Source organism: Cannabis sativa, chromosome 2 (assembly GCF_029168945.1).
Source record: "Cannabis sativa cultivar Pink pepper isolate KNU-18-1 chromosome 2, ASM2916894v1, whole genome shotgun sequence".
NCBI lineage: Eukaryota > Viridiplantae > Streptophyta > Magnoliopsida > Rosales > Cannabaceae > Cannabis > Cannabis sativa.
Genome location: NC_083602.1, coordinates 26,042,954 through 26,115,042, shown reverse-complemented (window position 1 = coordinate 26,115,042; position 72,089 = coordinate 26,042,954). Strand labels below are relative to the sequence as shown.

The window sequence follows — 72,089 nt, the reverse complement described above, 5'->3', positions numbered from 1 at the left end:
GAATTAACAGAGGACATATCTCTCATATTTTAAAATATGTAATTGAGATAATACAGTGTAGACTTTTCTTCAGTGATATAACTTTCTGGTATTTTCGAATAGACCAAGTTATAGTTCTTCTTTGGTAGAGCTTGAATTATTATACAATAATTCCTCCACCCCCAAAGTAAGCACCATCTTATAGAATTTCGAAATTAGATGGTGTGATACAAAGACAACCGATACACGGTTCCTTAATATACGACATATAGATCACTTTCATAAATCCTTCTTGAATATCTTCTAATGTTCCCTATTTGATTACATCTCGTATAGCTCCCACTCAATAGCGAGATGTCCGGTTAAATAATACTTTTAACCTCCGATTGTTTAGAGAGTTACCTAGTTGTGACTTTTGTATTAGTACGAAACTTTAAGTCAAGACTAAGTCATCAACTTAGCAGACTAGTATTTGAAGTGAAAAATACATGCCAGAGAATAAAGTAATCAAAATTAAGATACCATAAAATTTTATGAGGATTAAGAATTCTTGGTTCAAGTCATTCGAATGGACTGAACTAGAGTTCTTTATCTTATTCTCATAATTCTGATAAGCTATATCTATCCATGTGAATGGATAGATTTGCTTTTCAGTAGTGTTCTTAAGTACCTATCACAATTATCAACCTAATGAAGATGGGTATAGAACTTTAAAATTCTCCCACTCAATTAAGGTAGTGTGAAACTTTAACAAAGAACTTTCAAAGGTATCATGCTTTTACTTACAACAGTAAAAACGAAATGGAACATACAATCAAGATCAAGAATTTATATTGACAATAGCTGACTCATTATATTACTTCTATGTTTAAACAAGATATGTGTGTCATAGGGAATTGTGGAATAGACTCCACCCCTAAGAATATACATATAGGGTACTATGGAAAATCTCCACCCCTAAGTATATAGAGATTATGATCCACCCCTAAAGGTTGTAAAGATCATGATTCTCTGTGTGATAGAGTTTATGTGGAGTTGAATACTATCCAGAGTTCATTAGATATAAAAGATCGTTGAACTGTATAGTTTTCTTAACTTTTCTCCACCCCTATCAGATCATAAGATCCTTTTATTAAACAAATTCTTAATAATTGTATGAGAATTAACAATTATTGATAAACATAGAAATAATTTCTAGTGTTTATATAATATAACTCTATGAAGAGTTGTAAATATTATAGAATTTGCATCAATAATAAAAACACTTACACATACAAACATATAAATATAATGTGGTAATAATTGATGAAGATAAAATTAAATGAAGCTCAATCTCATAAATTGCAATAGTGAATTTCGAAAAAAAAATAAAACTTTATTAATAATAAAAAAGTATTGCAACAATATGAGAGAAACAGGGATAAATATCCCTAACTAAAATTTGAAATCCAAATTGTCTTTAAACTAAAACAATTAATTCAAAAATTGAAGAGCTTCATCTTCATCTGGACGATTTCACCCTTGGTCCAGCTTGCTGATCCAACTCAATTGAGTTCAAGTAGCTTGGCCTATAAGAAGAAGAAAACAAATAAACAAAGTTAGTCCGTAATTATAAATCCAATTGGATAATAATTCACTAAAACTCTTAAAGTTTATGAAAGGAAATACCTTGTTTCTTTGCAAGAAGTTTAGGACATTGGGGTTTCCAATGACCTTTTTCATTGCAGTGGAAACATTTTCCTTTAAGTGTAGCATCACCAGAAGAAGCAGCCTTTTTCATGACTTTTGTTCGCTTCTTGGTGTTCTTCCACTTCTTCTTCGATTTGGGCTTTGAAGCAGAGGCGACATTTGCTTCAGGTTTCATCGTCCCATTACCATTACCAGGATGAGGTTTACTCCCTTTCTTCTTGGGTCCTCCAATCAAATTTTCATAAGTTTGAAGGTCATTGACTAATTCATGAAAGTCAATTTCCTTCTTATTCATGACATAATTTGATGTGTATGGTAGAAATGCTGGAGTCAGGCTGTTCAAGATAAGACTTACTTGAGTAGCACTGTCCATTTCAGCACCATGATCCTGGGCTTCTTGGAAATAACTGGACATGAGGAGAACATGATCACGCACGTTTTGATGAGGTTCCATCCGTGCGTTAATGTACTTCTTAGTCGCGTCAAAGCGTGACTGAAGTGATGCCTTACCGAATAGCTCATTTAACTTCGTCATAACTTCAGCAGCCTTCTCAGTTTTAGAAAACCGAGTTTTGAGGGTGTCAACCATGCTAGAAAGCATAAAGTATAGAGCTTTGTCATTTGCCTTCTGCCAACGCTCATACTTTTCTTTCACAGCTTTGGATGCATTATCCCCAGGCACTCCAGGTGACGGCTCAGTTAAAACAAACAAGGCACTTTCTCCTATGAGAGCAATATTAATGTTCTCATTCCATTTATTAAAGTTAGATCCATTCAGCTTATTTTCAGTCAACAGTGATAACATGGGATTCATTTTGACAAACAGGATACTACAAAATAATAGAAATCAACAAATAGAAATTAATAATGGTTTAACATACAAAATCAATTCAGAAATTATAAGCACATAGCAAGTAGGAATGATATGAGAAAATACTTAAAAAAAATCAATCCTAAATAATTTCCAAGGTTTTCAACAAACTGATATCAGTGTCCCGTTTAGGCGAGAGTCAAAGCTATCATCCATTGAATAGAGTTGTCAGCTCATCTAAAATGTTAAACATTCTAGCAACCTTTTATTCGATCAAGATCAGAATCCAGCGTTGTCCCGTTTAGGCGAGAGTCAAGGCTATTCTATCTTATGAGCTTCTACCATTGTTTCGCAATTTGCAAGTCAAATATGGTCGCCACCATTAGGGTGATCTATACCATATAAAACACTTACAAACCACTTATCATGCGAGATTAAACGGTGCGAAATTGCTAATGAATGTTCCTCCATTAGGGAGGATTACTCACTAAAACAAACGCGGTGTAAAACCCACAATGGAGATCGAATATCTTAATAATAATAAAGCTCATTATTTAAAATGTATTTTCTTTATTATTCTAATAAATAAATCTCATTAAATTCTATTTAAGAATTAAAATTCAAAAAAAATAAGAATTTAATATAATATTTATAAAATTATACTTAGATGGTGATTGAAATCAAATTAATTATTTCCATCTTAGTAATAATCTTAAATATAAATATTAAGGAAATTAATTTAAGTTGAATTAAATAAATAATTAGCAACTTAAAAATTTCCTTTGAGAATATATTTATTGGGTTCGAAAATTTAAAGTATATAAAAATATACAATTTTCGAAAATAATAAAAAATAGAAAAGAAAATACTTCAAGCAAAAATATCACCTATCTAGATATTCTTTTGACTAGTTAATTCAATTTCTAATAATATATATATATTTTAAATTCACTTATTTTAAATTAATCTATTAAATGAAAAAATCATTGACTTGAGTTGGTCCAAGAATTAATTAAAATAATTAATTAATTTATAACTCAATCTATTTTTCAAAAAAAAATTCGAAAATATTGCATAATTAAAATGCAAATTTCGAAATTGATTAATAAAATAAAGAAAAATATATATATTGAAAATTATTTAAATTTAAGTTGAAAAATTAAATTTCAACCTAAAAATAATTTTCTATTTAATTAAGTGTCATGAAAAATCAATAAATATTTAAGTATCATGATGAAAATAACCTTAGATATTTAGATTTTTCAAGTTAATTAAATGTATTAAATTCAAGAAATAAATAATTAAGTGTAGAGAAGGCTTAATTATTTATTTCTATTTAATACTAGGAAAAATATACTTAATAAAATTGTACCAAAATTAATTATTTAAATAATTAATTTCACAAAAGTATAATATTTTCCTATTCAAATATTAGAAATAATAAGTAGTCTAGAATTTACTATCTAGAAAATATCTTATTTGACTAAGTATCTTTTCAAAATTTGAAAAATATCTAATTTAAGTTGTATAGAAAAAATCTAAAACTTAAATAATTTCAAATCTAGATTTAATTAAATATCACAAATTAAGTTGTAACCACTTAATTTGAAGATATCTTTTAAAGTTAATATTTGAAAAGATATCAACAAAAAAATATCTAAGATATTCCATTTCAAGTTAATATTTGAAAAGAAATTAACTTAAAAAATATCTTAAGAATCTTTAATAACTAATGCCTAAGATTCCTCAACTTGATTTAAAATTTAAATCAAATATTCAAATTTAAGTTAGTTAAGAAAAATCAGTTGATACAACTAATTTATAACTTAAATAGGAATATTTAATTAAATAAGCTCCAGAATGAATCTAGTTAGTTAAAATTCTTTATTTAATTAAATACAAGAAAAATACAAATAGTTTATCTAGAAATAATATCTAAAACTAAAAGTGTTTTTCTTAAAATTAACTTTAAAATATTAAAATGAAAATTTTTTTTCATATATTTTAAAAGTTAATTATGTTGCTAATTCAATTTTATTAGGTCAAACTAATATAATTAACCTAGTACAGTTATTCAAATCAGGCAAATGGGCCTTCACAATTGGGGTAGTTCATGTGAGGGGGTGCTGGGTTCAGTATGTCGTACCCACTTCTATGGCACCCAACTCTCACACAAGGCCCAAAAGAGAGGAATTTAACCTTAAAATGAATAACTGTTATTAATTGAATAGGTCCAAAAACTAAATGGACCTAAATAAAATCTATCATGGTGTGATATTTTATTTAGCAACAACCTATATGTATCTATATTAAAACAAAATAAACATATAGGCTCACACAGGCACACTTTGGATGGATCCTATCATGTTGCTAGGTCATACACAGATGAAAGAAGATTGTAAAATTTACCTGTTACAAATTATTTACTTGATCAAGGGAGCCATCGTATCATTAGATGCGGCAAAAAGTAACCATGGCTATTTGCAATCAAGTAATAATAGGTTTTTAAAACTTACATACAAGCTAAAAACACATACTCCTGCAACAAGGTTAGCTGGATAGTTGGAAGTAGGATTTATTTAATTTTAAATAAATAATTTCGAAAAATAAATAATTAAAAAATATTTTAATTTTCGAAAAATAAAATAAAATTTAATTAATTTCGAAAATAAAATAAATTTAAAATTTCGAAATTATTTTTTTTAAAAAAATAAATATTTAAAATTAAACCTACTATTTGAAAAATTAGGTTTCAACCAACCTAAATATCATTTCAAAATTTGCTAACTACTTTTAAAAATTAAATGTTATTTTAAAAATAAAAATTAAATAAAAATTAGAAAAGATAAATAAAATATCTTTTTAGATTTTAAATTTAATTTAAATAAATAAAATAACAAAATTTAAAAAATTAGCAAAATATCTTATATCTATTTAAAATTACATGATTATAAATATCTTATTTTAAATTTAAATAAGGTCAAAATATCTAAAAAGATTTAAAAAATCTTAATAGATAAGATATTTTTAAAATATCTTAAAAGATAGGATATTTTTAAATATCTTAAAAGATATTATAAATATCTTTAAAAGATATTATAAATATCTTAAAAGATAAGATATTTTTAAATATCTTAAAAGATATTATAAATATCTTAAAAGATATTTTAAATATCTAAAAAAAAATCTGACCTTAAATTTAAAAAAAAATATAATCAAATTTAAAAATAAGATAGATTTTTAAGCAAAAAGATAAATACTAGTTCTATTCAAATTCAAATTACACTAATATCTTGAATTAAATTAAAAAAAAAATTAAATTAATTCAAAATGATAATTAGAATTGAATTAGGAATTGTAATAGTATATATATAAAACCATACAAAAAATTGGAAGTTAATTCCATGAAAAAGTATGAAAAATTGAAGAAAATTGAAAAAATTCGAAACTTTACGGACAGTTCTGCGATCGCAGGAAACTATCAGCACAGCCCCGATTTTGTCAAATCTTCAAAAAATCATAACTAATTCAAATAAAATCCAAATTGAGTTCTGTAAAAGGCTAACTTGCTTAATTTTTTCCATACTATCCAATAAAAATAATTTCAGAACCGAAATAACAATTATTTTTCACGAAAATTTCATAATCATCAATCAATCATCAAATAACACTCAATACAACATGATACCATCCAAAGAACATACAAACAATCGTTTTAAAGTCCAAATTACATGTAAGTAAATCAATTACCATGGCTCTGAGGCCAGTTGTTGGGAATTATTTTACCAGGATCTTAGATCTACTCACAAGTATGTTTATTAACATCCTAAATATGAACTTTCTAAAACGATAAAATAAACACATATAAAGTTAAGAAAACCTTACATTGATGCAGCGGAATAAATGTCTCCTTCCACTCAGATCTCTAACCCTTGATTCCTTTACGTAGCGAGTATAATCAAGATCCGAGCCCGAATCTCCTTCTTCTTCAAGCTTTGATCCTTCACAGTCTTCCAATCTATGATTGAGTTACTGCTTGCTGTGTGTGGGCACTTACTCTTTCACTAGGGTCACGAAAAAGATGAAGGAAAAGAGGGAGAAGTATTTCGGCCAAGGTAGAGAGTGAGGAAGGCTCAGTTTTCTGAAGAGAGAAATTTCTGTCAGAAAGGCTTATTAAAAACTTGTTTTTGACTGAGCCATCACTTTCTATTTATAGGCAACTTACTAGGTTTAAGTTTAGAATTATTTGGCATTAAAATAATGAAAATAATAATTTGAAAAAGCCTTATAAGTGGCCGGCCATAGGTGTTGTAATGGGCCCCACTTAATTTTGCAATTTTATCAAATTTTATCTCTATTTTCTCAAAAATGCCAATTTTCCAATTCTAACCTTTTAAATGCCAAAACTAATTATTTAATAATTAAAATACATTATTAAATAATATTGTCATTTAATTTAATTATTAATTAGACATATAAAGTCTATTAATAAATAAATAAACCTAGAAAACTCTTTTCCTTGCAATTTCACCCCTGCTTAGTGAAAATTCATAAAATCAGACATAGTCTAACTTTAGAATTATAATTGATCAATCACGAATCAATTAATGAGTCTTACAAGCAGAATGTTCTCAACTAGAATGGGGACCATGGATCTATATGCTGAGCTTCCAATAAGTGAACCAAATTTACCAAGTAAATTCCTACTTATTAATTCTTCGTTGAATCCACTCTTAGAACTTAGAATTGCACTCTCAGACTTATATAGAGCATATTGTATGTTTCACGATACCAATATACTATCTCATTTAACCATTGTTATAATCTTATTGTGATTTAAAGATCCTCTATATAGATGATTTACATCGAGATGGGATTTCTTTACCGTTCTCACCCCTCAATGTATTTTGCCCCTTAAAACACTTAGCTACCTGTAAATGGTGTTTAGTGATCTAATAATTAGTCAGTTAAACAAGAGCTCATCCATTTACTTCTATTTGCTAAGCTCGAAGGGAATCATCACTTAACTTCTATACACCAGTAGAAGCTATAGATTCCATATTTATGTTCAGCACTCCCACTCAATCATACTATCATGTTTCCAAAATATACGTATCACCCTAACCCAAAAGTAGGCTTAACTAATAAATCAAAGAACATGAATAGCACTCCTGAGTTGAGCCCAAGCATATCAGGATTTAGATTCTTTTCAATCTTAAGATCAACTACTGATATTGACTTGGAAAGATATGTATAACGGTAAGTTTGTAATATCTTAACTTAGTTGCAATATCGGTCCAGTCCAATGTATACTCCATACATTCGAAACTAGTATACTTTACTAATGTCCTGGAAAGAACATAACACTTACTCCAAGTGTAAGTATACATCATCGCTGATTATCACATTAGTGTAAATCCAATAACACTGATGAAACAGGGACCAAAACTTTTGATTCATATGATCACAATCACATTCCACTGTGTTGACGATACTGTAATTGTGAATAAACATATGATCTGGATTTAACTGATTTTGTGTGTATGAATGTAATAAACATATTAAACATATTAAACCATTAGCATGTAAAATTCATGCAAACATCAATCACTTCAAATTTCTTATATTGATAACTAATCAGATTGTAAAGAGTTTTATTTAGGGCATAAAACCTAACATTTATATGACTAAATGAATATGAATTCTATTATTGGTATAATAGTTTTGTATTACCAAATATTTGTATACTAATGTTTATTCGTGGCAGATGCCAGTAGTGATTTGAATTTTATCTTATGAATAATGTGTGACGGTTTGATTGTTATTATGTATAAATGAAAATATTCGAATAATAAACTATATGATTGTTATTATTACTTTTCTTGCTGAGTCCTTGTGACTCACGGGTGCTATGTGGTGCAGGTAAAAGTAAAGAAAAGCTAGATCAACCATGAGGTGATAGTCTTCTCTAGCAATGTACATATTGACCTCACCGGCCTACGTGCCGAGTTGCCAGGAGTTGTTTTAGGCTGTCTGCATCTGCTGTGTATTTTGATTTTGTGTTTAAATGGTTGTCGTATATATTTCTTTAGCAAAATTTCTTATAACAGGGATTCCCGGAACACGCTTTTTATGTCGTTATAATGTCTGTTTTTAGTATTTTACATTGGTCAAGTTTTTAATATTATCACGGTTTTTAATAATTTATTTATCTATTATTATTAAACTAGTTTATAAAAATTACACACGTGGCATCCCTGTAGATTAGGGCGTTACATCACAACTAGAGTTAAACCCTAATTTCATACTCATAAAATATATTCGTGGCATTTAAAATTTAGATAATCACATAGAGCTCGGAACGAGCTTTCCAAAATCAGAATCAAAAGATATGCATTTTCAAAGTTCGAATTCAAAACTGCCCAAAAACTCGAGGGCGGGCCACGACATGCCCAAGCCATGCCGCGGCACCTGGGAAAAAATCCCAGGTTCCACCAACAGGGGCAGGCCGGGGCATGCTCAGACCATGCCGCGACACCTATGTTGAAAACCCAGAAATCAACCACCTTAAAACACGATTTTCAGCAACAAATGAACACCAAATCACCCCAAAACTTGATCAAACTTTCAAATTACCAAATAAAGTTGCTAACAAACATTATAGGGATAAAATATACAACTCAAGCATTAAATTCCAACATAAAAACCCCCAAAACCAAATTACACAAATAACACAAAACGCATGCTTAACTAAGCAACTTCAAGCTCTTGAACAAGAGCTTCATCTCAATCAACTCAATCAATTTTCCAGTAGCAACCACCTTAAGAACACAAGGTTTCAAGCTAGAAAATACCCTATACTTTTACTCTAAGCTCAACAACATAAATCCCCACCAAATCATGTAATTCCATAATCAATTTACCAAGATTAAAACCCAAAACCATGAACATGCAACTTCACAAACACAACAACTCAAAACATGCTTTTCAACATATAAAAACCAGCAAGAATTTCAACAATAAATTTCAAATACACTCAGCAAGAAACTACCTCAATTCCAAGCTTAAAATCCTTCCAATTCATAGTTCCAAAATCAAGCAATTCTCTCAAAGATCAACAATTGACAAAAGAATAGGGTTAGAGAGAGAGAGAGGGGGGGGGGTCGGGTTGGAAGGAGAACACACCAGAATTTTCTATCTCCTTTACCAAAAATTAACATCTTTTTGTTAAATGTAAAATATGGGTCAAAAGACCAAAATGCCCCTAGGGCCAATGCATACATAACTACACACAAGGGTATTTATGTAAATTCATGCATATCAAACCTCAAATAAAATTTCAAATCATCGCCAATAAATAAAATGCCAAATAATTTAATCCAAATTGCATTTCGGGCCCGAACCCGGTTCGGCCCGAGATACCCAATTGTGACTATACCGCGCCAACTTGTTAGAACACACCTGAAAAGACAACACATGCATACTATATAATAATATAGTTCTATTAAGCACGTAATTAAATTAATTTCATCATTTTAACCCTCCCGGGTCATAATTACTAAAATGCCCCTGACTCACCAACAAGGTCTAACATATAACTAATCAAATAAATTCTCATATATTGAACTATAAAATAATATAATTCCTCAATTATTCACAATCATCTAGTTAGCGTTTTGCTAATCCATTTATAACTCTAGGGTATTACAATTACCCCCTCCTTATAGAAATTTCGTCCCAAAATTTACTTGAACAACTTTGGATATTTCTATTGCATATCCGTCTCGAGTTCCCAGGTTTCCTCTTCCACTTTACTGTTTCTCCACAGTACTTTAACCAGTGCAGCTGTCTTGCTTCTCAAGACTTTCTCTCTTCTATCGAGTATTTGCACCGGTTGTTCCTCGTATGACGAGTCTGGCTGAAGTTCTAATGCTTCGTAACTCAGTATATGGGACGAGTTTGAGACATACTTCCGAAGCATTGAAATGTGAAACACATCATGTATAGCTGCCAGCGCTTGGGGCATAGTCAACCTGTACGCTACTTGCCATATCCTTTCAAGGATTTCAAAAGGTCCAATGAACCTCGGGCTAAGCTTTCCCTTCTTACCAAAGCGTTTAATGCCTTTCATTGGAGATATTCGGAGAAATACCATGTCCCTGACCTAGAATTCAGTATCTTGAAGCTTTGGATCAACGTAACTCTTCTGTCTACTGTGAGCCACGAGCATTCACGCTCTAATCTTATCAACTGCCTCACTTGTTCTCTAAACAGCCTCGGGACCCAAGAACTTTCTTTCACCCACTTCATGCCAGTGAATAGGTGATCTGCATTTTCTTCCATATAAAAGCTCGTAAGGGGCCATCTCGATTGTTGCCTGATAGCTATTGTTATAAGAGAACTCGATCAGGGGAAGGTACTTTACCCATGATCCCTCAAAGTCAAGCACACATGCTCGAAGCATGTCTTCTAAAATTTGAATGGTCCTCTCGGATTGCCCATCTGTCTAAGGATGAAATGCTGTGCAGAACTTTAACTGAGTACCCATAGCTCGATGTAGACTCTCCCAGAATCTTGATGTAAACTTTGGATCTCTATCCGAAACAATGGACTTTGGGACACCATGAAGACGAACAATTTCTCTGACATATAACTCAGCATACTGGTCAATGGAGAAATTCGTCCGAACAAGTAATAAGTGCGCTGACTTTGTAAACCTGTCCACTACGACCCACACAGAGTCAAACTGTCTCGTGGTTCTAGGCATACCTACCACGAAGTCCATAGCAATGTCTTCCCATTTCCACTATGGTATGTTCAGTGGCTGCAGCAACCCTGCAGGCCTCTGATGCTCAGCCTTTACTTGCTGACAGGTAAGACATCTTGCAACATATTCAGAAACGTCATTCTTCATGCCTGGCCACCAAAACAAGGCTTTCAGGTCTTGATACATCTTCGTTGACCCTGGATGAACTGAGTAAGGAGTCGTATGAGACTCGTTCATGTTCTCTCTTTTGATACTCTAATCAATAGGCACACAAACACGATTCCCGAATCGTAACATTCTTGTTTCATCCACTGAGAAATCATTATTCTTCCTAGACGAAACCCTAGCTCGGGTTTTTACCGATTCCGGATCTTGCATTTGTACTTCTTTGATTCACTCTAAAAGAATGGATTGTTGGGTAATATTAGCCAACGGCCCTACAACCAACTCAATGTTAGCTTGGGTCATCTCATTTGCTAGTTGTTGAGAGATTTGCTTCAGAATACTTAATTGACTCTGACCCTTCCTACTCAAGGCATCAGCAACTACGTTGGCCTTACTAGGGTGATAAAGGATCTCACAATCATAATCCTTCACCAACTCTAGCCAACATCTCTGTCTCATATTCAGATCTCTCTAGGTAAAGAAGTACTTCGAGCTCTTGTGATCAGTGTATATCTCACATTTCTCGCCATATAGGTAATGTCGCCAAATTTTTAGTGCAAACACCACTGCTGCGAGTTCTAGATCGTGAGTAGGGTACCTTTGCTCGTACTCCTTTAGCTACCGAGAAGCATAGGCTATTACCTTTCAAGCTTGCATAAGCACATAGCTGAGACCCTGTCTCGAGGCGTCATAATAAACCATAAACTTTTCCTTATCTGAAGGAAGAGTCACTATTGGAGCGGTAATCAGGCTGTAAAGACCGCTTAGTTTAATTTGGAAATTAGCAGTTAATCACATTTAATTATGAAATTATTTATAGCTATTTAAATAATTATTTATACTGTTATTTTGAATTCAGAGATGCATTTTTATGTCATGTAGTAGTTTTCATAATTTTGCATTCCGGTGCCCGGTATTTTGGAACTCGGTGTTTGGCTCAGTAAAATCACAACTTAGTATGTTAGTAGTTTGGGACGGTTTATTAGACGTTGGGAATGTCGGGAATGGCCGGGAATTTAGAATTTCCCAAAAAGACCCCTTTAGTGTTATTAATGTTATTTTAATGTGGAGGGGCAAAATGGTCTTTTTGCCCCAATAATAATTTGTCCTTTAGTGGGCTTAGTAATTGAGTAATATGTGTTTATTAATACTAAGTGTTGGCTGAAATAGATTATTGCTTAAGTATTCCTTTTATTTCATTCTCATTCAAAACTTAGAAAAATAGAAAAAATTTCAAAAAGGCTCTCTCTTTTCCTCTCTTTCTCTCTCGGCTGGTAGGGTGTTTCTAGGGCTGGGATTTCTGATTTTCAAGCTATTTTTCCTTCATTCTAAGTGTTCTTCAAGCCTTGGTAAAGTTTCTAACCCTTTTCCTTTTGTAATTTTTAGAAAATGTTTGAAAAGATGATGATGCATGCTTGATTTTTAATATGTTCTTGCTGCTGTGAATTGTTGTTATTTTTAGTGGATTAATCTTGTTATTTTAAGTAGTTTACAGCTAGTGAATGCATGTTATTTGCTTTGATTTCAAGCTTGGATTTCAAAGAGAAATGGTTAAAATCTGTTGCTGTGATGTTGTTGAAGTTTGTAGCTGTTTTCAGAGGCTATTTTATGCATGTTTAAGTAGGTTTAGACTGGTTTGATTGCATGTTGGTAGTGTTTGATCAAGTTTGAGTTTAGAACTCAAAGCTTGAAGCTTTAATGGTGATTTTTGATTATGTGCATTCTGGGTGGATTTGATGCTTTAGAAATGTTCTAGGGGATGTATAGAACAGGTCTGGAAGTTTTGGTTTGGTTTGGAGTTGATTTGAGCATTGTGTGAATTTTTGAAGTTCTGCCTGCGAGGAACCGGAATTCCGGTTGTGCATCCGGAATTCCGGATGGGGTTCTGAAATTTCCCAGAACCGGAATTCCGGTTGGGCAACCGGTCTACCGGTTGGGGAAAATTCAGGAACCCTAGTTTTCCTCGATTTTATGTTTTTTGGGGTATTGCCATGCTTTTTATCGATAGGGAAACTTTTAGTTCCTAGTTTAAGTCCCCGGGAAGTGATTTAGCGTATCACTTATAGTGTTGTGATTTTTATGGTTTAGGAGCCTGTAATCCGCCGCGCAGAAAGTTCCAGTCAGATTGACGGGCACACCTGAATTTGAAATCCAGGTAAGATTAGTATAACAGTATGCATATGTAGATTACATGTTTAGCGTGCATGTAGGAAGCCTGTTAGATTACATTAGATATGTATGTTGGCTTCGAACCATCCAACTGTGTCACGTCGGTACAGGCTGGAGTATGACCAGCAGCCGGAGTATGACCGGTTCGACCGATTAGGCTGACACTGTATCACGTCGGTACAGGCTGGAGTATGACCAGCAGCCGGAGTATGACCGGTTCGACCGATCAGGCTGATACTTAGGTTGGTGGTTCCGTACTATTTGACGTATCACGTCGGTACAGGCTGGAGTATGACCAGTAGCCGGAGTATGACCGGTTCGACCGATCAGGCTGATACTGTAACACGTCGGTACAGGCTGGAGTATGACCAGCAGCCGGAGTATGACCGGTTCGACCGATCAGGCTGTTACTTGTCAATAGTACCGTCCCTATGAACGTTCAGAACTCAGTACCGTGTTGGACACGACAGTTAGGGGGACTCAGTATCGTGTTGGACACGGCAGTTAGGGTTATGATCAGGGGTATGGGCGTCTGATCATGACCGGGTTTTATGTATGAATATTATTATGCTTTTCTTACTGAGTTTGTCGACTCACAGTGCTATGTTTATGTGTAGGTAAAGGCAAGGCTAGAGCTGATTGACCGTGAATGAGCCTATGAAGATTGTACATGTCTGGGCAGTTAGGCGTGGAACGTACGATCCTCGGGACAGCAAGGCTATTTTTGTAACTAGTCTCTAGGCAACAATTATTTTGTATGAACAGTAAACTTTTGTAAATGATTTTGTAATCGGGATCCCGAGTCATTTGTATAAATATTTTACAAGTTTAATTAAAAAGCAAACATTTTAATTAATCACGTTTTCCATAAACCTCGTTGATTAGCAACGAGCTGCACAGCATGTTTAAAAATCACGTAATACGCCTATGTTCGTTAGGGTGTTACAATTTGGTATCAGAGCCGCCAGGTTGTCTTCCGAAGATCGTCACGACATGTACAATCATCATCAGCAGTTAGCTCGTTCCACGGTTCAGTAAGCCTTTATTGCTTTAGTAGTTTATTTATTTATTTATGAATAAGAAAAGTGTGATAGGAAGCATGTTAGTAGCCTGATAGTAGAATAGGCGCATGTTTCGTTTTTAATTTCCAAATATAGCGGGATTAGTAAGCTCTCCTTGAATACGACCTGATATGCCAACTCTTGGTTCCGCAGGCGGTTCTGACTAGATGGACACCAGGTGGACTACCAGGAGCCAGGGCAATTTAGTGGGGTCGAATCAAGGACAGGGAGCTCAGTTTCCCCCGCCAGCTAGGGGCCGAGGTAGAGGTCCCCGGGGCAGGGCTCGTGGTCGGGGTGATGAGAACCCGCCACAGGCTGCCCAGGCTCCCCCAGCCGATCAGGGAGCCCAGAACTGGGAGGTTAGGTTTGCGGAAATGCAAGCCAGAATAGAAGAGCAAGACCTCGAGATTCAGAGGTTGAGACAGCAGGGTGCTCCTGCAGTTCCGGTGCCAGTAGTTCCAGTGGCACCTGCCCCTGCTGTTGAGGCCGAATTAGTTGTGGCGGCCAATAGATTGGAACCTTTGTATGAACAGTTTCGGAAGCAAGCACCTCCGGTCTTTCTGCGAGGTCCAGATGTAATGAAGGCCGAGCAGTGGCTAACGGTGATTACCAAAATCCTGAACTTCATGGGTGTCACCGGTAATGACAGAGTGGTGTGTGCCACTTTCCAGTTCCAGGAGGACGCTCTGGTCTGGTGGGACATGGTGTCTCAGATTCATGACGTCACCACCATGACCTGGGAAAGGTTTCAGGAACTCTTCAACGCCAAGTATTATAATGAGGCGGTTAGAAGCGCCAAGAGGAAAGAGTTCGCTCACCTGACCCAGCGAGAGAACATGAGCGTGACCGAGTATACTACTCAGTTCGACCGGTTGGCGAGGTTAGCCTCGGGAATTGTGCCAACCGACTTCAGCAAGAAAGAGAAGTACCTGGACGGGTTAAATGCGAAGATTAAACACGATTTGATGATCACCACTGACGACAAGACCACCTATGCTGAGATGGTGGAGAAGGCACTGCGAGCTGAGGGCGCAGTTGGGTGTATGTCGGAGTCAGCTAGTACTCCGGCGAGTGGCGGAGCTCCTACCCCTCCTGCATCAGGCTTTAGCAGGGGGAGTAGTGGTTCGGAAATGGATCAGAGGAAGAGAGCATCCACTGCATCCGGTGACTCGAGTCAGAACAAGAGGTTCTGGGGGAACCAGAATAGAGGTAGTCGTTCCAGTGGTACTGAGACCCGATTCTCCTATCCCGAGTGCCCTAGCTGCAAAAGGCACCATCGGGGTGAGTGCAAAGGTCAGGGATGCTTTCACTGTGGCATGCCCGGACACTTCAAGAGGGACTGTCCCCAGCTCCGCTCAGAGGCACCGAGAGCTCCGGCGATACCCACTCCAGCCAGGGTGTTCGCCATCACTCAGGCTGATGCAGATGCCAGCCCATCAGTTGTGACAGGTCAGCTTTCTGTTAATAACTCGCTTTACTCAGTGCTGTTTGATTCTGGGGCTACACATTCTTATGTGGCAGCCAGAGTCTTTAGTAAATTGGATAGACCGTACGATAGTTATGAATCAGGGTTTGGAACCCTATTACCTGGCGGAGAGTTGGTTATCTCCAACAAGTGGATTAGGTCTATGCCGATCAGGATAGATGGTAGAGAGTTAAGTGCTGACTTGATAGAGATGAGTTTAGTAGAGTTCGATATTATTTTAGGAATGGATTTCCTATCTAAATATTCGGCGAGCATTGATTGCAAAAGGAAGATGGTGATCTTCCAACCGGAAAGTGAAGAACCATTTGTGTTTGTTGGTTCAGTTCAGGGATCTCGTATCCCGGTGATTTCGGCCATGTCAGCTAGAGAATTATTGCATGGTGGATGCTTAGGGTATTTGGCCGTGGTGGTGGACACCACTCGGCCAGATACCATTCGGCTAGAGGACATCAAGGTGGTTCGGGAATTTTTGGATGTTTTTCCCGAAGAACTTCCAGGGTTACCACCTCAGCGGGAGATTGACTTTGTGATAGATTTGGAACCGGGGGTGGAACCGGTTTCTAAAGCCCCATATAGAATGGCTCCAACTGAACTTAAGGAGTTAAAGATTCAGCTCCAAGGGTTGCTTGACATAGGGTTTATTCGGCCTAGTGTGTCACCCTGGGGAGCCCCGGTTTTATTCGTCAAGAAGAAAGATGGATCTATGAGGATGTGCATCGACTATAGAGAATTGAACAAGCTGACGGTGAAGAATAAATATCCATTACCTAGGATTGATGATTTGTTCGATCAGCTTCAGGGGAAGACGGCCTTTTCTAAAATTGATCTCTGTTCGGGTTATCATCAGTTGAGAATCCGAGAGGAGGACATTCCGAAAACGGCTTTCCGCACTAGGTATGGACATTATGAATTCCTGGTTATGTCGTTCGGACTAACCAATGCTCCTGCAGCATTCATGGATTTGATGAATAGAGTATTCAAGGATTTCCTCGATATCTGTGTGATTGTGTTTATCGACGACATCCTTGTGTACTCTCAGTCAGAAGAGGAGCATGAGTTACATCTTCAGATGGTACTGCAACGGCTTCGGGAACACAAGCTTTATGCCAAGTTCAAGAAATGTGAATTCTGGCTATCTCAGGTGTCCTTCCTAGGGCACATTGTGAGCAAATACGGGATCAAGGTAGATCCCGGGAAGATCGAATCCGTCAGGGATTGGCCGAGACCGAAGACAGTGACAGAGATCAGAAGCTTCTTGGGTTTAGCTGGGTACTACCGTAGGTTCGTGGAAGGGTTCTCTAAAATTTCAATGCCCCTAACCGAACTTACAAAGAAGAATCAGCGATTTATCTGGTCAGACAAGTGCGAAGCTAGTTTTCAGGAGCTGAAGCAGAGGTTGATTACCGCTCCAGTGCTAGCTTTGCCTTCAGACAATGAGAAGTTCGTAGTTTATTGCGATGCATCCAGACAGGGTCTGGGGTGTGTGATGATGCAAGCCGATCGGGTCATCGCTTATGCTTCCCGACAGTTAAAGGATTATGAACAGCGATACCCGACTCATGATCTAGAGTTGGCCGCGGTGGTTTTTGCATTGAAGATTTGGCGGCATTACCTTTACGGAGAAAGGTGTGAAATCTATACCGACCATAAAAGTCTCAAGTATTTCTTTACTCAGAAGGATTTGAATATGAGACAAAGGCGTTGGTTGGAATTAGTGAAAGATTACGACTGTGAGATCCTCTATCACCCTGGGAAGGCCAATGTAGTGGCTGATGCCCTGAGCAGAAAGGGTCCCGGGCAAGTAGCTAGTATGGTTCAGATCTCGCCTCAGCTAGCAGAGGATATGGTTAGATCCGGCATTGAGTTTGTGGTAGGTCAGCTTCACAACTTAACGCTACAATCTGATCTGTTGGAAAGAATTAAAGTCGCTCAGATGACTGATCCAGAGTTAGTGAAGATCAGAGATGAGGTTTTCGCTGGTCAAGCAAGGGACTTTTCAGTGTCAGACAGCGGGATGCTTTTGTATAAAGCTACGGTTTGTGTTCCGAATAGTGTGGAACTCAGGAATGAGATCTTTGAGGAGGCTCATTCTACCCCGTATTCTCTGCATCCCGGAACCACTAAGATGTACCAAGATCTTAAACCGTACTTCTGGTGGAGCGGTATGAAGAAGAATTTGGTAGAATTCGTATCGAGATGCCTTACTTGTCAGCAGATTAAGGCTGAACATCAGAGACCAGCAGGGTTGTTGCAGCCTCTAACCCTACCAGAATGGAAGTGGGAAGATATCACGATGGATTTTGTGGTCGGGTTACCTAGGACCACGGGTTTGTTTGATTCCATCTGGGTAGTGGTGGATCGATTTACAAAATCTGCTCATTTTCTGCCGGTTAGAACAACATTTACAGTGGATCAGTTGGCAGAATTGTATGTCAGAGAGATAGTAAGACTTCACGGGGTACCGAAGTCTATAGTTTCGGATAGGGATCCGAAGTTCACCTCTAGATTTTGGCAGAGTTTGCAGCGAGCAATGGGTACAAAGCTGAAATTTAGTACAGCATTCCATCCTCAGACAGATGGTCAGTCCGAAAGGACAATTTAGATATTGGAGGATATGTTGCGATCCTGTGTTATGGATTTTGAAGGCTCATGGAATAAATATCTACCGTTGATAGAATTTTCTTACAACAACAGTTATCAGAGTACGATAGGGATGGCTCCCTATGAACTGTTATACGGTAGGAAGTGTAGATCTCCCATTCACTGGGATGAGACAGGGGAGAGGAAATACCTAGGTCCAGAGTCAGTGCAGCGGACCAATGAGGCAATAGAGAAGATAAAAGCTAGAATGCTGGCCTCACAGAGTAGACAGAAGAGTTACGCAGATCCAAAACGCAGAGATGTTGAGTTTCAAGTAGGGGACCATGTGTTTTTACGGGTATCTCCGATGAAGGGGATCAAACGTTTCGGGAAAAGAGGCAAGTTATGCCCTAGATTTACAGGACCTTTCGAGATTCTCGAGAAGATAGGTCAAGTGGCATACCGGTTAGCATTGCCTCCAGCTTTATCAGCAGTTCACAACGTATTCCATGTCTCGATGTTGAGAAAATACGTTTCAGATCCCTCTCATATACTCAGTTATGAGAGCCTAGAACTGCAGCCAGACATGACTTATGAAGAACAGCCAGTGCAGATCCTGGATAGAAAGGATAAAGTCCTTCGGAATAAGACCATAGCATTGGTCAAAGTTCTCTGGAGAAACAGCAAGGTGGAGGAAGCCACCTGGGAGCTAGAGTCAGATATGAGAGCTTAATATCCAGAGTTATTCAGGTTAGATTTCGGGGACGAAATCCTTTTAAGGGGGGAATAGTTGTAAAGACCGCTTAGTTTAATTTGGAAATTAGCAGTTAATCACGTTTAATTATGAAATTATTTATAGCTATTTAAATAATTATTTATATTGTTATTTTGAATTCAGAGATGCATTTTTATGTCATGTAGTAGTTTTCATAATTTTGCATTCCGGTGCCTGGTATTTTGGAACTCGGTGTTTGGCTCAGTAAAATCACAACTTAGTATGTTAGCAGTTTGGGACGGTTTATTAGACGTTGGGAATGTCGGGAATGGCCGGGAATTTAGAATTTCCCTAAAATACCCCATTAGTGTTATTTATGTTATTTTAATGTGGAGGGGCAAAATGGTCTTTTTGTCCCAATGATAATTTGTCCTTTAGTGGGCTTAGTAATTGAGTAATATGTGTTTTTTAATACTAAGTGTTGGCTGAAATAGATTATTGCTTAAGTATTCCTTTTATTTCATTCTCATTCAAAACTTAGAAAAATAGAAAAAATTTCAAAAAGGCTCTCTCTTTTCCTCTCTTTCTCTCTCGGCTGGTAGGGTGTTTCTAGGGCTGAGATTTCTGATTTTCAAGCTATTTTTCCTTCATTCTAAGTGTTCTTCAAGCCTTGGTAAAGTTTCTAACCCTTTTCCTTTTGTAATTTTTAGAAAATGTTTGAAAAGATGATGATGCATGCTTGATTTTTAATATGTTCTTGCTGCTGTGAATTGTTGTTATTTTCAGTGGATTAATCTTGTTATTTTAAGTAGTTTAGAGCTAGTGAATGCATGTTATTTGCTTTGATTTCAAGCTTGGTAGTTTTTAGCTCAAAACTATGATTTTCAAAGAGAAATGGTTAAAATCTGTTGTTGTGATGTTGTTGAAGTTTGTAGTTGTTTTCAGAGGCTATTTTATGCATGTTTAAGTAGGTTTGGACTGGTTTGATTGCATGTTGGTAGTGTTTGATCAAGTTTGAGTTTAGAACTCAAAGCTTGAAGCTTTAATGGTGATTTTTGATTATGTGCATTCTGGGTTGATTTGATGCTTTAGAAATGTTCTAGGGCATGTATAGAATAGGTCTGGAAGTTTTGGTTTGGTTTGGAGTTGATTTGAGCATTGTGTGAATTTTTGAAGTTCTGCCTGCGAGGAACCGGAATTCCGGTTGTGCATCCGGAATTCCGGATGGGGTTCTGAAATTTCCCAGAACCGGAATTCCGGTTGGGCAACCGGTCTACCGGTTGGGGAAAATTCAGGAACCCTAGTTTTCCTCGATTTTATGTTTTTTGGGGTATTGCCATGCTTTTTATCGATAGGGAAACTTTTAGTTCCTAGTTTAAGTCCCCGGGAAGTGATTTAGCGTATCACTTATAGTGTTGTGATTTTTATGGTTTAGGAGCCTGTAATCCGCCGCGCAGAAAGTTCTAGTCAGGTTGACCGGCACACCTGAATTCGGAATCCAGGTAAGATTAGTATAACAATATGCATATGTAGATTACATGTTTAGCGAGCATGTAGGAAGCCTGTTAGATTACATTAGATATGTATGTTGGCTTCGAACCATCCAACTGTGTCACGTCGGTACAGGTTGGAGTATGACCAGCAGTCGGAGTATGACCAGTTCGACCGATTAGGCTGACACTGTATCACGTCGGTACAGGCTGGAGTATGACCAGCAGCCGGAGTATGACCGGTTCAACAAATCAGGCTGATACTTGGGTTGGTCGTTCCGTACTATTTTGACGTATCACGTCGGTACAGGCTGGAGTATGACCAGTAGCCGGAGTATGACCGGTTCGACCGATCAGGCTGATACTGTAACACGTCGTTACAGGCTGGAGTATGACCAGCAGTCGGAGTATGACCGGTTCGACCGATCAGGCTGTTAGTTGTCAATAGTACCGTCCCTATGAACGTTCAGAACTCAGTACCGTGTTGGACACGGTAGTTAGGGTTATGATCAGGGGTATGGGCGTCTGATCGTGACCGGGTTTTATGTATGAATATTATTATGCTTTTCTTACTCAGTCTGTCGACTCACAGTGCTATGTTTATGTGTAGGTAAAGGCAAGGCTAGAGCTGATGGACCGTGAACGAGCCTATGAAGATTGTACATGTCGGGGCGGTTAGGCCTGGAACGTAGGATCCTCGGGACAGCAAGGCTATTTTTGTAACTAGTCGCTAGGCGACAATTATTTTGTATGAACAGTAAACTTTTGTAAATGATTTTGTAATCGGGATCCCGAGTCTTTTGTATAAATATTTTACAAGTTTAATTAAAAAGAAAAAATTTTAATTAATCACGTTTTCCATAAACCTCGTTGATTAGCAACGAGCTGCACAGCATGTTTAAAAATCACGTAATACGCCTATGTTAGTTAGGGTGTTACAGCTGCTTTAACTCCTATTAACTTTCTCACACCGATCAGTCCAAACAAACTTCAGGTTCTTTCGAGTCAGTTCTGTAAGGGGTACAAAAATCTTTGAAAAACCCTCAACGAACCGACGATAATACCCAGCTAAACCCAGAAAGCTTCTAACCTCAGTAGCTGACTTTGGTGTTGGCCAATCCCAAACAGCTTCAATTTTGGCTGCATCCACCATGATCCCATCTTTATCCACTATGTGCCCCGAAAATGAGACACGAGATAACCAGAATTCACACTTTCTGAATTTAGGATAAATCTTATGATCTCGTAACCGTTGCTAAACCGCTCTGAGATGTAACTCATGCTCTTCTTCTGACTCAAAATACACCAAAATGTCATCAATAAACACAATCACACATCTATCTAGGTAATCCTTGAACACCCGATTCATAAGATCCATGAATGTCACCGGGGCATTGGTGAGTCCAAAGGACATCACAAGGAATTCATAATGTCCATACCGAGTACGAAATGCAGTTTTTGGGATATCTTCCTCTCGAATTCTCAGCTTATGATAGCCTGAGCGAAGATCGATCTTGGAAAATACCGTCTTCCCCTTCAATTGATCAAACATATTATCAATTCGAGGTAATGAATACTTGTTCTTGATGGTAAGCTTGTTAAATTCCCGGTAATCAATACACATCCGTAGAGACCCATCTTTCTTCTTCACAAATAATACCGGAGCACCCTAAGGTGAGTAACTCGGTCAAATGAATCCCTAATTCAGTATCTCTTGCAGTTGTATCTTTAATTCTTTCAATTTTGCTGGAGCCATCCGATATGGTGTTTTAGATACTGGATTCGCTCCTGGAACCAACTTAATTACAAATTCAATCTCCCAGGTAGGTGGCAATCACGATAAATCTTTTAGAAAGACGTCAAGGAACTCGCATACCAATCTTGTATTCGCAAGCCCTGATGTCACAGGTTGGCTGGTATCCACAACTTTCAACAATGTTATTCTTGGTATGCGTCCCCCCTGAACCTTACCCACGAACACCGCTGGGTTAGCACTATCGGGCTCAAACACCACCATCTTCCGTTTACATCGATCGTTGCCCCATACTTAGATAGAAAATCCATTCCCAGGATTATGTCAAAATCAGACAGTTGCAACTCAATTAGATTGGCGTTCAACTCACAACCATCTATCCAGAAGGACAAAGATCGAATCCACCTAGTGGATACAATAAGGTCTTCCGATGGTAATAAGGTTCCAAACCCAAAAGCATAGATATCACATGGCTTATGGAAACTTTCAATAACTCTACTTGACACATAAGAGTGAGTAGCTCCCGAATCAAACAACACAGTATATGAACAACCATTAATAGACAACTAACTTGTCACAACTGACAAACTAGCATCAGCGTTAGCCTGAGTTATGGTAAAAAGTTGCCCTGGGTTATGTGTAGTATTCTTCTTAGGCTCCTCTTTCTTGGCCTGAGGAAAATCTCTGATAAAGTGGCCCACCATGCCACATTGGAAACATGCCTTGGCCTGACACTCACCCGAATGGTGCTTTTTGCATTTGGGACACTCGGGATATGATCAGAATGAGGACCTGCGGCCCTGGCGGCCACCTCTGTTTCCACGAAACTTTCTGTTGCCTCCTGATGTTCTAGAAGCCTCATCCTTCCGTTTGTGATCAAGGTTGCCACTGTCGGTCGCCTTATTGACATTACCACTAGCAGGAGGGTTCGGTGCCGTGATCGCATCCTTTACAGTCTGCTCTTTCGCAACATGCTGCTCAGCCTCTTCAGCAAACAAGGCTAGCTCTACCACTTTCTTATACAAATTTTCATGTGAAGTGGTAATCTTCAAGTCCCGACTAATTGTGGCATTCATTCCTCTCACATACTTCTGTTTCCTGGTGAAATCTGTGGGCACCAGCTCACCAGCAAATTTTGACAACCGATCGAATTCTAGAGTATACTCAGCCATAGACATTTTCCACTGAGTAAGTTCTCACAACGATGTTGTAAAACTTTTCCTCAAACAAATTTTTAAATTCCTCCCAGGTCATTATATTGACATCCCGGGTTTGGCCCACGATATCCCACCAGACGCGGGCATGGTCTTGTAACATAAAAGCTGCACAATTCACTCTATCAATACCCGTTACTCCCATATTATCAAGGATACGGGTAATAGTGCTCATCCATTGCTCGGCCTTTATTATATCAATACCTCCCATAAAGGTCGGAGGTTGTAGCTTCACAAACTGCTCAAAAATAGAATCTCGATGCGGCATAACAAACCCCTGGTTACCCACCACTGTCACATATGCTGGTGGTAACACTTGATCAACAGGGTCGGCCGGTTGCCTAAAACGACGCAACTTTTCTTCTTGACGAAGTATGACACTTCGCATTTCATAAAACACTTGCTACCAGTCGGTAGGAGGATTAGCATTACCAACCCCTACATTATCCCTAGGATTTCGTGGAGGTGGAGGCGGTGCTAGGGGATCGGTTTGGGCAGCCCAGGCTCTAAATGCTCGCCCTGTGGTCTAGATGATTGCGGAGGGTCCATTACTAGTACCCCTATAATCAACAACCTCAGCTAACTAAGCACCAATACCACACTTACGCACTTATTGCCTTAAACACTAACTCATCTATTTACCTCATATAAATATTCATTAATCAAATAACATTTAAAGCATGGCATCACATAACACATAAATACTCTAGATGCTTGCATGCTGCCTAAAATGGAAAGCAGTAAACAGATGATCACACAAACAGTAAAGTATTTACTTTCAATACTTACTGCACCATGAGTCGAGCTTGTCTCTAACGATGAATGTACATGTTCGGGCGGTCTACAGGAAGTTTAAAAACCTTGGCGCTCTGATACCAAATTGTAATACCCTAAATAATTAGGCATGCTACCCAAGATTACTTACGAAACCCTAATCCCCTAAACAGGATCCGAAAAACATTTACAAAATATTACTACAAGTCTTTCTCTTTCAGCCGGCCTAAGCGGAAAAATAGAGTTTCAAAATACATCACTAGTAGACCTAACCGGCTTGGTCTTGTATGGCTCGGACATGTACATTCTTCGCCCAGCTCCTGAACTCATTGCTGATCAACTACAACCTTACCCATTCCTGCACAGTAGAGCACCCGTGAGCCAAGATAGTATAAATCATAACAATAATAGGCTTATCATGCTATTTAAATAGTAATGCCATTCACATATATGTTTGTGTGATACAGACCTGCATGTTGCTCTCACGTGCCTATCTATGTATACATGGCGTAAACCTACGTGTTGCTCTCACACGTCTAAATACAATAATGCCTTACAATGGTTCATCTCAGTTATTGTTACCGAGTCCTACCTTATTATGCCTTAAGCACATAATCCCTAAATCTCAATACATTTAACATGGCATCGCATTTACACACATATATCACTAGGATAATAACCTTAGGCTATTAAACTGCTCATATTAGGATAATAACCCTAATTCCGGTTACTATGTAATCACACATATCATTTTCAATATAAGCGCCACTGCGCATACTCTACGTGCTAACCATTGTCTTACATGTTGTCCCGCAATGGCAGAGATTCTGAATCCCTGGGTGCTCCTGACCAGGTGTTGGTAATCCTAGTCACACAATCCGAGATTTCAAAGCTAGGGTTAACCCCTAATTTAAAACTCATAAAATATATTCATGGCATTTAAAATTCAGATAATCACATAGAGCTCAGAACGAGCTTTCCAACGGTAGATAGAACTCCAAAATCGTTGTTCAGAATCAAAAGATATGCATTTTCAAAGTTCGAATTCAAAACTGCCCAAAAACTAGAGGGTGGGCTGCGGCATGCCCAAGCCATGTCGCGGCACTTGAGACAAAATCCCAGGTTCCGCCAACAGGGGCGGGCTCCGGCATGCTCAGACCATGCCACGGCACCTAGGTTGAAAACCCAAAAATCAGCCACCTTCAAACACGATTTTCAGCAACAAATCACACCAAAACTTGATCAAACTTTCTAATTACCAAATAAAGTTGCTAGCAAACATTATCGAGTTAAAATATACAACTCAAGCATTAAATTCCAACATAAAAACCACAAAAATTACATTGCAGAAATAACACAAAACTCATGCTTAACTAAGAAACTTCAAGCTCTTGAATAAGAGCTTCATCTCAATCAACTCAATCAATTTTCCAGTAGCAACCACCTTAAGAACACAAGGTTTCAAGTTAGAAAATACCCTATACTTTTACTCCAAGCTCAATAACATAAATCCCCACCAAATCATGTAATTCCATAATCAATTTACCAAGATTAAAAACCAAAACCATGAATATGCAACTTCACAAACACAACAACTCAAAACATGCTTTTCAACAAATAAAAACCAGCAAGAATTTCAACAATAAATTTCAAATAAACTCAGCAAGAAACTACCTCAATTCCAAGCTTAAAATCCTTCCAATTCATAGCTCCAAAATTAAGCAATTATCTCAAAGATCAACAATTGACAAAAGAATAGGGTTAGAGAGAGAGGGGTCGGGTTGGAGGGAGAACACGCCAGAATTTTCTATCTCCTTTTTCAAAAGTTAACTTCTTTTTGTTAAATGTAAAATATGGGTTAAAAAACCAAAATGCCCCTAGGGCCAATGCATACATAACTACACACACAAGGGTATTTATGTCAATTCATGCATATCAAACCTTAAATAAAATTTGAAATCATCACCAATAAATAAAACGCCAAATAATTTATCCAAATTGCATTTCGGGCCCGAACCCAGTTTGGCCCGAGATACCCGGTGTTGACTATAACGCCCGAACTTGTTAGAAGACACCTGAAAAGATAACACAGGCATACTATATAATAATATAGTTCTATTAAGCACGTAATTAAATTAATTTCGTCATTTTACCCCTCCCGGGTCATAATTACTAAAATGCCCCTAACTCACCAACGAGGTCTTAACATATAATTAATCAAATAAATTCTCATATATTGAACTATAAAATAATATAATTCCTCAATTATTCACAATCATCTAGTTAGCGTTTTGCTAATCCATTTATAACTATAGGGTATTATAACTTATTCTTCTGTTCAATAATACCATATTTTCCAATTCAATCCTATAAATGTCGAAACTATTTATTTAATAATTATAAATAAATACTAAATAAAATTGTCATTTATGTAATTTATTAATTAGCCCAGATAAAGTCTCTTAATTAACAAATTGACCCCAAAACCTCTTTTCTTAACAATTAAGCCCTTGCTTAGTGAAAATTCATAAATAATATGTAGTCTAATTTTAGAATTATAATTGATTAATCAAAAAAAATTAACTGAGTCTGCAAGCAGTATTATCTTAACTAGTGAGGGGACAAGGGGCCTTTATAACCGAGCTTTCAATAAGTAGATCTAGAATTCACCAAGTAAATTCTCAACTTATTAATCCTGACTTGCTCCACTATAGATTTTGAATTGAATACACTCTCAGTAATATTGTAGCGCCCTGACTCTCAGGAACGCCACGTGTGTGCTTTTACAATCTTATTATCAATAACCTACTAGCTTAGGAAAAGTGTGGTTTAAATAAAGTTTGATAATTTAAAATATACATATAATTTTTTTTTCTTTAAAAATACTACTAAAGTATGGGGATCCCTTGTTTATAAAATTTCCTTAGAACAAATTTCAAAGCCATTATTACCAAAATAAAGTTACATTTCCAAACACAAAGAAAAGAAGTCGATCCTGCTTCCCGGAAGCCAAGACACCACGGCTGATATGTACATTACTGGGAGACCTCTGACTCATGGCCAAACGCAGCACCTAATCTCCTTACCTGCACCATGAAGCACTCGTGAGTCACAATGACTCAGCAAGAAAAGCTACTAATTAGAAATTATGGAAAGTGCAAGTAGATTTCATAATAATATAATATACATACCAGTAGGTCTTACATATGTTAATCTACATATACAAAAATAACCTAACGCTTATGCAAGCACACTTAATACATAATAAAGAATATTTATAGCTATTCATAATCAACCATCTCAGTGATTCATAAAGTACCCTAATCACACATCAATATAAACACTCACTTTCAGTACTTCATAAATCACTTTAATTCATATATTACACTAACCACATAATCTTAGTGCTTCATAAAGCACTCAAACACATAATCTTAGTGCTTCATAAAGCACTCAATTCTTACATCCCTACAATAGGTATTTTTACCCCCCGTCAGTTACAGAGACTAATTTCATAAGTAATATAACGTTCATTCAATCATACCATAACACAATATATTTAGTTACAACTCATCACATAATAACACGCTGGATCGTTCCACAACTTCATAACCACATAATTTAGGTACTTCATAAAGTACCCCTACCACTCGTTAACCACGAGCTATATATGTCACTATCGTTGTCCGATACAACAAACGATAATTAAGAAACCTATCCGCGGTTTCAGGAGTAATTACTCATAACGGTAATAACCGTTTCTTTTACTCGATCATAATCGAGCCACAACGATAATAATCGTTTCATAATACTTCCCTCGATCATAATCGAGTCAAACGATAATAATCGTTTCATGATATTTCCCTCGATCATAATCGAGTTGTTATAGGCATAAATCTACCCTCCCCGCGAGAACGACTTGTCTATAGAGAACTCGCTGTATTGAAGGTGGCTCGCAATATTATAGTACTCGCAGTACCGAAAGAAAGGATCTCGCAATATTAACTTAAAGAGACCTCGCTATATTAAGAAAGGCACACCTCGCATATTTGATGAAGTCGCAGTATCAATAGGGAAAGACGCAAATACATACACCAATCAACGAAAGTCAACAGTCAAACATTCAAGGAGCATTCATGACAAACGTTACATATATTTATAACCGTTGTAATTAATTTGATTAATAATCATATTATTGTTATTATTTTGTAACGGTCTCATTATGGCCATTATTTGTAACCGATGCCTACTACCTATAAGTAGAGGTTTCCCCCTCCATTCAAAGGGGGCTGATCTGAATAAAGAAACAGAGCGAGAGTACTCTTTTCAACAGTGGATTAGGCAGGCCGAGCCTGAAGCTCCTGCTGAACCACTATATTTTTCTGTGTCTATTTTATACTATTTACAATACTCGCATACATTATACACTATACTGTTTGAGTACTCGCTATTCAAAGTGAGTACTCGCATATCTATTATTTGGTATTCAAGCAGCTCTTGAATACTCGCACAAAACTGGTGTTGTCGAAATTTGCTCGACAACAATTGGCGCCGTCTGTGGGAACGATTTTTATAATAATTCTATGATTTTTTGGAGGAGAATCACAACGTGATGAACGAGTATACACAGAATCAGCCTCTATTCAATCAAACAAGATGTGAGTAATCTCAGCCCCGACACTCAGAGATCAACAGAAATCAAGAGATCATCAACACCGCTGTTCAGAGCAATACAAAGAATTCCCTGAGGAAAATTCACATCAGCAAAATCAAATAAACATCTCCGTTCGAGATTATCCACAAACTCCCGTAAAGAGACAAACATCCCGACCTGAGAAAAATTTCATATCAGCAATTAGAGAGAACCAGATATATATAATATATTGCCAAGAAGGAATGAATCTTACTGCTATCTCGGGTTACGGAGTTGCCCAGATTCTGAAGACGCTCTTATTTTGGAGCCGCTCAAGCATAGATGCACTTCGACTTTCGATCTCCTTCGAAGAGACCGCAAATAGCGAAGAACAGGATATAAATCCTACTTTCACAACAAGTCTTTATTATAGCAATACCAGGGGCAGAAGCAATGGCAAAGAGTTCTTACCAAAATGGCCCAAAGCAACCATAACAAGATGGTCAAAAGTCATCGCCGCGAGGAGAATCGCAACCTTGGAGAATCTCAAAGGTCAGATAAGAAGTCGTATGAAACACATACCGAACATTCTGGAAATGACGACCTCGCACCATTGAAGAAATCATTACAACGGTGGCAATATAAATGGTGGCATAGTAAAGAAAATCGCACTAAGAAATAAGCAGTGATAAGGGTGCTCAACAAAGAAAGAACAAATCATTCTCACTCACCATGTTGTCGTTCTCATTGCTGGAAGAGAATCTAATCGGTGAACCCAAGCGACATCTCCATCAGAAACGACTCAACAAATTTCATCACGCATCGTAACCAAACACTAAAACGGCTTGATGAAATCAGTACATTAAATTCATAAAGGAGGTAGTTCAACGGATGGAGAAAGAGGTACCAAAAGGCCAAAACACCACCTTTCGTTCTGTGCCGACACTACTGTGTATACAAGAGTTATGATAAAGTGCGATAACCCTATTAACGTTTGTTGGGCCTTAATACTGAGAATTTTAGGCCCATTTATACTTTGAGTTTATCCTTAGAATAATCCAATGTCATTAAATATGATTGGCCCAATCCTTGTAATATAAGCATCAACACAGCATAAAAAGCCTCGCTTATTGTATTTTCAAGTATATGTATGTGGGCCCAGTGGAATGTGCCGAGTACGGCGACTCGAAGCCTTCTCGCGTATGTTGATCACTCCCAGGTGCACCTATCTTATTTCTTTTTTATGCATATATTTATGTGAATCTAAAAATAATTGATAAGGCTATTATACATCGAGACTAAAATTTATTGTAATTGCGAAATTGGCGAGCCCGATGTGTGCTCATTCTCGCATAATTACTTAATAAATTTACTATTGTGTTTATACATATTGCAAATGGGCGAGCCTAATATAGTGCTCATTTTTGCATTATTAAATTCGCTAGTGTATTTCTATTTGCAAATTGGCGAGCCCTGAGTGTGCTCATTTTTGCAAAATTATTTGACAAATTGTGCTTATATACTCTTAAAAGAGGCAAGCTCAAGCACTTAATTTTTGTATACTAAAATAGCAAGTATATGGCAAACTCGCGATAGTGCTCAATTACTTTTACCCGTTAGCACATCGCAAATATGGCTAACGCCTCGCTTAGGCACCACTCCGATTCAATCGGGCAACACAAACCCAAAAGGTTTGCTGGCTAACGTCTCAGAAAAATGAAAGAATCGAACCCTACTCAAAAGGTTCGGACGATGAATTAATTACCAAAGGCAAAAGACTTTTTTGTCTCATTTTAGGGCCCGATGGCCCACTTGGTAAATACCACCCGCTTATATATCAGATGTATAAAAGTAAAGAGGCACGATATATTAGAGGAACGAGAAGGGATCAATCAACACCTGGACGCTATATGTGCGGATAGCCCAACGCCTACAGATTACCAGGTGCACTTTTTCCTTTATTTTAATCAAGTCCAACACTTTGGTCAAATAATTATTCTATATTTGATAAATTATTATCCGTTAACTTCTAAGGGGAATAGAAATGCATCTGAATGCACGATAAAGCTATTTTTTGCAAAGTAGAGTGAAACATGACACTTATTTCTTGCATAATTATTTATGAGCGTATTGCAATACCCATTTTTTCATAATCGCAAGTTGGCGAGCCCAATGTGTGCTCATTTTTGCATGATACTTAGAGCCAACTATGATGCTCATTTTTGCATACGCTCACAAATAATTGGCAAGTCGAAAATAGTGTTCATTTTTGCCCACGATTATGCTTATCTAATCGCAAATTGGCGAGCACTGTCTGTGCTCATTTTTGCATAATTATTTGGGCCAACTATGCTCATTCTTAAGTAATCACAAATTGGCGAGCTATGTGCGCTCATTTTTGCTTAATTATTTAATGAGTCTATTGCAATAATTATTTTAATAATCATAAATAGGCGAGTCCAAAGACTCATTTTTGCATGATAAAATAACAAGTTTATTACAAACCCCTGATGGTGCTCGGTACTTTTAATACTAGCACATCGTATATATGGCCAAATCTATGCCTTATTTGGACGATTCATGAAAAAAATTGCCTCTCCGTCCTAACGGACAGTACAGACTCCAAAAAGTTCTGCTGACAGGGCATCTTGAAAATATAAATGATGATCGATAGTCATTATGAAAACCTCGATAAGGTAAAACTAAAGAACACCTGCAAAGTGACAGATCAAATGTCCCTCAAGAAAAGTTCAACGATTAGACAGCAACATGTCATTGCAAGAACTAGGGGCATGATAAGGGAGCAATTCCCACAGTATTTCCTTGCATGATCAAAACTTGCGAGAAGGTGCGACCGAGATATGGTCTAGTCGCACACTATGCATCGCATAGTAAAAATAATAAAAGCGGGATGTAGAGAGAAGTTAGCACAGTCGCGACATATATCGAGTATATGCGATGATCCGGTGTTTCTCCCTCAAGCTTATGTAAAGACTGCATCTTTACCAGCATTTGGTCCGGATGACCAATGTGCACGATAACTTGATCGGAACCCGCGAGTTCTATGTTGTCAGTATACGAATGCCCGATACGCGACGCGTTTAGTCGCAGGCATTCCATGAATTAAGAACCCCGAGAGGTTCATACATGGATGCTCGATACGCGACGCGTTTAGTCGCAGGCATTCCATGAATTAAGAACCCCGAGAGGTTCATACATGGATGCTCGATACGCGACCCGTTTAGTCGCAGGCATTCCATGAATTAAGAACCCCGAGAGGTTCATACATGAATGCCCGATACGCGACGCGTTTAGTCGCAGGCATTCCATGAATTAAGAACCCCGAGAGGTTCATACATGGATGCTCGATACGCGACGCGTTTAGTCGCAGGCATTCCATGAATTAAGAACCCCGAGAGGTTCATACATGGATGCTCGATACGCGACCCGTTTAGTCGCAGGCATTCCATGAATTAAGAACCCCGAGAGGTTCATACATGAATGCCCGATACGCGACCTGTTTAGTCGCAAGCATTCCACGAGTTAAGAACCCCGAGAGGTTCATACATGGATGCTCGATACGCGACGCGTTTAGTCGCAGGCATTCCATGAATTAAGAACCCCGAGAGGTTCATACATGGATGCTCGATACGCGACCCGTTTAGTCGCAGGCATTCCATGAAATAAGAACCCCGAGAGGTTCATACATGAATGCCCGATACGCGACGCGTTTAGTCGCAGGCATTCCATGAATTAAGAACCCCGAGAGGTTCATACATGGATGCTCGATACGCGACGCGTTTAGTCGCAGGCATTCCATGAATTAAGAACCCCGAGAGGTTCATACATGGATGCTCGATACGCGACCCGTTTAGTCGCAGGCATTCCATGAAATAAGAACCCCGAGAGGTTCATACATGAATGCCTGATATGCGACCTGTTTAGTCGCAGGCATTCCACGAGTTAAGAACCCCGAGAGGTTCATACATGGATGCTCGATACGCGACCCGTTTAGTCGCAGGCATTCCATGAAATAAGAACCCCGAGAGGTTCATACATGGATGCCCAATACGCGACCCATTTAGTCGCAGGCATTCCATGAAAAAGGAACCCCGAGAGGTTCATACACGAATGCCCGATACGCGACCTGTTTAGTCGCAAGCATTCCACGAGTTAAGAACCCTGAGAGGTTCACACAACAAAACAAACCCCGAGAGGTTTGTGCATTTATTTGAACCCCGTAAGGTTCATACATCAGTGCAAACTCCAAGAAGTTCATGCATCAATTAGAACCTCACAAGGTTCATAAGAACCCCGATAAGGTCATACACCGATAAAAACCCCGCGAGGTCCATGCACCAATATGAACCACAAGCGGTTCACACATCCAAAAGAATCCCGCGAGATTCACATTTTTATTGTGCGATGGTCTTATAAGAAACCTGCGAGTTTAGATAACCAATCGAAAATGTGACGCACAACATGAATAAGGCATCGTGATCATCGAAAAACGCGGGCTTGGACTATTTTAAGTTCTCCAGCACAGAGCAAGCTATACTGAAGAACTAGGGGCATGTGTTATAGGCATAAATCTACCCTCCCCGCGAGAACGACTTGTCTATAGAGAACTCGCTGTATTGAAGGTGGCTCGCAATATTATAGTACTCGCAGTACCGAAAGAAAGGATCTCGCAATATTAACTTAAAGAGACCTCGCTATATTAAGAAAGGCACACCTCGCATATTTGATGAAGTCGCAGTATCAATAGGGAAAGACGCAAATACATACACCAATCAACGAAAGTCAACAGTCAAACATTCAAGGAGCATTCATGACAAACGTTACATATATTTATAACCGTTGTAATTAATTTGATTAATAATCATATTATTGTTATTATTTTGTAACGGTCTCATTATGGCCATTATTTGTAACCGATGCCTACTACCTATAAGTAGAGGTTTCCCCCCCCCATTCAAAGGGGGCTGATCTGAATAAAGAAATAGAGCTAGAGTACTCTTTTCAACAGTGGATTAGGCAGGCCGAGCCCGAAGCTCCTGCTGAACCACTATATTTTTCCGTGTCTATTTTATACTATTTACAATACTCGCATACATTATACACTATACTGTTTGAGTACTCGCTATTCAAAGTGAGTACTCGCATATCTATTATTTGGTATTCAAGCAGCTCTTGAATACTCGCACAAAACTGGTGTTGTCGAAATTTGCTCGACAACACGAGTCAAACGATAATAATCGTTTCATAATATTTCCCTCGATCATAATCGAGTCAAACGATAATACATATCGAGATCTTGATCATAATCAACACTGTAACAATCATAACGTTAACCATATACGGTGCTTAATACTTTTCTTACCTCAAGTCCAAAGTCAAGTATGTGGGCCGAACTGAGTAGAATGATGCTCGACAATTTCGAGTCCTATGTCACGACAAAGGTAAATCAATAAGGGTCTATTCCAAAACACTGTCTAAAACTCGCATAAAATAACTTAGGGTTTTCTACCAAATCTTATGGTAAAAACACCCTAAAATAAAATATATCTTTTGGCTCTAATTTATGTCTCATACTGTAGAGCTCTTCATAAGCTTCAAAACGGTATATAGAATGTCTAAAACGGACACCCGAGTAAAAAGTTATGGCTAAAATATGAAAATCCGAGATTCCTGAAAATTGACCATCCGGAATTCCGGTTGGTGCAGCCCTAGACCATCCGGAATTCCGGTTCACAACACCAGAAACTCGAAAATTTCAGATCTTCAAAGTCCCAAAACTTGCTCCAAACCTAACCAATTGTTCCCAAACTTCATAGAACAATTCTATAACATGTATACAACATATCTCAACACTCAAAACCAACAATTAACTTAAAATCACAACTTCACCATTGTTGAGTGAGTTTTGAGTTCTTAAACTCTAACTCACTCAACTCAACTACAACTACAAACTCAACCTGTAAACACTTCCTGAATAGAATACTATCACAAATATAACATATTTCAAGCACCAATTTATTGTTATTCATCGTATTTCTCAATTTTCAAGTTTAAACCTAAACTAGACATTTAAACTCAAAATCTCACTACTCTACATAGCAGCCATTAGAATCAATAAACAAAGCAACAACTTACCCAAAAATAATTCTAAAAACTCAACCTCAATCCCAATTAAACCTACAGCCACAAAACCTCATACCCTAGTCTAAGAATCAACTTTAAAATTTGAAAATTCTTAATCTACAAGATAGGTAACTTACCCCAAATACTTCAAGGTTGACTTGTGGAGCAAAAACAACTAGAATTTGATAAGTTTTGCTCCAGAAATCTTCAACCCTGGCTGGTTTTCTTGGTGGTTCGAAAGGAAGAAGAAGGAAGGGTCACTTGGCCACTACTCTAAGTTTTCTCCAATAATAGCAATTCATTTCAGCAATCAGAACTTAATAAACCTAAGCTAAGTTTATCTATAGCACTACAAGACAAAAGAAAGATAACATAACCAAAATATTAAATTACTTTTCTACCCTCACTCACAAATTCAACTTGTAAAATTTTAAGGGTAATTTGGTAATTTAACTAATCCACCAAACCGACAACCTAAAGTTCTATCCTAGTCCGATATAATTCCCATTCTTATCCATATTTTTTTTAGTGACATATCCAACCATTCTGCCAAGTTCCCACGATCGCCGAACCCAAAGATAGTTTATTTTTAAAAAAAAAATAGTATCCACGATACCCACATATTCTAATATAATCTCCGTAATTAATAAATTACGCTTTATTTAATCATTTAATAAATTCACACCAATTACCTTAAGTGAGATCATAATCTTACTTCATACCAAAATAATTACATATTTAATAAAATATGTCTAATTAAATATTATATTAATTTTCGGGATATTACAATAATATATTAATTTCCGGGATATTATAACTATCCCCTCCTTATAGAAATTTCGTCCTCGAAATTTATTCAAACAACTCGAGACCCAGCTCTCGCAACTGCGACTTCATCTTTCAAATTGCCTTTCAATCTTATTGTTCTTTCACAGCATTAGAACTAGTGATATAGTCTTTGTTCCTCAACACTTTCTTTTTTGTTTAAAATTCCATACCAATTGTTCTTCATAAAAAAAAAATCTGATTCAGACTCAATATTCTCATGTTTTCGTATATGGATTTCTCCTACCTCATACTTTGAAACATGGGAGTATATGTTGGAAACTCTAGATAAAACAGGGGGTATGGCTAGCTGGTAAGCTACCCAACTTACCCTTTCCAGAACTCAAACGGACTGATTAACCTGGGACTTAACTTCCCTTTCTTCCCAATTTTTGAATTTTCTTTCATTGGAATCACCTGAAGAAAGATAAAATTCCCAACTTGGAATTCAATATGTCTACACTTTAGATTAACATAGCTCTTTCATCCATTTGTATAAGCACTATACAAACTTGAATCTTTCTGCATCAATACCACATTAACAGTATTCTAATAATTGTGATTACATAAAAAACTCATTTAGAACCTTCCATTCAGTATCCTTATCGGATTGATATACCACTCTGGTTTATATCGTAAAATTTCCTCCAAACAAAATCAAAGTTCTTTGTCAATCTGGTTCCAAACCTTTCCTCATACTTCTAAAGTTCAGAGTCACTCTACTGGGCCATTTTTTTTCTTTCCAACAGATTAAACTACCACATAATATTAACAAGTTCTCCAATCATGAACTCAATCCCTATCCTGGTTACATTCCCAACAACCGGTAGGAAGATCTTTTCGCTTTACAAACTTGTCCTAAACCTCCTCAGTTTAAGGTATCTACTAGTAATTTACTTCCCCAAGTGGTAATAAATCACACAGTTAAAAATTTTCAATCAACTTTAACCGTCACCACTGCCTCCCATCTAAATTCTTTCAAAAGAAAGTATTTGATACTTTCGTGATCCGTATAGACTTCACATTTTCACCATATAGAAAATCCACATAGAAAAATGGTGCCCAACTTTCAATGTAAAACGATTACTGCCAATCCAATATCATGACTTAAATACCACTTCTCATATTCCTTCAGTAGCCTAGATAGTTAGGCAATAACTCTCCTAAACTGTGTTAGAGTACAATCTATTCCTTGTTTAGAAGTACCACCTTGAATCACATTTTCTCCTCACTGGCTAACAATGTTATCATTGGTACAATTGTAATATCCCGAAAAATAAATTGATATTTTAATTGGACATATTTTATTAAATATGTGGTTGTATGGGTATTAGAGTAGGATTATAATCCTACTTAAACTAATTATGAGTTGATTAGGGAACTATGAATGAATGAATAATAAAGCGTAATTTATTAATTACGGAGATTAAATTGGAATATGTGGGTATCGTAGATACCATAATTTGAATAAAATATTCTTGGGCCTGGAACTGTGGAACTTGACAGGGAGGTCAGAAAAGTCACGATAATAAAAGATTAATTGAATTGAATTGAAATTACAATGAATTAGTTTTAAAAATTTTAAGTTGTCAGTTTGGCGGATTATTTGTAATGACCAAAATACCCCTAGGGTGGATTTTTAGGTTTTAAGGTTTTGAGGGGTAAATTAGTCTTTTCTTAGAATTGTAATTCTTGTTTTTAGTGTGACTTTTGGGCTGAGATAGAAAAATAAATAAATATGAATATATGTTTTATGCTTAGGTATTTATTCATTTTTTTTAAGGAAACACCTAGAAATTAAGAAATGGCATCACACCATTCCTCTTCCTCTTCTCCCCTTCGAACCAATGACCGGCGTTGTAAGGGAGGGAAATTCTTCACCAATTCTCAAGCTATGGCAGAATTAAACCTAGTCCAAGGATTCTTTAAGCTTTAAGGTAAGTTCCTCCTTATGCTTTTGGTGAAAAACCTAGGTTTCTAAAGCTAGGTTTTGTAAATTCTTGTAAGTTTTCAGGGCTATAGGCTTAGGTGAGGTTTGAGTAAGATATCTTTGTTGAATTAGGTCTATTTGTAAATGTTTTAATTGAACTCATGGCTGTTGTGTTTGATTTGTGAATGAGGAAGCTAAGGGAATTGAGTTTCCTTCACTTGAGCATATGATTTTGAGCTAGTTGATAAATTGTGATGAATTAGTTGCTTGGTTATGTTATGTTTGTCATATTAAACTGTTCTGGAAAGTTTGGTTAGGTTTGGTGGAAGTTGGAGTGGTTTTTGGGGTGAAAAACCAGAAATTTTCGTGGCTGCAAAAAACGGCAGGCCGTTTTTCAGGCACCCAGAAAAACGGCCGACCGTTTTTCACAGTAGGGGGAAATTTTGGGTTTTTCTCCTCAATTCAGATTTGATTCGGGGTATCTTTTGGAATGGAATTCAGGTTGTTTTATAGACGGTTAAGCTAGTTTGATCCGGGGGAAAGTAGTGTGTGTTTGATTGTGAGAATTAGAGTCGATTATCAAAAATTTGATTAAGTTGTTTTTATTGAGTTTTGCTTGTTGTGACTTAGGACCGGGATCGCCTAACGTGTTTTCCACTCAAGTCGGCCCGTACGCTTGAGTTTTGAACTAAGGTAAGAAAAATGGTAAGCACCATATATGGCTAATGTTATGATAATTGTGACTCGATTATGATCGAGATCTCGGTATGTGTTTGTTATAACATAATCTCAATCGAGATTTAACGATATGTATTGGTTGTAACTCGATTATGATCGAGGGGAATGATAGGAAACGATTATTATCGTTGTGACTCGATTATGATCGAGGGTAATGATATGAAACGATTATTATCGTTGTGACTCGATTATGATCGAGGGTAATGATATGAAACGATTATTATCGTTGTGACTCGATTATGATCGAGGGTAATGATATGAAACGATTATTATCGTTGTGACTCGATTATGATCGAGGGTAATGATATGAAACGATTATTATCGTTGTGACTCGATTATCATCGAGTAAAAAGAAACGGTTATAACCGTTATGAGTAATTACTCCTGAAACCGCGGATAGGTTTCTTACTTATCGTTTGCTGTATCGGGCAACGATAGTGACATAAGTAGCTCGTGGTTAACGAGTGGTAAGGGTACTTTATAAAGTACCAAAATTTTATGATTACGAAGTTGTTGAATGACTTAAGCATGTTATTATGTGATGACTTGTAACTGGATATATCTTTGTTATACTTTGAATGAATGGACTTTTATATTGCTTAAGAAATTAGTTTCTTTTCTTGCAGAATCTTAGTGACTCACGAAATGTAAGAATTCATGTTTATAGAGATGTAAGATTAGAGTGCTTTATGAAGCACTGAGATTATGGAGTTATGGTAATGTGTGAATTAGAGTGTTTTATGAAGCACTGAAGGTGAGTATTTGTAATGATAAATGTTTAGGAGGTTGTATGAAACACAGAGATTGTTGATTACAAATAACTATAAATATACTTGATTATGGAATAAGTGTGCTCTCATAGACATTAAGTTAATTATGCACCTTGAATATGTATGACCTATTGGTATATATATTACATTGTAATGAAATTTGTTGGCACTTTCTATGATTTTATATTCTAGCTTTTCTTGTTGAGTCATTGTGACTCACGGGTGCTTCGTGGTGCAGGTAAGGAAGTTAGAAGCTGTGTTCGGCCATGAGTCAGAGGTCTCCCAACAATGTACATATCAGCCGTTGGGTCTTGGCTTATGGGAAGCAGGATCGAAGTCCTTTTATGTTTGGAAATGTAATCTATTGTAAAAGAGTTTTGTTTTATAAACAGGGGATCCCTATATTACGATAGTATTTAAAATGGAAGTCTTTATTTTCAATTTTATTAAAGGTTTAAATTAAACCACACTTTTTTCCAAAATTATAGATTAGTGATAATAATTTTATAAAAGCACACACGTGGCGTCCCTGAGGGTCAGGGCGTTACAACATGGTATCAGAGCGACCAAGGTTTAAAGATCCTGAAGACTGGTTAGATATGTACATTGGCTGCGAAGACTCGTTCGACTCATGGTTTAGTAAGTGCTGATTATTCGCTAATTAGTGAATTATTTATTAATTATTTGAATTATATGCTTATTTGAAATGTGTAAGTTGTTAGAGAAGCATGATAAGTTTTGCTATAAAGTTGCTGGGTATATTTATGCATGTGCGGTAATGCTTATTAGCATTAGTTTTAGTTATAAAGATTATAACTTTGAGCAAGGAATGGTCGCGAGTGTACTAGAAGGTGTACATGAGGCGATCTAGTAAGAATAATTGCGAGTCTGCTAAGCTCGGGGTAGGTGGTGTGGGTATGAATCTTCCACTACCATAAGACTGAGAGTAAATGCATGCTATGAAGTAAGAGATCACTTGAGTAATAAGGTAGTAGAACCTGTATGGTTAATCCCGGGCAGCACAGTGCTGAAGAATGACACTAGGCTGAACCGATTGGTAAAGTTTTGTTAAAATGCAGCGGCTATTACTGCCGCTAAAAAGACTTTAAGGTGGAACGAGTATATTGTTCAGAATGTAGATATTATGGCTAAATAACTAGGGGTTTTCTAGTTTTATGCTCAGGTTGTTGAGCTAACGTTTACTGTTGAGGTACATGGATTAGATCACAAAGGAAATAATATGAAGAGAGAGATTTATGAAAGTAAATGTCTAGTGTTGGATTGACTTGTAAAGTTTATTACAAATTTTGATTAGGAAGGAAAGATGGTAACTTTTTGAATCAGAAAGAGAGGACCTTCGCGTTCTTGGGCAAGGATCAAAGGTCCCGAAATCCATTGATCCTGACGCTTAAGGCTGAAGGTTTATTATGGGATGGATGTGCCAACCCTTCAGTTAGTGTGGCAAATGTTGCAAAGGAAACATCGGTCGAACTGGGACACAATTTTGTGGCTGAAAGGCTCCTAGATGCCTTTTCGGAAGAGCTACCAAGATTATTGATGAAATGGAAAATTAATTTTGAATTGAATTGGTACTAGGAGTAAAACCTGTATCCAAAGTTCTTAATTGGATGGTAACTGTAGGATTGAAAGGGGTAAATATTCCGTTACAGAAAATATTAGGTTTGAAATTTCTAGTTGGAGTAAATTTTAATTATGAGGAAGAAGGATGACACCATATGAGTGAGTATTGACTGCTGGGAGATCAAATCAATTAGCGATGATGAACGAGTATCCTTTGTCAAGGATAGATGTTATGTGGATTAATTTTAAGAAAGAACCATCTTCTCTAAGATCGGTCTTCGATCTGGCTATTACCAGTTGAAGGCTAGAAGAGAGGATATTCCTAAAATAGCTTTTCATATTCAATGACTTTGTAGCTGTCTTTATTAATGATATTGTGATTTCTTTTGACTTAAAAGAGGTATATGATATGCATCTTCTGATGGTGTTGCAACGTTCTTGGAAGCATAACCTTTATGCTCAATATAAGAAACACGAGTTTTGATAATCTCAAATTTACAGTGATGTTAGAGGTTTTCTGGAATTAACAGGATGCTGTGGAATAGTTATTGAGAGATGTCTATGTCTTTAGTGGACTTAAGTGAAAAGAATTGAAATAAAAGTTACCTATTGCACCAGTGCTAGCGTTGCCAGTTCGTGAGGAGAAGATTGTGAATTATTGCGACACCAATAAACAAGGACTAGATTATGTTTTGATACAGTTCAAGAGGGTTATTGCTGGCGCACCCGGACAAGTGAAGGAGTGTGTATAGTAGAGTTCTAATCATGATATTAAATTGTCAGCGACTATTCACACACTAAAAGTTTGGCATCATTACCTATAACCTATGTGGTGAAAAGTGTGAAGTTTATACGGATCATAAAGGCCTCAAACATATCTTCACCTGGAAGGATTTAAGCATGAAGCTGCAATAATGGTTAGGGTTAGTTGAAGATGATAATTGTAAGATTTTCTAGCACCCTTGGGAAGTAATTGATAGTAGATGCTTTAGTTCGAAGAGGTTTAGATATAACCAGAAAGAGATTTCACCAAAGTTTGCTGGAAATATAAACAGAGCACGGATTGAGTTCGTGACAGGAGAACTTGTTGGTATCACGTTGTAATTTGATCTATTGGAAAGAATAAAAAAAAATTGTCTAATAGGTTGACTCTGAATTACAGGGGTAAAAAGAATGATTTGGGAACTGGTTTGGTAAAGTATTTTTGGTTTTGTTTGAAGGAATTTTAGGATACAAAGACAGGGTATGTGTACAAGTCAATAAGGCTAATGAACAGAAGGTTCTAAATGGGTTTTATACTACTCTATACATTTTATACACGGGAACAACTAAGATATATCACGATGTTACAATCCTTTGTTAGTTATGCTTTGTTAGTTATGAAGATATATTGTGAAATATGAATTAGATGCCCAACTTGTTAGTAAATCAAGAAATGGTAGAGCTCTATGAATTTATTTTGGTAAGTAGGAACAGTAAGTTTCTATGATTCTATCTTGGTACGTAGAACAAATGTACAAAGTCAGTACAATTTTCTTTGTTTGAGCGGGATATGATTCAAATGGATTCGTGTGCTAAGTTATTTGTTGAAGAAATAGGTTAACCCCTTGATGCTTCAATGGTAAATATCTCAGATCGAGATTTAAAGGTTACATCTAAATTCTGAGGAAGTCTGTGATAAGCATGTGTGATAGATTTTGAAAGTCCCTGAAATAAGCATAAGTTGCTACTGAATGAGTTTTCATATAATAACACTTATTAGAGTACTGTTAATATTGTATTGATGTAGATTAATGATTCAAGTTTGTATGATGCTTATACAAGAGATGGGAGAGCTATGCTAATTCAAAGTGTAGAGATATTAAATTCTAAGTTGGGAATTTTATCTTTCTTCAAGTATGAGGTAGAAGTTGGAACAAAAGGGAAGTAAGTCCCAAGTTAATCGGTCAGTGTGAGTTTCTAAAAAGGGCAGGTCAGGTAGCTTATCAGCTAGCCATACTCCTTGTTTTATCTGATTTTTATAACATATGTTTCAAGGTTTTAGAAATACGAAGTGGAAGTAATCCATATGCGGAGTTGGAAAAAAAAAATATTGAATTTCAAATAGACTTGTCATATGAGGAACAATCTGTACAGATTTTTGAACAGAAAAGAGAAAGTGTTGCAGAACCAAGAAAATATCACTAGTTATAGTGTTGTGAAAGAACAATAAGATTGAAAGGCGATTTGGGAGTTAAAGTCGCAGTTGCGAGAGCTGTATCCCGTGTTGTTTGAATAATTTCGAGGGCGAAATTTCTATAAGGAGGGGATAGTTGTAATATCCCGAAAAATAAATTGATATTTTAATTGGACATATTTTATTAAATATGTGGTTGTATGGGTATTAGAGTAGGATTATAATCCTACTTAAACTAATTATGAGTTGATTAGGGAACTATGAATGAATGAATAATAAAGCGTAATTTATTAATTACGGAGATTAAATTGGAATATGTGGGTATCGTAGATACCATAATTTGAATAAAATATTCTTGGGCCTGGAACTGTGGAACTTGACAGGGAGGTCAGAAAAGTCACGATAATAAAAGATTAATTGAATTGAATTGAAATTACAATGAATTAGTTTTAAAAATTTTAAGTTGTCAGTTTGGCGGATTATTTGTAATGACCAAAATACCCCTAGGGTGGATTTTTAGGTTTTAAGGTTTTGAGGGGTAAATTAGTCTTTTCTTAGAATTGTAATTCTTGTTTTTAGTGTGACTTTTGGGCTGAGATAGAAAAATAAATAAATATGAATATATGTTTTATGCTTAGGTATTTATTCATTTTTTTTAAGGAAACACCTAGAAATTAAGAAATGGCATCACACCATTCCTCTTCCTCTTCTCCCCTTCGAACCAATGACCAGCAGCTGTAAGGGAGGGAAATTCTTCACCAATTCTCAAGCTATGGCAGAATTAAACCTAGTCCAAGGATTCTTTAAGCTTTAAGGTAAGTTCCTCCTTATGCTTTTGGTGAAAAACCTAGGTTTCTAAAGCTAGGTTTTGTAAATTCTTGTAAGTTTTCAGGGCTATAGGCTTAGGTGAGGTTTGAGTAAGATATCTTTGTTGAATTAGGTCTATTTGTAAATGTTTTAATTGAACTCATGGCTGTTGTGTTTGATTTGTGAATGAGGAAGCTAAGGGAATTGAGTTTCCTTCACTTGAGCATATGATTTTGAGCTAGTTGATAAATTGTGATGAATTAGTTGCTTGGTTATGTTATGTTTGTCATATTAAACTGTTCTGGAAAGTTTGGTTAGGTTTGGTGGAAGTTGGAGTGGTTTTTGGGGTGAAAAACCAGAAATTTTCGTGGCTGCCAGGGAAAAACGGCAGGCCGTTTTTCAGGCACCCAGAAAAACGGCCGACCGTTTTTCACAGTAGGGGGAAATTTTGGGTTTTTCTCCTCAATTCAGATTTGATTCGGGGTATCTTTTGGAATGGAATTCAGGTTGTTTTATAGACGGTTAAGCTAGTTTGATCCGGGGGAAAGTAGTGTGTGTTTGATTGTGAGAATTAGAGTCGATTATCAAAAATTTGATTAAGTTGTTTTTATTGAGTTTTGCTTGTTGTGACTTAGGACCGGGATCGCCTAACGTGTTTTCCACTCAAGTCGGCCCGTACGCTTGAGTTTTGAACTAAGGTAAGAAAAATGGTAAGCACCATATATGGCTAATGTTATGATAATTGTGACTCGATTATGATCGAGGTCTCGATATGTGTTTGTTATAACATAATCTCAATCGAGATTTAACGATATGTATTGGTTGTAACTCGATTATGATCGAGGGGAATGATAGGAAACGATTATTATCGTTGTGACTCGATTATGATCGAGGGTAATGATATGAAACGATTATTATCGTTGTGACTCGATTATGATCGAGGGTAATGATATGAAACGATTATTATCGTTGTGACTCGATTATGATCGAGGGTAATGATATGAAACGATTATTATCGTTGTGACTCGATTATGATCGAGGGTAATGATATGAAACGATTATTATCGTTGTGACTCGATTATCATCGAGTAAAAAGAAACGGTTATAACCGTTATGAGTAATTACTCCTGAAACCGCGGATAGGTTTCTTACTTATCGTTTGCTGTATCGGGCAACGATAGTGACATAAGTAGCTCGTGGTTAACGAGTGGTAAGGGTACTTTATAAAGTACCAAAATTTTATGATTACGAAGTTGTTGAATGACTTAAGCATGTTATTATGTGATGACTTGTAACTGGATATATCTTTGTTATACTTTGAATGAATGGACTTTTATATTGCTTAAGAAATTAGTTTCTTTTCTTGCAGAATCTTAGTGACTCACGAAATGTAAGAATTCATGTTTATAGAGATGTAAGATTAGAGTGCTTTATGAAGCACTGAGATTATGGAGTTATGGTAATGTGTGAATTAGAGTGTTTTATGAAGCACTGAAGGTGAGTATTTGTAATGATAAATGTTTAGGAGGTTGTATGAAACACAGAGATTGTTGATTACAAATAACTATAAATATACTTGATTATGGAATAAGTGTGCTCTCATAGACATTAAGTTAATTATGCACCTTGAATATGTATGACCTATTGGTATATATATTACATTGTAATGAAATTTGTTGGCACTTTCTATGATTTTATATTCTAGCTTTTCTTGCTGAGTCATTGTGACTCACGGGTGCTTCGTGGTGCAGGTAAGGAAGTTAGAAGCTGTGTTCGGCCATGAGTCAGAGGTCTCCCAACAATGTACATATCAGCCGTTGGGTCTTGGCTTATGGGAAGCAGGATCGAAGTCCTTTTATGTTTGGAAATGTAATCTATTGTAAAAGAGTTTTGTTTTATAAACAGGGGATCCCTATATTACGATAGTATTTAAAATGGAAGTCTTTATTTTCAATTTTATTAAAGGTTTAAATTAAACCACACTTTTTTCCAAAATTATAGATTAGTGATAATAATTTTATAAAAGCACACACGTGGCGTCCCTGAGGGTCAGGGCGTTACAACAATAGTTAACCTCTATTTTCAATTCTTTCGATCTAATCACTAAGGGTGTTAACAACCCCCAACAATTATCTGTAGCATCCCTTTAATTCCAGAAAACTTCTAACCTTTATTGTAAATTTAGGATCAGCAAAATTTGCATTTCTCATATTTAGCATAAAACTTATGCTTCTAGAGACGTTACAACATCATCCAAAGGAATCACAATACCCTTACTGAAGACAATTGTGAAGTCATCGGTACGAAAACTGTTTTAAGAATATCCTCCTTTCGAGTCTTCAACTGGTAATAACCAGATCGAAGACCAAACCTAGAGAAGATGATCCTTCCCTAAAATTATTTAATGTAACATCTGTCCTGATCAAAGGATACTTAATCTTCACAAATAAAACTGGTGTACTCCAGAATGAAATACTTAAACTGGTAATTTCAAGCCCAACCTTTCCTACAACGGAATCTTCACTCCTTTCAATTCTACAATTACCATCCAATTCAGAATTTTAGATACAGGTTTTACTCCCATTACCACTTCAATTGAGAATCAATTTCTCGCTTAACCAATAACCCTAGTGGCTCCTCTAAAAGCATCTAGAAACATTGAGCCACAAGATTGTGTCCCAATCTCACTAATGTTCCCTTTATAATATTGGCCACACTAACTGAAAAGTTGATACATCCCTCCCATAATAACCCCTTCAGCCTTAAACACCGGGAATAATGGATTTTGGAACCTTTGAACCTTACCCAAGAACACAAATGGGTCCTCACTTTTAGATTCAAGAATTGCCACCTTTCTTTTCAATCGATAGTTGATTTATACCTTGCAAATTAGTTCAACCCTAGTATAATATTAGATTTCTCTAAATTCAACACAACTGAAACAACCAACTATTTCCTTGCCCTCACAATCTGGGAAATGTTTAGACCACATACTGGAAAATAACCAGTTCTCCAATAGACTAAAAGGTACTAAAACTACTCAGTAACACATCATTAAGTTTACACAAACTCTTAATCATTCTTCCATTCCCGCTACTGTAACCATGGGCATTTTCTTTTTCAAATGGCCTACTACCCCACATTGAATGCAAGCTCTCATGTAGCGTTCATTTTACTGGTGTCCCTTGCATCTCGACCCTCTGAATGGGTTTACAAATCTTTTCTTCCCACCATGTCGGAAACTTTGGTTATCTTAAATTCTCCCACTAGGACCCATAACTAGTGGGTTGGTAACTTAACCTTTTTTTTTAAGATCATTAGGGTTAACACCTTTTACCCGTTCCAACACTAGACATTTACTTTCATGAATCTCCTTTCATATTATGTCTTTCGTGATCTAGTTCTTGCACCCCCAGCAGTAAGGGTTAGCTCAACCATCTGAGCATAAAACCAGACAACTTTTAGTTGCTTAGCCATTATATCTACATTCTGAACGATATACTCTTTCCACCTTCAATTAGATTTAACCCTTCTAGCAGCCTTAGCAACTACTCCATCAAAACAAAACTTTGCCAATCGGTCCAGCTTAGTGTCAGTTTCCATCACCACGCTGCCCGAGACCAACTATGTAAATTCTACTACCTGGCCACTCAGGTAATCTCTTTCCTCATAGCATTCATTTGCTCTCAGCCCTGTGGTAGTGGAAGATTAATACCCACACCACCTATCCCGAGCCTAAGAGGCTCTCAATTTTACTTACTAGATCACCCCAGGTACACCTCCTAGTACATTCGTGATCATTCCTTTCTCATAGTTAAAATCTATGCTAATAAGCATTACCACACTTGCATAGACATAATTAGCAACTTTATATCAAAAACTTATGACGCTTCTCTAATAATTTTACACATATCAAATATGAAGACAATTCGAATAATTAGTAAATAAACCACTAATCAACTAACAATTAGCACTTACTAGACCATGAGTCGAACGAGTCTTCGCAGCCAATGTACATATCAAACCAGTCTTCAGGATCTTTAAACCTTTGTCGTTCTGATACCATGTTGTAACGCCCTGACTCTCAGGAACGCCACGTATGTGCTTTTACAATCTTATTATCAATAACCTACTAGCTTAGGAAAAGTGTTGTTTAAATAAAGTTTGATAATTTAAAATATACATATAATTTTTTTTTCTTTAAAAATACTACTAAAGTATGGGGATCCCTTGTTTATAAAATTTCCTTAGAACAAATTTCAAAGCCATTATTACCAAAATAAAGTTACATTTCCAAACACAAAGAAAAGAAGTCGATCCTGCATCCCGGAAGACAAGACACCACGGCTGATATGTACATTACTGGGAGACCTCTGACTCATGGCCAAACGCAGCACCTAATCTCCTTACCTGCACCATGAAGCACTCGTGAGTCACAATGACTCAGCAAGAAAAGCTACTAATTAGAAATTATGGAAAGTGCAAGCAGATTTCATAATAATATAATATACATACCAGTAGGTCTTACATATGTTAATCTACATATACAAAAATAACCTAACGCTTATGCAAGCACACTTAATACATAATAAAGAATATTTATAGCTATTCATAATCAACCATCTCAGTGATTCATAAAGTACCCTAATCACACATCAATATAAACACTCACTTTCAGTACTTCATAAATCACTTTAATTCATATATTACAGTAACTACATAATCTTAGTGCTTCATAAAGCACTCAAACACATAATCTTAGTGCTTCATAAAGCACTCAATTCTTGCATCCCTACAATAGGTATTTTTACCCCCCGTCAGTTACAGAGACTAATTTCATAAGTAATATAACGTTCATTCGATCATACCATAACACAATATATTTAGTTACAACTCATCACATAATAACATTATTTGGATCGTTCCACAACTTCATAACCACATAATTTAGGTACTTCATAAAGTACCCCTACCACTCGTTAACCACGAGCTATATATGTCACTATCGTTGTCCAATACAACAAACGATAATTAAGAAACCTATCCGCGGTTTCAGGAGTAATTACTCATAATCTGCATTAATCAAGTTTCTTTTACTCGATCATAATCGAGCCACAACGATAATAATCGTTTCATAATACTTCCCTCGATCATAATCGAGTCAAACGATAATAATCGTTTCATAATATTTCCCTCGATCATAATCGAGTCAAACGATAATAATCGTTTCATAATATTTCCCTCAATCATAATCGAGTCAAACGATAATACATATCGAGATCTTGATCATAATCAAGACTGTAACAATCATAACGTTAACCATATACGGTGCTTAATACTTTTCTTACCTCAAGTCCAAAGTCAAGTATGTGGGCCGAACTGAGTAGAATGATGCTCGACAATTTCGAGTCCTATGTCACGACAAAGGTAAATCAATAAGGGTCTATTCCAAAACACTGTCTAAAACTCGCATAAAATAACTTAGGGTTTTCTACCAAATCTTATAGTAAAAACACCCTAAAATAAAATATATCTTTTGGCTCTAATTTATGTCTCATACTGTAGAGCTCTTCATAAGCTTCAAAACGGTATATAGAATGTCTAAAACGGACACCCGAGTAAAAAGTTATTGCTAAAATATGAAAATCGGAGATTCCTGAAAATTGACCATCCGGAATTCCGGTTGGTGCAGCCCTAGACCATCCGGAATTCCGGTTCACAACACCAGAAACTTGAAAATTTCAGATCTTCAAAGTCCCAAAACTTGCTCCAAACCTAACCAATTGTCCCAAACTTCATAGAACAGTTCTATAACATGTATACAACATATCTCAACACTCAAAACCAACAATTAACTTAAAATCACAACTTCACCATTGTTGAGTGAGTTTTGAGTTCTTAAACTCTAACTCACTCAACTCAACTACAACTACAAACTCAACCTGTAAACACTTCCTGAACAGAATACTATCACAAATATAACATATTTCAAGCACCAATTTATTGTTATTCATCGTATTTCTCAATTTTCAAGTTTAAACCTAAACTAGACATTTAAACTCAAAATCTCACTACTCTACATAGCAGCCATTAGAATCAATAAACAAAGCAACAACTTACCCAAAAATAATTCTAAAAACTCAACCTCAATCCCAATTAAACCTACAGCCACAAAACCTCATACCCTAGTCTAAGAATCAACTTTAAAATTTGAAAATTCTTAATCTACAAAATAGGTAACTTACCCCAAATACTTCAAGGTTGACTTGTGGAGCAAAAACAACTAGAATTGGATAAGTTTTGCTCCAGAAATCTTCAACCTTGGCTGGTTTTCTTGGTGGTTCGAAAGGAAGAAGAAGGAAGGGTCACTTGGCCACTACTCTAAGTTTTCTCCAATAATAGCAATTCATTTTAGCAATCAAAACTTAATAAACCTAAGCTAAGTTTATCTATAGCACTACAAGACAAAAGAAAGATAACATAACTAAAATATTAAATTACTTTTCTACCCTCACTCACAAATTCAACTTGTAAAATCTTAAGGGTAATTTGGTAATTTAACTAATCCACCAAACCGACAACCTAAAGTTCTATCCTAGTCCGATATTGTTGCTCCAGAATTCGCCTAAAATACGTGGACCAGTCGAGATGGGACACGTGGATCAGATAACTTGTAAACATTTGCTAAGTCTTTGCGCGCCACGAGGAAGCGCTGTTAGCATGGGTCCCGGAGGAGGCTCCCGGAGTACAAGGTACTCCAGGAAGCGTGCATAGCGTGAAGGCTCTCCGGGATGTGTCAGGTCTCTCCCGAGCAATCAAGTCGCATTTAATGCTGCATGGGAGGAAGCGTGTTGGGACTGTAACACGCAATAAAGTCTGACGGCACAACCCCCAAACAGCAGCGCTACAGTAATGATCATTTAAGTCTAGCGACGGCTACTCTGTGAAGAGTCACGTCAATCACAAGGCAAAAAGGACATTCTCCATAAAAACCCTACAGCACCTAGGGATTTGACCATGCATCACCCATGGTATATTCATTGGAAATGCCCAACTTTATGGATACTTACAGATACATGTGTAAGAACAATTCTAGGGATTACCCCACCAAAACACTATAAATACCCCCTCAAAGCTCATTTAATGGGGTCGAGAATCTTGGTTTGCGAAAGAGCAAGAAGAGAAAATACTCACCAAGAACATTCTCTGTATTTATGAGAAAGACATTCTCTCAAGTGTATAATCTGTATTAAATACATCCATTAATAACAGAGACTCGTGGACTAAGGCTCATTAACGCCCCAACCACGTAAAAAACCTTCATCTCACTTTCTTACAGCTCACTATTATAATCATATTTTAATAGTTGCCGAAAATCTCGGTCAACATTTTGGTGCTTTCATTGAGAGCTGAGGAAAGCTGCTACATAACAAGCATTTGCCTTCACAACAATGGTGGAGACAAGAAGTACACGTCATCCTCGCCCTCTAGAAGACGCTCAAGATCCCAATGAGGAAGATGTGCCTCAAGAGCAGCAGAGGAGTCCGAGGAAGAAGAAGAGGAGATAGTTCCCGACGAGAACTACGAGGAAAACCTCGACGAGTATGCCTATGACGGAGGAAGCTACTCAGAGTTGGTGCTCCTTAGACAAAAAGCTATCGATCATGAAGCTGAGATCGAAGCTCAGAAAGCGCAAAATCAAAAAATGCAGGAAGTGATGCTAGCCATGCAGAAAGCCATGGAGGCAGCTGGTATTCACGTGCATCCTAAGGCGATGGCCGCTGGGCTCGACGGGGAGCCAGCGACGTCTTCGCCTAATTCCCAGCAGCAAAGACCTAGGGAACCTAGCCCTATAAGGCACCCTGCTGAGGAAAACCAAACAAAAAACCCTACTTCTACCCCTGGGCGAAAGGAAAAGGTGCAGGATCCGCGAAGGGTCCGCTCGGATTTCCCTAAAGGGAAAGGTCCGCAGAGGGGCAAGCCCCAAAGAGGGAGTCTTGGCCCTCAGGATCGAGGGGACCGGAAAAGCGTTTCCGTGCACCAAGAACCAGGGGGTAGAGGAAGAAGAGGACAGAGATGTCCTCCCATTGCTCTGAGAAATCAGATCAATGGGAATCAAGGTGACCTCTGGGATCACCTTGACCAAAAAAGATACAGGCCCGTGGTCTCCTCGGGCACTGTAAACGAAGGGATTATGGCGGAACTTGCCATACTTCGAAAAGATATTGCTCGAGTCTCCCGGAGGCAGAAGGGAGACGACTCCGACTCAGACAGTGAGGATCGGGAGCCTTGTGCCAAACATATCCTGGAGGCGGAGCTCCCTAAAAACTTCAAGATGCCTGAAATGGCGGCATATACTGGGAACTCCGACCCCAGTGATCACTTGTCACGGTTCAACCGTGTCATGACAGTCATGCGGGTCAGCAATGACGCCAAATGCTTGTGCTTCCCCCTCACTCTGAGCGGATCAGCAGAGGAGTGGTTCAAAAAACTGGAACCAGGATTGGTGGGTTGCTGGAACAAACTCCAAACCAACTTCCGGAGACAATTTGTCGCCGCCAGGAAGGTCAACTTGGAGGTTAGTGCCTTGACCAACATCAAGCAACTGCCCACTGAGACCTTGAAAAATTACATCAAGAGGTTCCGAGAGGAAGCCTCGAAGACCAAGAAGGTCGACGACGGACAACAGCTTGCGCTTCTCCAAGCAGGAATCCGCACTGGGACTCCCTTCTGGAACGAGTTGTAGCAAGAAGGCGCTGCTAGCCTTCAGGACTTCCAGAAGCGAGTCCAAAAATATATTAACCTCGAAGAAGCCCAGATCGTGGCTTACGGAGGCTACTATCCCACCGGGATAGCAGGATACATGCCAGGAGTGTCGCCCTCGGGTACTGTCCCGACCGCAACTCCACAAGTAAGCGGCATACAGTTCTCCGCTACTCCCGGATACAGCCAGGGCCAAGCTTTGGCACCGGCATCTTCCCATTACGGCAACCCGTCCGGGGTGAATGGACGAACTCCTTCACAGGCTGCCCCGACTGCTAGCTTAACAGGCCCTACCCAGGGGTCGAGGAGCAAAAGGTCCTCCAAGGACAGCACCCGAACGGGAGAGAAGCGCCAAAAGAAAGGGTACACACCCCAATACACTCAGTACACAGAGCTCACGGACTCTCAGGAACGCGTATATTTTGCCACTAGGCAGAATACGCACTACCGGAGACCCCAGCCATTGTACAAAGATAGCTCCTGGAGAGATCCGAGTAAGAGATGCGAGTACCACAACGACATTGGTCATAGCACCAACGAGTGTAAAAATCTCAAAGACGAGATTGAAAATTTGATCCGTTTGGGCCACCTCTATGAGTGGATCAAAAATAGGTTGCCCCACCTTAATCCAGGGCAGGTGGCCGGGGGTATGCCTCCAGGAACACCAGGGGGTACAGCAGGAGTATTGCCTCCAGCTGCTCCCGCAGGTGACACCCAGCATATCCCCGGGCTACCGCCCCGGCCTAATGGACGGGTAGCCATGATCTCCGGAGGTCCCCATATCGGAGGAAACACTCGCAAGGAGCGAAAAAGATATGCCGAGGCCGCAAAACACAGTGAGGTGTGGGAGGTTACTCAACTCCCGGCTCAAAGGCCTCGGCTAATGGACCAGCCCATAACGTTCACGGAAGAAGACGCCAAGATGGTGCGTTTTCCTCACCACGACCCGCTGGTCATAGAGACCCCCATCGCAAATAAAGTGGTGGCTAGGGTCCTGATTGACAACGGGAGTTCCGTGAACTTGCTCTTCAAAGAAGCCTTCACTGCGATAGGGTTGACCGACCGGGACCTCTCGCCCAGTGGATCACAGCTCACAGGGTTTAACGGGACGACGCTAATCCCGATGGGAAAAGTCAGGCTCCCAGTTACCCTGTGCCCGGATACCCCCCAGAGCACATTTAAGTATTGCACCTTCGTGGTGGTAGACTGTCCAACAGCCTACAACGCGATCCTAGGCCGACCGGCCCTCGTCGACTTTGGTGCGATTACTTCAATCCGACATCTATGCCTGAAATTCCCTACCCAGGAAGCCGGAGTCGGAACGGTGAGGGGAAATCAGGGAGAGGCCAGGCAATGTTACAATGTTGCCACCCACTTACCAGTACTCATGGTCCGGGGGCCCCCTGAGATAGAGAAGGCTGAAGAGGATGAGCTGGATCCTCGCATAGGGTCCGAAAGGGTCGTGGAACCAATGGAGGACGTCGAAGAAATACCAGTTTGCGACGACGACTCCACCAAAGTACTTCGGATAGGGAAGAGCCTGGATCCGGAGGAAAAAGATAAAATAATAAAAACACTGAAGGGCGCCATCGACATCTTTGCATGGCGCCAAGAAGACATGACCGGCATCAGCCCTCATGTCATCACCCATGTACTCAATGTCAACCCGGACATGCCCCCTGTACAGCAAAAGAGACGCCCGCTCGACTCGGTGAAAGCCGAGGCCTTAGAGAAAGAGGTGGACAAACTCTTGTCCAATGGCATGATCCGCGACGTGTACTATCCGGAATGGCTGGCCAATCCAGTCCTGGTGCCCAAGCCGAACGGGACTTGGCGGGTTTGTATAGATTTCACAGATCTAAACAAAGCCTGCCCAAAGGACTGCTTTCCGCTGCCCAGGATCGACCAGATGGTAGACGCCACGTCCGGATTTAAGCTGCTGTCTTTCATGGATGCCTATGCTGGGTACAACCAAATAAAAATGGATACGGCAGACTAGGGGTGCACTAGCTTCAGGACCGATAAGGGGGTATACTGCTACTTAGTCATGCCTTTCGGACTGAAAAACGCCGGAGCAACCTATCAAAGAATGGTTAACCGGATGTTTAAAAGCCTCCTGGGGCGAAACATGGAAGTATATGTAGACGACATGCTTGTCAAATCCAAAGCATGCAACAGCCATGCAAGCGACTTAGAAGAATGTTTCGAAGTCGTCCGGAGATACGGCATGAAGCTCAACCCGAAAAAATGCACCTTCGGGGTCAAGTCGGGAAAATTCCTGGGCTTCATAGTCAGCCAAAGGGGGATCGAAGCGAACCCGGAGAAAATCCAAGCTCTCCTGGACATGCCATCCCCCAAGAAACATAAAGACGTGCAGAGCTTGACCGGAAAGGTAGCCGCACTGAGCCGCTTTATCTCACGATCCACGGACAAGTGCATACCCTTCTTCAACATACTGAAGAAATGCCAAAAGTTCGAATGGTCAGATGAATGCGAGGAGGCATTCAAAAGGTTAAAAGACCACATGGCCAAACCTCCTATCCTATCAAAACCCGTCCTTGGAGAAGACTTGTTCCTTTACTTGGCCGTCTCCGAGCACGCGGTCAGCGCTGCACTGGTCCGGGAGGAAGAAAAAATTCAACACCCCATGTACTATGTTAGTAAACGCATGATAGGGGCCGAGACAAGGTACCCGGTCATTGAAAAATTAGTATTCTGCCTCCTGATGGCATCAAGGAAGTTGAGACCATACTTCCAAGCCCATCCGATCAGGATCCTGACCAATCATCCGCTCCGGCAAGTTCTCTAGAAGCCTGAAGCATCCGGAAGACTCCTCAAGTGGGCGATGGAGCTGAGTCAATTCGACTTACATTACGTGCCCCGGATTTCTATAAAAGGCCAAGCCTTGGCAGACTTCATCACCGAATGCAATGAAGCCGAGGCAACAGCCAATACACCGGAACCACCAATCCCCACTTGGAGAGTATTTGTAGACGGAGCTTCTAATGAGAACGGTTCAGGAGCCGGAGTGGCTATGATATCACCTACTGGATTGCGGCTCCAGGCAGCACTCCGATTCAACTTCACAGCTTCGAATAATGAAGCCGAATATGAGGCCCTGATAGCAGGGCTAAAATTGGCTAAAGCTGTAGGAGCCAAGAGAGTGGAAATCTACAGTGACTCTCAGCTGGTCGTAAACCAGGTCTCCGGAGAATACCAAACTCGCGGCGAACGGATGGCCGCGTACGTGGCAATAGTCCGAGAACTGCTCCACGAGTTCACGAACTATAAAATAGAAAGAATCCCCCGAGAAAAGAACGCTCACGCGGACTGTCTAGCTAAGTTAGCCTCGGACAGTGAAATCGAAGAATTGGGGGTAGTACCAGTGGAACGCTTGGCAGAGCCAAGCATCAAAATAAAAGAGACCACACTAACGGTTGGGCAAGAACCCAGCTGGATGGTCCCCATCATAAAGTACATAACCACAGGTGAGTTGCCCCAAGAGAGGGCACTGTCTCGAAAGATTCAGTATCAAGCTCATCGTTATGTAATGATGGACCAAATTCTCTACCGGAGAGGACTCAGCATGCCTTATTTAAGGTGTGTATCGGACCCTGAAGCTAGACAAATCATGCTGGAGGTCCATGAAGGGTTCTGTGGAGATCATACGGGAGGACCCAGCCTCTCAAAGAAAATATTGAGGCAAGGGTACTTCTGGCCAACAATGAAAAAAGATTGTATAGACTATGTCCAAAAGTGTGACTCGTGCCAAAGGTACGCGAACATACCGAGAGCCCCTCCAAATGAGATCACTTTGATGACCAGCCCCTGGCCCTTCGCGGTCTGGGGAATAGATCTCATCGGGTCTCTACCTACGGGAAAAGGAGGGGTAAAGTATGCAATAGTAGCAGTGGACTACTTCACCAAGTGGACAGAGGCTGAGCCTATGAAGACAATAACTGCTAAGAAGGCATTGGACTTTGTTATCAAAAACATAGTGTGTCGATACGGCTTGCCTCACAAAATAGTCTCAGACAATGGAAAGCAATTTGATTGCGAGGAATTTACTGACTTTTGCAACCAACACGGAGTGGTAAAAAGCTTCTCCGCGGTAGCCCGGCCTCAAACAAACGGCCAGGCGGAAGCAGTCAATAAAATCCTAAAGGTCACCTTGAAAAAGAAGCTACTGGCATGTAAAAATAACTGGCCTGAAGAATTGCCAAGGGTATTGTGGGCCTACCGGACGACCCCCAGAACCACAACCGGTCACTCGCCGTTCTCAATGGCGTACGGTTGTGAAGCAATGGTCCCGGTGGAAACATTATTCCCATCCCACAGGAGGACGACTTATGATCCGGCCACCAATCAGGCACTGCTCCAAGAGGCTTTGGATCAAGTCGAAGAACTCCGGGATGAGTCTCAAATACGGATGGCTGCTTATCAAAAGAAGGTGACCAAGTATTTTAACTCCAAGGTTAAAAATAGAAAATTCGCTATTGGGGATATGGTCCTAAGAAGGGTTTTTCCAGCCACCCAAGAACCCGGAGTGGGGGTACTTGGACCAAATTGGGAAGGACCATATGAGATCGAGGACGAAATCGGTTCTGGCACTTACAAACTAAAAAGAATGGACGGAACCACCGTCCCAAGAGCCTGGAATGCCGATCACCTCAGAAAATATTACCAGTAGCGAATTAAACTTAGATTTTGTTCAAAGGGTTTGTACCGTCCAAATGTATACCTCCTCTATATTAAATAAAACTGAGTGCCTTAAAAACAAAGTTTCTATGCCACTCAGGGGGGTACTAGGGTATACCGCACGGACAAACAAAAAACAAACTAAGTAAAATATCCTGACCCAAAGGGCAGGTCAAAAAGTATGCACAAAAATAAAAAGCATAAGTATAAAAACCCTGAGCCAAAGGACAGGTTAAAATATATAAGTGTGACAAATAAAGATCGCATAAAAAAAATATCCTAGCCCAAAGGGCAGGTCATATACATATAAATGGCCCCGGGACAGGCCTTAAAATATAATTGTCTCCCCTTCAAATGAAAGCTGCCACCTATATGTAAATTGTTCTAAGGCAGCAGCAAATATGTACAAACAAAAAAAAAAGTTATAAAAGAAATGGGTAGAATCTGGGTCAATAATACGGCAGCTCAGTCAGCCCGCGGAGGAAGACGAGGTCCAATCCGTGCCTCAAGCGCAGCATCAAGCTTCTTCTTCTTTTCCCGAAATCTGGCAATCATCTCCTCGGGTTTGGGATAAAAAGTAAGCTTGATACTTTGATCATTGGTGGCCCAAGCCATATAGACACCATCATCAAAGCGCTTCGGGCACCGGGCGCAGGAAACAGGAGAAAGGAGCTCGGCCCTCTTGGCCTTCCTGGTGGATTGTTCTTTGAAATCCCTAAGCTCCTTCAACTCCGCAGCTAGAGCGGCCTTGGACTCAATGTCCGACTGGTGAGTCTCCTCTAAAGATCTCACCTTGGCGACCATTTCATCCAAAGCCTCCCTGGCCTCCCGGAGATCTCGCCTGGCCTTCTCAGCAGCCTCGGTTTGAGCCCTTAGTTCCTCCTGGTGATGGGCCTCCATCCTGTCTCTCCGCTGAGTCTCGTCCCGGATCATGGCCTCCGCCTGAGCCTCCCTCCGTTTGGCCTCCTCTTTCTTGGCCTTGGCCGCTGCCTCCTGGTGCTCGGCAGCCTCTTGGTAGATCTGCCTCTCCGCTGTGAGGTCCTGGAGGACCTTCCTGACGTCATTCATGTCCCCAAAGTCGGACAGAGTGAAGCCATGGTTTATGATGTTCTTGGAGAGGCGGCCAGCCTCAGCAGCAAGCTGAACCATAACGAAGTATAAGGAAAAATTTCTCAAAGGAAGAAAACAAAATACAAACAATAAAAGGAAACGCAAAAATTGCAAAGTACTTACCACCGTGAGAGAATGGCTGAGGTCCTGGACCTGGAAGATGGAGTTCAGGGAAGCGCAAGTGGCAAACCGCTTGGGCGCGCAACGTGTGAGCTGAGAAGCGAACTCGCCGGTCATCTCCGCGGCAAAAGGAGCCAAGGTAGGCCCTAGGAAGCGACGGAACCAGTCCGATAAGGGGTCCAGATTAAGGTCCCACGGATCCTGGTATTCCGGATGGTTGATGCTCGCCTCAACCTCGGCTCGCAGAATCCTCCTAAGGGCCTCCACTTCAGCATACCCCCGGGAGTACTCATCCATAGCATAGTTGTGTTTGGCTATGCGAAGCTCCTGCCTCACCTCATCCCCCGGAATCGGGGTAAGCTCGATGTGGGGAGGAGCAGGATTTTCCTCCATCGGGGAGACCCCGCCGTCTAGGCCATGGGCAGGAGTGTCGGCTCTCCGAGGCCTCTTCGGCTCATCCTGGGCAACCATCTTGCCCTTACGCTTGCGAATCAGAGCCGCTTCAGGCTCCTCCTCGTCCTCCTCTGCTACCTCCGGAAGGGCTTGAGGCTCTCCTGCACCCTCAACGACTTCCTCAGAGAAGTCCCACCTTTTCCCTTGGCCTTCTCCCGGAAGCACCTCCTCGTCATCCACTAAGTCAATAGTTTCGGGGGGAGCGCTGGAAGAAACCTTCAAGGAAGGGGCCGGGGGAGAAGGGGTGAAGGCCGGAGGAGCCACGGGAGTATGAACCCCGGCGAGCTGTTCCAGGATGGCATCCATGGAGATATCTGTTTCAAAAAATAAGCAAGTGTTAGAAGTCCGTGAGGAACTGCTTATACAAGATACAGCAAATAAGCTACTCCTACCCGAACTTCCTAATTTGGCCCTAGCAAAGTCCTGTACTTTAATGATGGCGGCGTCATCTCCGAGATAATTGTCCGAGGGCCGAAACCAGCTGGACGTTATGTAAGCTGATGGACCTAAGGGAATAGGTTCTGGAGGGCCGGAGCCCATCCGGGACCGACCTAGGTAATCTCCTAAGTTCGTAAAATAAAATTCCTTCAAACGATCCCCCCACCGGGTCAACGGCATCTTAAATCTACGAAGACGCTCGTCGAACCCTACGGGCCTATGACTGGTGTATTCATCAACGGAAGGAACATAGCGAATTATCAAGGGAGACTTACCGCCGGCACCGGAGGTGCTAGCACCGGGAGCACCCGAGTTTGGTTCGGGGGCTGAAGGCTGTGGCCGGGAAGTCTGCTTCTCGGAAGAATCTTCAATACGAAGGGGCCTCCCGGCAGGACGATCCCCAATCTCTTCTTGAAGTATCTTGTCAAAAAATTTAGCCTCGGACTTCCCGCCAATGGCTTGGCTCCTTCGCACCACCGGACTCCCCACGCGAAGCCCTCTCCCAGAGGCAGCCTGGGCCTTGGAGTATGCTTTCTCCTGGGCCTTCCGGTAGAGATAATCTTGGTACTTCTTCTCTGCCGTGGCAATAAGCTCGTCCCGGAAGGCCTTCTCCGCAACCGGTGCCCTCACATTGGGGCAGATGACCCGTGAGAGGTTGGAGTCATCCACGGATTGGTGAGAAAGGATAAGTTTGGCCTTTCTACAATTCTCCGTGGTGACCAGGCCCCCGACATCAAGATCGGCGTGGTCATAGGAGGCAAAGGCTTGGGCCCTTCGAAGGAAAGCCTGAGTGGGAAGCTTCCGCTGGTAAGGTGGGATCCGCACCCACTCCGTGAGAAGCTCCGGGTGGTCCACGGCCCTGAACCCGGAAGAGAAGAAAAAGCGGTGGCGGTACTCCTTAACGTGAGTCTGCCTATTATACGGAACCACCCCCTCGTTAGCAGGGTGGATCCGGAACCCATAAAAACCATCCTTAAGTTTGTCCCCTTTCTTGGGGACGGATACAAGTTCATAAAAATATAAAATTTCCGCCGGGCTAGGAGACCCCCAGCCACGGGCGGTGTAAAAAATAAATAAGCCTGAGAGCAGGCGGTAAGCTTGAGGAATAAGTTGGTATGGCGCAAGGCCGACAAATACAAGAAAATTAACAAAGTAATCTTGGAGCGGGAGCATGGCACCGGCCATCAAATGGGTCTGACTCCAAGCCCCGAAGCCGTCATAGTTATGGTTAGGCGTCTCCGAGTCACGAGGAGGCCGGTGAAAGGTCCCTGAGGTGGAGGGTTTGATCCCAGCAACATTAATAATGTTCTCCAGCTGGTGAGGACAAGTCAGGGTGGATCGAAGCTCGGCCGCTTCCCAACCAGTCGCACGGGATTTATACCCCTCCTGGGCAACGGGTCCCAGGGAAACCTCCTCCAGCGTGGCCATGTCCTTTCCCTTCTTCTTCAAAGATTTTGAGCCAGAAGCAGACATTTTGTGTTCTGAGAAAAACAAAAAGGGAAAAAGAAAATTCCAGCAGTTAGGTCCCATACCAAGCCCTAAATCAAGAAAAAGGGAGTGGGGGTCCCCTAACCGCTGGAAAGAGGCCCCCTCCAGACACGTGTCACATGAGAAACTCTGGAGAGAATCCCTGAACAAGTGTCGGGTGCAGTGAAATCGCAGAAAGTGGTTTTGCAAAAAGAAAAAAAAAAAACCATCCTATGCCCTAAGAAACTGTCGAACGAAGAATGCATGGCTATCTTCAAACAAAGCTGTATGATTACAACAGAGGCATGATAATGGCGATTCTACAACTAACGTAGTAAACATAAAGCAGAACTCGAAGAACTTAAACACTCACACACCCAGAAGTCTCTAAATACGAACCCAGAAAGCGAACGAAGTAAATGAAAGCATGTTAATAAGGATGCAAGAAACTTACAGTAGATCGTTGAACTGGGGGTACTGAATGTGGTTGAGTGAAAGTTGAGAAGAACTGGCGAAGTCGAATACTGGAAAACTGAAAGAAGTGTCTAAGTATTAAGACAGTTCGTGCTACTTTGAGGAATTTTCTCTCTGGGAAATTCAAGCAGAAATGGCAAGGAATGGAAAGTAACCGAAATGAAGGAAAGGTGGTGGCTTTTATAGGCAAAAACGCATGAGGAACAGGCGTCATCACCTACCAATCGCACGGTGGGGGAGATGCACGATTCGAATTCCCGAAAATCAACGGATCAGATCAATCTGCCATAAAGGCGGTGGAAACGTTCGAGTATTCGTCTGACACCATTAATGCGCCGCATCAATCAAAGGGCGTGAAACGAATCGACCTCTGCAAAAGCGAATCGCTGCATTCAATGCCATCATTAGACACGCCTTCACGCGCCCCAAGCTCGTGTCAGAAGACCGAGGAGGCGGCTGGAGACATTCCTGCAAAAGGCGAATCGCTGCATTAAATGTCATCATTAAATGTGCCCCCACGCGCTCGAGGCTTGAGCCAGGGAAACGAGGAGTCGACCGGAGGCACTTAAACAAGCCTTGGTTTATTTTTACTAAGTAAACAAGGCTTGGGGGGTAAATGTTGCTCCAGAATTCGCCCAAAATACGTGGACCAGTCGAGAGGGGACACGTGGATCAGATAACTTGTAAACATTTGCTAAGTCTTTGCGCGCCACGAGGAAGCGCTGTTAGCATGGGTCCCGGAGGAGGCTCCCGGAGTACAAGGTACTCCAGGAAGCGTGCATAGCGTGAAGGCTCTCCGGGATGTGTCAGGTCTCTCCCGAGCAATCAAGTCGCATTTAATGCTGCATGGGAGGAAGCGTGTTGGGACTGTAACACGCAATAAAGTCTGACGCCACAACCCCCAAACAGCAGCGCTACAGTAATGATCATTTAAGTCTAGCGACGGCTACTCTGCGAAGAGTCACGTCAATCACAAGGCAAAAAGGACATTCTCCATAAAAACCCTACAGCACCTAGGGATTTGACCATGCATCACCCATGGTATATTCATTGGAAATGCCCAACTTTATGGATACTTACAGATACATGTGTAAGAACAATTCTAGGGATTACCCCACCAAAACACTATAAATACCCCCTCAAAGCTCATTTAATGGGGTCGAGAATCTTGGTTTGCGAAAGAGCAAGAAGAGAAAATACTCACCAAGAACATTCTCTGTATTTATGAGAAAGACATTCTCTCAAGTGTATAATCTGTATTAAATACATCCATTAATAACAGAGACTCGTGGACTAAGGCTCATTAACGCCCCAACCACGTAAAAAACCTTCATCTCACTTTCTTACAGCTCACTATTATAATCATATTTTAATAGTTGCCGAAAATCTTGGTCAACATATATAATTCCCATTCTTAATCATAATTTATTTTAGTGACATATCCAACCATTCTGCCAAGTTCCCACGATCGCCGAACCCAAAGATATTTTATTTAAAAAAAAAAATAGTATCCACGATACCCACATATTCTAATATAATCTCCGTAATTAATAAATTACGCTTTATTTAATCAGTTAATAAATTCACACCAATTACCTTAAGTGAGATCATAATCTTACTTCATACCAAAATAATTACATATTTAATAAAATATGTCTAATTAAATAATATATTAATTTTCGGGATATTACAAATATAGAACGCTCTATATGTACCACGATATAGATACGTTATGATTATCTATTGTTACAATCCTAATAGTCAAGGATCCTCTATAGACGATCTACACTGAATAGAGACTAATTTACCATTCTACCCTTCAATGTATTTTATCCTTAAAACACTTAGCAATCTATAAATGATACTTTAGTAAACTAATATAATTACTAAAATGAGGCCTCAGTCATTTATCTCTATTCAGCCAAGCTCGAAGGAAATCATCGTTTCACTTCTAAATACCTATAGAAGATATAGATTCCATATCTATGATCAACGCTCCCACTCAATTGAACTACCATGTTCCCAAGATGTAAGTATCCACCAGAACCAAAAGTTAGCTTCCATGTACAAGTCAAAGAACATAAATGATACAACTAAGTTGAACCTAACCATATCAGGATTAAGATTCATAGACCTAAGATCAACCATTGATATTGACTTAGAAAGATATAGCGGTAAGTTTATGATATCTCATCCAAGATCAATATCGGTCCCTTCCAATGTAAACTCCATACATCCGATACTAGTAAACTTTGCCAATACTCTAGAATGGACATAACACTTATCCAAGGTGTAAGTATACCTATCGCAGATTATCATGCAGTCTAAATCCAGTGAATTGACAAATCATGGGAATTAAACTTTTGAACATATATTCATGATTATATTCCACTGTGCTGACGACACTATAATCATGAAAAAATATATATATTCTGGACTAAATAAAATTTATACAATAAACATAATGATCAAATAAATCATGTGAACCATGCAACATAAAATGCGATTTCTGATCTTTATTAATTAGTATATTTGATTATATTGAAATGGGTTTTATTTAGGGCACAAAACTCAACAACCTCCCACTTGCACTAATATAAAACGAAAAGTGCATTTCAAATAATCTGAACACCTTGATATCCAGATTAAGGGTAGTATGTAGTATTCTCTCCGTAATAGGATTTGACAGGTTGTAATCAATACAACCTTTGCTCCACCATTACATTTCCTTAATCACAAAATCCTTGATATTGTGAAATTCCTCTCTATATGTCTACTCCTCTAGGGATACTGGATTCTTTACTTTTTGGCAGCTACTTCTGTGTTAATCAGGAAGTAACACTAGTAGTTAATAAATTGTTAGTACTATGCCAAAAATTTATAGAACTTTCCTTAGACTGAATAAGTATCTTTCTTGCAACTTTAACATTCAGTCTCACTGGTAGAGTTAGAGACTCCGGATTGGTTTTTACACTTCTCCAAAATTACTGCTCCACCCCTAGGGTATTCACCATCTCATCACTAGACTTTCTAGCACTAAGGCAAGTCTAGAAACCTAATTTGGTGTAGTCTAAGAGTATTAAATACCACCCTTATCGACTAACATATAGTTCCTCTTCTTGATCTTAAGATTTACTGGTAGATTCGGCTTTTTGGCTATCTCTAGGGTTTCTATGTTCTATAAATAGAACCTAGAGAGCAGCCATTCGAATCAACTCTTCTAGTTTTCATTTTTAGCATTTTCTTATTTGTGAGAAGAGAGTTGTTCTTCTAGGTTTTAGTGTTTTTCATATCTGTTCTTACTCTATCTTAGGGTTTGTTAGAATAGCTTGATTGAACAAGAGAGAGGTCTTCGGGAGAAGACTTGTTTGTACTTCAGGAGGAAGTAAGCATGCACACTTCAAAAACGAAGGGAGTTCGTTGTTTGGAGGTGTTTCAAAAGTCAGATTCATAAAGTGCATTACAAAGGATTGCGGTAATAATTTAGAGGGAGTCTAAACTTGTTTAAGTGAATTATCTTTGTAATTGTTGATACTTTATTAATTGATTTCATTCTTTGGGCGTGGCCCCGTGGACTAGGAGTGTTCGAAAGAACACTGATACCACGTACAAATCTCTTGTGTCAAGTGATTTAATTTTTTGCAATTATTTTTCTATTCTGTATGTTCTGTTTTGTCGCTGCAAAACTGGTTTCTGCAGTAACAAAATTACATTATGCTTCTACAAACGTGTACAATTTTGTGTACAGTATATTTCTGTAATAATTATTGGCATTTGTAAAAAGTCAGTTTTTCAGTATATACTAATTAGTATATGTTAAGAATATTATAATTAATATTAACAAGTATGAAGTAATTAATACTATGTTTGAAATTGTACATACTAATTAGTACATATTTAAAATTATATAGATACTAAAAAGCAATAGTTACAATTAGGTATACATTTGAAAATGTACATACTAATTAGTCTATATTTAAAATTGCATATATAGAGAAAAACAAGTAATAAATACTATTAGGTATACGTTTGAAATTGAAAATACTAAATGGTATATATTTAAAATTGAATAGATCTTAATAAATTATAAATAGTTTAAAATTATATATAAATTGGTATAAATTTAAAATTGTAAAATATTAACAAGTAAAAGATACTATTCAATATATATTTTAAAATTGTATATACTACTTCATTGTTGGGCTTTATGCCCCAAATAAAACTTTATTTCAATGTAATCTCTACATTTAAATATCAATAAAGAGACAGAAGTATTTTCATCACTTATTTAATGTGTCATTTGGTTCATGTTATCATTTATGTATTTATTTGATTTATAAATTCATCCAAATCCTTATCACATGTATGTTCTTGATTATTGTGTCGTCAGCACAGTGGAAAGTAATCAAGATTATGTGATTAAATATATATTCTTAGATTTATCAGTACACAGGATTTAATTGATATGATAATCTACAACATAGTTTACTTGCACCTTGGATAAGTGCTATGTCCTCTCCAGGGCATTGGTTAAAGTAAAGCTTGGGTTGGATGCATGGAGTATGCATTGGAAGGGACCGATATTGAACTTTTAATTAGATATGATAAATTTACCGTAATATGTATTCAATTCAATATCGCCTAGTTGATCCTAGATCAAATGATCTTAATCCTGACATGGTTAGGTTCGATCTCAAGAGTATTATACATGTTCTTTGATTTGTTAGTTAAACCTACGTTTTGGTCAGGGTGATACGTACATTTTGGGAACATGGTAGTGCAATTGAGTAGGACCGCTAAACATAGATATGGAATCTATAACTTCTATCAGGACATAGAAGTGAAATGATGATTTGCTTCGAGCTTGGCTAAACAGAGATAAATCGTTGAGTACTTATTTAAGTGATTATGTTTAGTTCATTGAAATATCATTTATAGGTGGCTAAGTGTTTTAAGGATAAAATACATTGAAGGGTGTAATGGTAAATTAATCCCTATACAATGTAAATCATCGATAGAGGATCATTGATTATTGGGATTATAACAATGGATAACGAATAGCGTATCTATATCGTAGAACATATATAGCGTTCTATGTGTTGGGATTTTATACCCTAAATAAAACCCATTCCAATCTAATCTAATTTGTTATCAATAAAAGATTTGAAGTCATTTATGTTTACATGTTTATGGTTTAATATATGTACAAAATCTGTTATGTCCAGAACATATAGTCATTTACAATTACAGTGATGTCAACACAGTGGAATGTGATTGTGATTATATGCTTCGAAAGACAAAATCACTCTTTCTTTAGTGCATTGGATTTACACTGATGTGATAATCAACGATGACGTGTACTTACACTTTGCATAAGTGTTATGTTCTTTCCAGAATATTGGTAAAGTATACTAGCTTCGAATGTATGAAGTATACATAGGACTGGACCGATATTGATCTTGGTTAAGATATTATAATCTTACCGTTGTATCTTTCTAAGTCAATATCACTAGTTGATCTTAGATCAAAAAGTCTTAATCCTGATATGCTTAGGTTCAATCTCAGTAGTGATATTCATGTTCTTTGATTTGTTAGTTAAGCCTACTTTCTGGTCAGGGTGATACGTACATTTTTGGAACATGGTAGTATGATTGGGTGGGAGCGCTAAACATAGATATAGAAGCTATAACTTCTATAGGTACTTAGAAGTGAAACGATGATTTCCATCGAGCTTGGCTAAATAGATGTAAATGGAAGAGCTCTTGTTTTAGTGATTATATTTTAGTTCACTGAAATATCATTTGCAAGTAGCTAAGTGCTTTAAGGATCAAAATACATTGAGGGGTGAAACGGTAAATTTATCCCTACTCGGTGTAAATCATCTATAGAGGATCTTTGATTATTGAGATTATAATGATGGTTAAATGTGATAGCGTATCTATATGGTGGAATATATAGAGCGTTCTATATGACTGAGAGTGCAATTCCAAGTTCTATGAATGGATGCAACAAGGAATTAATAAGTTAGGGAATTTACTTGGTAAATTCTAGTTCAGCTTATTGGAAGCTCAATTATATAGGCCCATGGTCCCCATTCTAGTTGAGACCATACTGCTTGTAAGACTCAAATAATTGATTTTGATTAATCAATTATAATTCTAAAATTAAACTATGTCTTGTTTATGAATTTTCACTAAGCAATCGCTAAACTGTGAAGAAAAGAGATTCTAGGTTTTATTTATTAATTGGAAGACTTTATTATGTCTAATTAATAAATATATTAAATGACAATATTATTTAATAATTTATTTTAGTTAGTAAATAATTAGTTTTGGCATTTAAATGGTTCGAATTAGAAAATTAGCGTTTTTGAGAAAATGGAAATGGAAATTGTCAAAATTGCAAAATACCCAAGTGGGGCCCATTAACCCATGGCTGGCCACTTAATGTGGTTTTTCCAATTAATATTTTCATTATTTTGATCCCTAGTAATATCTAACCTAAACGTAGTGGTTACCTATAAATAGATAGTGATGGCTCACACTTAACTAAAAAAAAAAAGAAAATTCAGATAAATTTTTGCCTTCAGAAAAATTGAGCCTCCTATCCTATTGTCTATAGTCAAACCTCTCTCTCCCTCTTTTCTTCTTCAATTTTTCGAAACCTTTAGTGCTAGAGTGAGTGCCCACACACATCACGAGGTATCTCAATCATAGTCTGGAAGATTGTGAAGAATCCAAACTGAAGAGAAGGACATTCGGGCTCAAATCTTGGTGATACTCTGCAACAGATAGGATACAAGGGTTAGAGATCTGAGGGGAAGGAGACATATTATTCCGCTGCACCCAATGTAAGGTTTTCTGAAACTTTATATGTGTTTATTTCATTGTTTTAGAAATTCATATTAGGATGTTAATGAAACATACTTGTTAGTAAATTTAGATCCTGGTAAAACAATTTCCAACACTATGTAACTAAGAGTGAAATTCCAAGTTCTATGGTGGATGCAACAAGGAATTAATAAGTTAGCGAATTTACTTGGTAAAATCTAGATTTCCTTATTGGAAGCTCAGATATATAGGCCCATGGTCCCCATACTAGTTGAGACAATACTACTTGTAAGACTCAGTTAATTAATTTTAATTAATCAATTATAATTCTAAAATTAGACTATGTCTAGTTTATGAATTTTTCACTAAGCAAGGGCTAAATTGTGAAGAAAGAGTTTATAGGGTTAATTTGTTAATTTAGAGACTTTGCTGAGTCTAATTAATAAATATATTAAATGACAATATTATTTAATAATTAATTTTTAGTTATTAAATAATTAGTTTTGGCATTTAAATGGTTAAATTAGAAAATTGGCATTTTTTAGAAAATAATTAAAAAAATGACAAAATGGCAAAATTACAAAGTGGGGCCCAATAGCAATCCATGGCCGGCCACTTCACAAGGGATTTGCCACTTTATTTTTCTATTATTTTAATGCTAATTAAATCTAACCTAACCCTAGGTGGTTTCCTATAAATAGGTAGTGATGGCTTAAGCGAAAATATGATGCATCTCATTCCTTCACTAAAAGTTTCAAGCCTCTTCTCACTACCCTAGCCGAAACCTCCCTCTCTCTCTTCCTCTCTTCTAAACTGAACCCTATAGTGAAAGAGTGAGTGCCCACAGACATCAAGTAGTACTCAATCATAGTGTGTAAGGCTGTAAAGAATCCAATTTCAAGAGAAGGAGATTCGGACTCAAATCTTGGTGATACTCTCCTACAGAAAGGATACAAGGGTTAGAGATCTGAGTGGAAGGAGACATTATATTCCGCTGGAACCACTCTAAGGTTCCTGATACTTTAAATGTGTTTATTTCATATGATTTTAGAAGTTCATATTTAGGATGTTAATAACATACTTGTTAGTAAATCTAGCTCCTGGTAAAATAATTCCAACAACTGGTATTAGAGTCATGGTAATTGATTTACTTTCAAGATATTTGGACATAGAATGATTTATGTGTGATTTGTATGGTTTCATGTTGATTTGTGTATTATTTGATGATTGATTCATGTTTGCAAATTTATTTATTTAATTATTTTTGAAATTATTAAATTAAATTAAATTAATTTAAAATTAAATAAATTCCTATATCTAACTTGTTGCAGGTGTATATGTTTTATATTGTTTGATTATCAAAATAAGTTTTATAAAAACTATTATTGCTTGATCTAAATTGTCATGGTTAACTTGTTGACAGATCCAATGATCTGATTTTAACCCATGGTTCAATTGTCAATAGGTCAAACCAATAATTTGTAACAGGTAAATTTTGCATTTTTCTTTCATCTGTGTATGACCTAGTAACATGATAGGATCCATCCAAATCTGTGTGCCTATGTGAGCCTATATGTTTGCTATGGGCTTATATGCATATAGGTAGCCCATTTAATTTTTGTAACTAAAATGGACTAGGTTGCTAAATAAAATGTCACACCATGATAGATTTTATTTAGGCCCAATTAGTATTTGGGCCTATTCAATTAATAATAGTGATTCATTTTAAGGTTAAATACCTCTTTTTTAGGCCTTGTGTGAGAGTTAGGGGGGCATAGCAGTGGGTACGACATACTGAACACAGCCTTCCCTCACATGAACAACCCCAACTATGAAGGCCCATTTGCCTGATTTGAATAACTGTACTAGGTTAATTAAACTAGTTTAACCTAATAAAATTGATTAGCAACATAATTAATTTCAAAATATATGAAATTAATTTTTCATTTGAATATTTTAAAATTAATTTAGAAAAACACACTTAGTTTAATCAAATTCGAATTCAAGATAAACTAAGTGTATTTTTCTGTATTTAATTAAATAAAGAATTAATAACTAACTAGATTCTTCTGAAGCTTAATTATTTAAATATTTCATTAAATATTCATATTTAAGTTGTAAATTAGTTATTTATAACTATTTTTTTTTATCAACTTGTATTTGAATATTTTTGAAATTCAAAATTAAGCTGAGGAATTCTAAAAATTAGTTATTGAAAGATTCTTGGAATATTTTTTAATTTGAAAGTTTGTTAATTTTGGATCAACTTAAAATGGAATATTTTTCAAATTAAGTGGTTAGTAACTTAATTTGTTATTTAATTAAATTTTGAAAAATAATTTAAGTTAAAAATTTGTTATTTTAGAACAACTTAAATTAGATAGTTTTCAAGTATTTATTTTATTATATTTTACAATTTTCGAAATTTTATATTTTTTATATAATGATTTTTGAAAATTAAATTAAAGTTGAAAATTAACTTTGGACCAACTTTAAATTAATTAATTTTCATTATTAAAATATATGGATTAAAATAAATGATTAATTAAAGATACATTATTTTAAATAATGAGCTTTAATCAAGAGATATTCGATCTTCATTATTGGTCTTACAATAGTTAAATGTTTTCAATATAATCTCGAGACGCTAGACTTCGTCCCCCTTATGGATGTTATTTGTTGAAAGCATTTAACACCGTAAGATCTCATATGATAAGTGTTTTGTAAGTTTTTGTCTCTATTAAACTCTCCCCTACGGTGACTACTTAGAGATAAACTTACAGAACATGAAACAATGGTGGAAGCTCATAAAATGAGAATAACCTTGACTCTCGCCTACTGGGACAACGTTGAATTCTCATTTTGATCGAATAAAAGGTTCTTAAAATGGTATCCATTTTAGATGAGCTGACTACTCTATTTAACTAATGTTATCTTTGACTCTCGCCTACTGGGACACTGTATTTCATTATGTTGGAAACCTTAGAAAATAATAAATATGTTCAGTTTTTAGTATTTTTGCAAACATATCTGATTACTTGTTATTTTATGAACTTGTGTATGAATTTATTACACCAAATGATTTACTTATGTTTATTGATATTTGTAGTGTCAAAAATGTACAACCCACATCCCAACACTCATCTAGAATATGCCTTTAGAAATGAACTCGAAGGTGTGAAGAAGACTCCTGGTGAGAGTAACAGTTCACACTTGCTCATGATGAACATGAAATTCCAGAAAGCAGCTAAGCTGGGAATCGTTCAATCTGAAGAGCAAAGAGTTCATGGCTCCGACAATCCTACTACTTCAAGCTCAGTTGAGAAGAATAGAGAAAGTGATTCCACTTCCTCATATTATCCTTCCCAACAGATTGAACCAGCAATAAGAACAATCCAAAAACAGTTAAGCAATGATGCTTTAGTTTTTGAATCATGTGTTTTAGAGAATGATAAATCCATCTGGATTCTTGATTTTGG

General features: G+C 38.2%; 3 protein-coding genes across 3 annotated transcripts in view; 1 reads left to right on the top strand and 2 right to left on the bottom strand.

The window, feature by feature from the left end:
- Nucleotides 1–10,247: 10,247 nt before the first annotated feature.
- On the bottom strand, nucleotides 10,248–10,634 carry LOC133034226 (uncharacterized). The gene has a single exon (XM_061109273.1). The coding sequence runs from the start codon at nucleotides 10,632–10,634 to the stop codon at nucleotides 10,248–10,250; it is 387 nt and encodes a 128-aa protein (XP_060965256.1).
- An 18,700-nt stretch (nucleotides 10,635–29,334) lies between these two features.
- Nucleotides 29,335–59,306, bottom strand: LOC133034225 (uncharacterized). Its single transcript, XM_061109272.1, has 3 exons — nucleotides 58,952–59,306; nucleotides 58,709–58,858; nucleotides 29,335–29,484 (listed from the first exon to the last, which is right to left on the bottom strand). Exons 1-3 carry the CDS (start codon nucleotides 59,243–59,245, stop codon nucleotides 29,335–29,337), a joined length of 594 nt encoding a protein of 197 aa, XP_060965255.1. The 5' UTR covers nucleotides 59,246–59,306.
- A 12,421-nt stretch (nucleotides 59,307–71,727) lies between these two features.
- Nucleotides 71,728–72,089, top strand: part of LOC115719911 (LRR receptor-like serine/threonine-protein kinase FLS2) — a 22,660-nt gene continuing 22,298 nt past the window's right edge. The window contains exon 1 of the mRNA XM_061109271.1: nucleotides 71,728–71,928. Within this exon, the coding sequence (XP_060965254.1) occupies nucleotides 71,728–71,928 (201 nt within the window). The remainder of the gene's footprint in view (nucleotides 71,929–72,089) is intronic.

Bases quoted from the DNA above. Each gene is read 5' to 3' on its own strand.
- LOC133034226 (XM_061109273.1), bottom strand. From the start codon at position 10,634: ATGGTATTTCTCCGAATATCTCCAATGAAAGGCATTAAACGCTTTGGT.
- LOC133034225 (XM_061109272.1), bottom strand. From the start codon at position 59,245: ATGGATGAGTACTCCCGGGGGTATGCTGAAGTGGAGGCCCTTAGGAGG. The intron at 58,859-58,951 runs GTAAGTACTTTG...GTTATGGTTCAG, and splicing joins TCAGCCATTCTCTCACGGTG to CTTGCTGCTGAGGCTGGCCG. The intron at 29,485-58,708 runs GCAGCGGCCAAG...AATTTTTCTCAG, and splicing joins AGGCTGCCGAGCACCAGGAG to GTCGGGATGTTTGTCTCTTT.